The following is a 72,089-nucleotide window of genomic DNA, read 5'->3' on the forward strand; positions in this document are numbered from 1 at the left end:
GCTCTGGACGAGTGTTAGAGCACGAGCATATTGGTAGTGCCTCCATTTACGCGGGCACCCATTATTCCTCCACCTTAGGTTCTGGACCTTCGGCCGGGACTCAAGGTAGCGCGACCCAAGATCCTCATATCACGTCTAGCGATTCTTCCTCTGACTACGAAGTCATGGAGGGGGTATCCTACACAAAACCCTGATAGTTCAAGTCAAGACATGCATGCCATGGGCCCACGGCCCGGGTCCAGCGTGTTTAGCCGCTTAAAAGAGACCCTTAGTAGAGCTACTCGCTCCGAACATGCGGTTAATGAAATAAATGAAGGGAGTGGGGAAGTAAATTCGTCATTCATGCCTAAAATAGAACCTATGCTTCTTGAGAGTGTGCATGTGAATGTTCCATCCACTGCACCTCCTGATCCTTTAGGACTATCTCCCTCTGAGGTTCTACTACCCGATGGTAGGAGTCTTGCCGAAGTACAAGAGATCGAACGCTATATGCAAGCAACAAGGGAGAGGGAAATTGAGAACCTACGAAGGCTAGAACAAAGTCGATCCCTGAAAGCAAAGGCTCCTATGACAACAATCATGCCAGCCGAGCAACCGAGTGCTCCCAAGGTAGCAGTCATGGAGGGGCAAGCGATGGGGAGCAATAATGCTTCCACTTCGAGGGAAACCTCCAGCACGCTAGGCCTAGATGGGATATTCCTAAACGAAAATTGGGAGTATGAACTACAAGCAGAAGCTTTAACTGATCGGTACACAGGACACACCTATCATGTGGGTTGGTTAGATGTTCTACAATCCACATCGGGTGCTACTAGCATAGATGAGCAACAACAAAAAGTTTGTGATGTCCTCCATAGGATTGTCGAGTTAGAAAGACAGAACACAGGGATCAACATGCCTTCAATAGGCCTAATGAGATTCTTGGATATGGGAAAGGCCAACCAACCAACCCTATCACAAATGGAGACTCCCTCAGTGAGCCCCATTGATCCTCCATATGTTGTTTCGTTGGGAGCCTCAGTACAATCTAAGCCCACAAGTGGCAGCTTTACCTTCCCAGATCTAGCTCATCTTTCTCTTAATGAAACTACGGCTACCATGCATATCCCAGTGGTGAGCATGACAAGAAGTACACCATGGAGTTCATTTGTTAATACTGCGCCGATGCCTAGTAGCAAAGTGCCCCCAACTATACCTACATGTATGTATCAATCATGTGCACATGTCGTACCTCAGCCTCATGTAGCTCCTACACCTCCGATTATTCCAAGAGCTTACAATCCACAATGGCATTATCCAAGCTCTTATACAAGTGGAGCCATGCCATTTAATAATAACAGGCCATATCAGGCACCCCCTATGCCTAGGGCCACGCCTGTAAACTTTGGACCACCGTCTGGTACACCACCATACGAAATATGGGACCCAAGAGCCGCGCGTATGCCAAGGCCAAGGCCAACTCCCATCTCACATGTGGTTCCAGGAGCATATACACCCATTATACCTGCTCAAATAGGAGATTTTGCAGCATTTGCTCAAACTATCGGTCGCTCTATTGCGGAAAACATGCGTAGTGCACCTGATAGAGAGCCTAGGAGCAAGGCAGTTCAAGTAGCTAAGCTCACACAAAAATTCAATGGAGACGGAGATGCTAGAAAGCATATGGAAGTCTTTGAACATGTGTGCGATTCCTTGGAAGAGCACAATGAGCTACATAAGTGTAAGACTTTGAGTTTGACCCTAAGCGAAAAGGCTGGAGATTGGTATAGAACCTTAAGAGTAGAAGAGAAAACGATCTACTCTACTCTTAGGAGGTTGTTCTTGAAAGAGCACATATGAGAGGGAGTACTTTGGGGTGTAGCCTCTCAGCTCCAGAAAGCCCAACGAGAAGAAGGTGAATCCGTGAGAGACTTCATTAGTCGCCTAAAGAATTTGAATTCTTGATGCAATCCAAACGAGCGATTCAACAACAACCAATTGCTCGATAGATTCATTAGGGGACTACGACATGAAAGTATCTATAATGGCCTAGTCATTAGAGGTATCACTACTTGGGAAGCAGTCACCATGAATGCAATCCAATTGGAGGATAATTTAATGATTGCAGGAGAAAGAGTGTCTGCCGAGCCGAAGTCTAGTAGCTCGCAAGCGTCAGGGCATGAGCCAATGAAGATAAAGCCAATCGTGAAAGAGCAAACGATATCTGAGATGACTTTGGCAGATCTCACCAAGGCCATCCAAGAAAGCCTTAGGGGTAATCGTGCTCCACAAAACACTCATATGTATCCAAGAAGGGAGCAACAATGGTGCTCAATTTGCTTGGGCCCACATACTACGAGTGAATGCCCTACTTTCAGAATAAAGTTTAACGGGACTTGTAACGCGTGTGGTAGGTATGGCCATCAAGCGAAGGATTGCCTAATGCTTAAACGCATCATGGAAAATAGACCGCCTATAGCTTGGGCAGACTCACCTCGAGTTCCTGCATTGATGCCTACCCCACCCATGGAGCAACAATTGCCATTACAGCACATGGTCCCTAGAACCCAAAATGTGGCCAAACCACACCGTTTCCACCTCCAGTGCTAGGACCGCAACCCCCTCATCCAAGAGTTACACCTATGAACCAAATAGGTTGCAAGTCATCTAGTACTTATGTAGATTGCGAAGAGGACATAGACTCTAGTATCACCTATGGAGTCGACATGCTTGAGGAGTGTCCCATGTACTATATGGAAGACCATTGGGGACAAATCAAACCGGTATATCAAGCTACTGCGCTAGCAGCAAGAGGCCAAAACATTAATAGTTTTGCCAGGAGACCACCTCTTCAGTGCTACGAATGTGGTGGACCACATCGAGTAGCTGAGTGCCCCATTAGAATGCAAAAGAATGCTTCACTAATGCAAACAAGTCAAGGGAGTGCATTGGCAATGCCAATACTCACTTGTAATTGTTGTGGCACAGATCATTTGATCGCACAGTGTCCTAACAATCCAAACACACCGAAAATCACACCATTGAACTTAATAGAGATTGTTGATGGGACACCACCAACTATAAACATAGTACCAGTAAACGCACTCACACGATCGATGCTCCAAAAACAAAATTATATTCTTGAGGAAAGAGACATGGCATCAATTGCCCAATCTCAGAAAAAGAAGAAAACATGAAGAAAGAGATCGCAAAAAGCAGCGAAGTCAGACCCCAGCTCAAAGACCAACATAGGGACTGGTGATGACCCCGTATATATGAACGACACTGAAGAAGATTCTGATTCAGGTGAAACCATGGAGACCAAAACGACCACTAACATATAAACCAACAAGGAAGATCTTCATGAGCCACAATGGCCAGGATCCAAAAAGAAGATAGGAACTTACCCAAACCCTACAGAGGAGATTGAGCGAGTCAAGCATTTAAGGAGTTTGGTAGAAGATACCCAAAGGGATCTAGAACTAGCACCTAGGAAGATCTAGATTACAGACACCGTGTTCCCTACACAAGAACAACCTCACCAAGTCCATAGACCCTTGGACATACCTAGTGTCATCCAAGAAGAAAGTGACTTAAAGTCATGGGAAAGTGGGCGTACTCACTTCTTGATGGAAAGAATGTTTACAGAGGGACTACCTGATCCTATCGAAGAAATGGAGATCCCATCTTCCCCACGTCAAGGGACTCAAGGCCAAAAGGTGCCGTTAAACATTGCCAAATTGATGGATTTCATGTCTTCAGAAGTTAGAACCACCATCATGTCCAAACTATATAAAGACCCCGAGCTAGTCTCAGCTCTTCGAGCGTTTCTCAATGGAGAATTACAGGCCGGATTACCACAGTTTGCACATATGAAAAAACCTGACTCGGTAATGAATGATGAGGAACATTTAGCACCACCATCTGACCTAGCGGGACATGAATCTGTAATTGAAATACCCGTTAACAAGTTGGGGCAATACTTTGAAGGTGATGAATCTAATGCTACTCTACCAATCACTACTAAATGATTAACTGTAAAGGGGGTCCTTGACGGTGGTGCGGGAGTCACCATGGTGACAAAGAGTTGTTGGGAGTCTATGGGGAGACCTCACCTTGAAGCCACAAGCGTAGTGGTAAAAATGGCTAATGGATCTATTGTTACACCTATTGGAATGCTAAAGGATCTTAGGATCAAGGTCTTGGGACACAAGGTAAGGCAGACTTTCATTGTTATGGATTTTTCCAAGCATCCTATGTCATTTGAGATGATCTTAGGGCGTCCATTCATGAGGGAAGCAAAAATGGTGCATGACTGGTCCAAAAACCACGTCTACTTACAGTTCCAAGACTCTGTCTTCGAGTTGATCTTTTAAGTGGTCAACGCATCCTCTAGGAAATAAATTCATCATTGATAATCGATCAGACACAACAAATCACTCAGCTCCATTACAGTATTGTTACACGTGTAACGAAGACACGGATATTGGGGAGAACTCTCCTTATATGGATACCCTACCCGGAATGGCTGAGTCAGACAATGTCGATTGGGTACACCTAGCGGCAACCGTAGATACATGGGGAGCTAGAGGAACAACCTGGGTAACACCAGATGGGGAAGAGATACCACACATTGCACCAGTAAACATGTTAGGTGTAGCGCATGTAACATCCGATGATAAGAAAGAGGCACACCTACCTGAGAGTGAAACTGATGATTCCTCAAAGACTTCAGGCCAATACACATCAGAAATGGAATCTCAGGGAGAAATGGATTCAGAACCTGAGGAAACATCGAGTGAACCAAGTATAGAAACTAAACGCTCAAGGCCTAGTACGACCGTCTATGGTAATTTATATGAGAGTGAAGAAGATACAAGCGAAGACCTATCAGGCAAGTCGAGTTCAAACATTTACCAAAATCAAAACCTTAACAAGAAACAAAGGTCATATAAGAGACGACGATATCGAGCAAATGTGAGAGCTAGGATAAACAAGGACAGATCTACTGCAGAATGGCTTAGCTATCTAGGGGCATGTGATGCTCATCGAAAGCTAGTAGACAATTGGGGTGAACATCTCCAGAGTGTCATGTGGTGCAGCCCGCGACCCATTAACCTCGCTCAATTGCAGGTTATAGAGCCGAAATTGAGTTGAACTATAAGAAGATGTCAAAACCGAGAGTTAGCACAACAATAAAAGGAGGCAGAACTAAAAGAAAGGTTGTCAGGACAAGAGCCTGCTGACTTACATACGGCTCCTAAACATTTTAAATCTTATACCACGGGGGAGCGAAAGGTTGTGTATGCCAAAGCCCAATGAATACCTACCAATGGAAGCAGTGGAGTCTATGATGGTCCAGCGGTAGTTAAAGAGATAGAATTAGAAGAACCAGGTGAGGAGTCTAAACCAGTCTTTATTGCTCAAGACCTTACCGAAACTGAAGAGGCTGTACTTAAGGAGATCCTCAAGGAATACAAGGATATCTTTGCTTGGACATATCATGACATGAAGGGCGTTCCACCTTCTGTGGTGCAACATACAATTCCCATGATCAACATTGCTAAACCCGTCCAACAACGACCCTATCCAATGAATCCTAAGTACGCCAAAATTGTACAAGAGGAGATTGAAAAACTTATCCAATGTGGATTCATATACCCTATTGAACACTCAAAATGGGTTTCTCCAATAGTCATTGTGCCAAAAAAGAATGGGAAACTAAGAGTGTGCGTGGACCTCAAGAAAGTTAATGCAGCCACTAAAAGAGATCATTATCCCTTGCCATATTCAGAACATGTGCTTGAAAGAGTTGCGGGCAAGGAAGCTTATAGCTTTTTAGATGGGTACTCTGGTTACAATCAAATCACAATTGCATTAGAGGACTAAGCTAAAACTGCTTTTATCACAGAGTTTGGAGTGTTTGCATTTCGTGTTATGGCTTTTGGCTTAACAAATGCCCCTGCTACATTCCAACGATTAATAACACTGCGTTTAAAGAATTTCTAAGGGAGTTTGTGAAGCTTTCCTAGACAACCTTTGTGTTTATTCTTCTTGGGAGAAGCATTTGTTATATCTACGAAAAATATTTGAAAGGTGCAGATTTTATCGCATCTCATTGAACCCTTTCAAATGCCAATTTTGGGTTAAGCATGGAGTCATTCTAGGGCATATAGTGTCCAAGAACGGGATATCCACAGATGAGAGTAAGATTAAAGCCATTGCCGATTTTCCACCACCTACGAACTATAAAGGAGTTCAAAGATTTATGGGCCATGTTGGTTATTATCGTAGGTTTATTTTAAACTTTGCCGATATAGCGCGTCCATTGTACAAGCTTCTTATTGAGTTTCACTGGACGGAAGAATGTCATCAATCTTATGAGTTATTAAAGAAGGCCCTAACAAGTGCTCCAATCCTGCGAACACCTGATTGGAATGTACCTTTTCAAAAGATATTATGATCCTCTAAGCCAGGAAGAGTTGCAAGCCATCCATCAAAAGAAGGCTGCCAAGGAACAAGCAGAGCTTAGAAAAATCCAAGCAAGAGTTGAGCCTCAATAACGACAACAATGTCTTAGACGCCAACGAGAGGCTAATCTGGGAATCACGCAAGCATTTTTCGAGGACATAGATGACGACTCATTAGAATCTGAGCCACCCCTACGATACCTAATTGAGATAAGTAGCCCCTATGGGAAAGTACTATACAATGCCTTATTAGATACGGGAGCTAAACACAATTTGTTATCCTATGGAGTTTGGTGTCAATTGGGGAAACCGACCCTATCCCCGAGTACGATGCAAGTCAAGGGCATTAATAAAAACAAAACTGCTATTCTTGGAGTCCTTCAGACCGCTGTTGTCTATGACAATGGAAGCATAGTGCAGAGGTTTCTAGTCATGCCCGCGGGAGCTATGGAAGGCAACGTAAACCTGGGACACACGTGGATGTTGGCAACCAAATGCACTATTGATTGGGATACAGGTAGTGTCACGACGCGACCACCGACTCTTACCCCTATCATTCAAGCAAAGTCACCTACGTTGCAAACTCTAGCAAAGTTGAAGGATAGCCAACATTCACAAGCCAAGGTGGTTAACTCGTCTTTGCCGGCTACCCATGAACCTAGAACTTCAACACTTGTAGTTGCAGCAAGTAGTAATATTGCAAGTACTCAACCTGCACGACCTAAGAGTACATATCAATGGGTCCCCAAGGCCTTACTTCCAACTACCTCAACCCTCCCATCCATTTCAAGAAAAAAATTCCCTGGAAAACCAAGAGCGCGCTTTAGGAGAGTCAAGACCAAATCACGATGGATTCCAAAACAACTATTAGAAGCCCAAGGCTACTATGATGGAAATGAGCAAATTTGGGTACCTAAACGTAAAATGTGTCCTTCCCTATCGACAACAAACCCATATGAGTCAAACAGTGTAATGCTAAAGCCAATGGTAGACCGTGGGAAGGGAAAGATCACAAAATGCTACACACCTACTCCAGAGCTAGTTTGGGCTCCAAGGCAAAACCAATTTATTCCACCTAGCTCAGAAAAGGGGGAGTTCCATGAAGCTTCTAGCTCCTCATGTAATACATCCATAGAGGTAAAAGCTTCTACACAGCCTCCACCTACAATAGTGGACCTCCATGAAGCTACAAAGGAATCCACACCTTCCAGTGTTCAAGAATCACCCGATGAACCACTTCAAGTTCGATCCTGGGAGAGTACCTTATCACCCTTGCAACTCGACGAGGCACCTAAGGTAATAGAAAACTACTGGCAAAAATATTCACCTATAACAACTTGGAACAACTGGTTTCCTCGTTACTTTTCACAAATGTTTCACATGGTCTTTCCAGTGCTTGCATGTGAATGGGATTTGATAGGTACGCTAGCATGTGAGAGGAATTTTGAGGAGTTAGAATGGCTGATACGTCTCTTGACCACGTCTGATCCATAGTTAGTAGAGAGCGTTTCTCCCATTGCACAAGCCTACTCTTTTGACCAAGATGACTATAGGCATCTAGTGACCTTCTTAGTAAACATGGGTACCTATGATGAAGAAGAAAATTTACATGACTACACGGATGCACATATGGTCTCATGGATGATGACTTTGTTTATCTCGACGACGATGATAGGGGTTTAGCCTTAGGGTTTCCCCCCAACCTCTACAATATCCTATTCCCTTGACTCTCTAGGGGGAGTGCAAATAATTAGGTTAGGGTTCCTTATGTTTTTTGTTGTGTTCAATAAGTGTTGGTACCTTTTCCCACTAATGTGCCTCCTGGAGGTATTCCTTTCGTTTCCTAGTGTGTACAGGAGCATGTTGCTATTGATAGGATTTGGACCTTCATGGAACCTTTCTCTCGTTCACACTTTAGATCAAGCGCGACCATCAACACAAACAGGTGTTTTTTGTCCATTACCATTGCCCCTATCTATTTTGCATCCATGTTTGTCTGCTTTAATTGTGATTGGTAGCCTAATATTCACCGCATTTGCTTAGTATCAAACATTTAATTCAATGTAATTTTTTGTCATAATCACTTGCCTAGGTTTAAAAATCAAGCAGTTCGACTAAGCTAGTTTGACCAAGCTAGGTGTTAGAAATCTTCTCTTAATACCATGGGGAACGCCTTCCTAATAAGCAATGGTTACTTAGGTTCTTAATCTGATTTACGCAGCATTGTGTGAAATGTACTAGGGCTTTCTAGTGGGCTTGACCCTATTGACCTTTAGCTTAAGTATTATAAAGGGAGTTTACTAGTGCGATGAGCCTGGGGAGGTGTATCAGAGTTATATGACTCCCCAAAGCTACAAAATTAAAATGATGAAAACAAACAAAATAAAAAAATCAAAGTGCCACAATGTAAAATTTTAAGCGGGAAGAGAAATCCTTGCTTAAATTGGTACTCCACTCACATGTATCGCCTATGGTACTAGAGCCCTAGAGGTTCCTAGTGTGGGTGCTTTTCCTTGAAAAGCAAAAAACCCAAGGCATACAAAATAAGCACACACATCAAAATTGAATCACTGAGAAAAGACTTTGGGGGGTCAAAGCAAAGGTAATCAGTAAGGCAATGATTTCATGAGAAATTCCTTTTATCGTAGCTTAACTACAAGGTCCTCTAGGTATAGCCTCTAGTCAACCCTCGAACATGAAATACTTGGCTCTCGCGATTAAACAACTTAATTAACCAGAGAAAATTAAGAAGATTACCCATGGTATTAATAGTCGATCTCTAGTGCCTTTCGACCGTTAAATTAGCGACCCCAGACTTGTTTAATTTTTTACCTTTACATATGTTTATGCATTTGATTATATTGCAATTTAATGTTTATTTGCTGACAAATTGTTTCAATTTCTGTTACCAATTGATTTGTCTGCCTAAAACTGCATATGCTTTTTAATCGCTTATGAGAATGCAATTACTGTGCCAATGTTGGTTGATTTTGCAGTGACTGAAGAAGGCTAAGGACATTCATCTCAAATGCTCTTCCACCTCGACGAACGAGCTTCAACTCAATAGCTTCCGAGGACGGAATCTACATCAGGAAGGGGGGCATGTTAACCCTCACGGCTCACGGACACCCTATTACCTACGACGGACGTTGTAACCTACGGCGGAAATTGTATTATTTATTTGGTAGAGTCAGGTACCGGGCTTGTCGGTCCAATAGGAAAAGGGTAAGAGTGATCGCCGATGAGAGGCGCACTCTAACTGGGACATTCAAGGGATTAGTTGGCTAAGCATGGGCGCCCAAGTGTGAATGGGGCAAGCCCATATAAAAGTCATTCTAAACCTAAAATGTATCATTCTCTCATTTGTGCAATGCAAGAAAGGTGCTCTTGCTCCATCTCCTTGTGTACTAGTGTGTGTGTGTGTGTACTTGAGAGAGAGAGAGTGTGTGTGTGTGATCGAGCATTGTGGCGGCACGACGGAGGTGAAGCGGTTGAGCGCGACGTAGCGGCGTCTCCTTCTTCTTCGCGGCGAGGAATCCTCCACGGCAGGAGCATAGAGCGGTGAGTGACACACCATTGCCCTCTTTTGAGCTTACTAGTTAAGCTAGTTGTGTGCTTGGAGCCGTCTGTGGCTCGCACACAGTGTTAGGCAAGTCCCTTGCTTCGACAGTGCGGCAAGGAGCGCACAATCCGGTTCAAAGAGTTGGAAAGATCGTGCTTACTTCTGCAAATGGGAGTTCTTCCACACGTGTTAATGCACTTTATGTACTTGGGATCAAGAAGAATCTTTTGTCTGTATCTGCACTTGCTAAACTTGTACTTGTAGTCAAATTTGTGGATGACAAATAAACAGTTCACAATCTCAGTTTTGGTGATGAAATTGTTGCATCTGGCCTTTTGTGTCGTGGGCTATATAAGATCACTTTGTATGACAAGTGTGGACAAAATTTTGCAAATGCAGTTGCAGATTCAAGGGTTGTTTCAGATGCAAAATTGTGGCATGCACGTTTTGAGCATCTGAATTTTGCCAGCATTTGCAAAAATCTGATATGGTTGCTTCTTTGCCGCCTCTTGAAGCACTTGTCAAACATGTTTGTGAAGGCTGAATTTTGGGTAAAATGCAGCATTCTAAGTTTCCAAAGGATGCTTTAGTTAGGGCCACATGCAGGTTGCAGCTTGTGCATAGTGATGTTTGTGGGCCCATGCAAACTCCTTCCTTGGGAAATTACCTTTACTTCGTGACTTTCATTGATGATTACTCCAGGCATGCATGGGTATTTCTGCTTAAAGTGAAGTCCGAAGTTTTTATGTGCTTCAAACAATTTTTGGCTATGGCTGAAGATGTCTCGAAATGTACTATGGGCACCCTCCATTCCGATCGAGGGGGGGAGTATATGTCTCATGAATTTAATGCATTTCTGGCTAGTCATGGGATAAAACACCAATGTATAGTGCCTCATACACATCAATAAAATGGTGTTGCGGAAAGGAAAAATAGGTCACTTACGAAAATGGCATGATGTATGGTCAAAATTCAAGCTTTGCCGCATTATTTTTGGCTTGAGGCCATCATGTGTGCCACTTATGTACTATAAATAGGTGTCCTACAAAAGCTTTGCAGTCTATTACTCCATATGAAGCATGGCATGATAGAAAGCCTTCTATTGAGCACATGCGTGTTTTTGGTTGTTTGGCATATACTTTGGTGCCCAAACACAACGCAAAAAATTGGATGATAAGACTGCCAAATGTACTTTTGTTGGTTATAGTGCTGAAAGCAAAGGTTACATGTTGTATCATCCACAAACAAAGCGTATTCTGGTTTCATGGGATGTTGTGTTTGTGGAAGATTTTGTTCAGTCCTTGCTGTCATGTACTAGAGACAAGTATTGTAAGCTCACAAGACATTTAGGACACTTTGTTGCCTCTTTTCAGTGGTGGAAGTATGAATGTAAATTCCAATGAGGCAAATGTATAGCCTATGGGGGTTTCAGAAAATGTTACAGATCAACCTATTACTAATGTAGATATACATGATGTACTCGATGAGGAAAGGGTTGAAAATGAGCAGGCTAGAGGTATGCCAAAATGGTTGGTGCATACATTGTGTGATAGTAAATTGGATGCACCTTTGTCTAGTCGTACTCGTTCAGGTTCTTGCCATGCCTCTTATGCATCAGATTGTTATGCTTTGGCTGTGTCTATCTTACATGATGTTGAGGAACCTCTGTCTTTTGATGAAGCACCAAATTTAGAAAATTGGATGGCTGCCATGTAATCAGAATATGACGCACTTATAGAAAATGACACATGGACTTTTTGTGATTTGCCTCATGGCAAAAAGGCCATTGGTACAAAGTGGGTTTACAAGTTGAAACGCAAGCCAGATGGTGAGATTGATCACTATAAGGCTTGACTTGTTGCAAAGGGTTATGCACAACAAAAATGCATAGATTATGAAGGGACTTTTTCTCCCACTTGTCATATGACTACTGCGCATTTTCTATGTGCATTGGCAGCTCATTTTGGTTGGGATGTACATCAATCCGATATTGTTACTGCTTTTTTGAATGGTGACATTTTTGAGGAAGTCTATGTAACGTAGCCTCGCGGTTTTGTCAAGAAGGAGGATAAGGTGTGCAAATGTAACAAAGCTTCGTATGGGTTGAAGCAATCTCCTTGTGCTTGGTATGAGAAGGCTGACACTCATTTGGCCAAACGAATCTTTCGTAACAGTCCAACAAAAAGCGCATTATATGTCAAGCGTGAGGGCGATGTACTTCTCATTATTGTTCTTTATGTGGATGATTTGTTGATCACTGGTCCCAATGAGGCACATATTGCTGAATTTAAGGCTGATTTGAATGCTACTTTCAAGATGAAATATTTGGGGTTGTTGCATCATTACTTGGGTATACACTTTAAGCAATGTGATGGTGGTATTGCCTTGTGTCAAAAAAGTTACATAGAGACATTGCTATGTAAGTTTGGACTTGAGGATTGCAAACCTATTGCCACCCCCATGGAAATAGGTTTGAAATTGAGTCTTCATGATGCTGGTGATCCGGCTGATGTCACTCTTTATCAAACTGTTGTTGGCTGCCTCATTTATGTATGCAACACGAGGCCAGATATTCAGTTTGCAGTCTCACAGGTCGTAAGATTTATGCATAGCCCAAGGTTTAAGCATTGACAGGTTATCAAGAGGATTTTCCGCTACTTGTGTGGCACTTTACATCTTGGCTTGTTTTATCCCAAGGGGGGATCATTGCCGCCAGACTTACATGCTTTTTTCGGACTCAGATTGGGCTGGTTGTTTTAACACGCGAGTGTCCACAAGTGGTTTTTGTTTCATGCTTGGCAGTTCATGTATATCATGGCTGAGCAAGAAGCAACCTATTGTGGCCACTTCTACTTGTGAGGCTGAGTATAGGGCAGTCTTCACAACTACGGTTGAGTGTGTATGGCTCAGACACCTTATGGCTGATTTGGGTGTTGGACAGGACACTGCCAACACTATCTACATTGACAGTGAGAGCGCATTGGCAGTTGCCAAGAATCCATTTTTTCATGCTCGCACAAAGGACATTGAGGTGCATCACCACTATGTCAGGGAGAGGCTCTCATCAAGATAGATCAACTTGGCTTATGTGCCAACACAGGACAACCTTGCAGATCCTTTCACAAAGGCATTGTCTTGTGAGAAGTTCGAAGCTTCCCGCAAAGCTTTGGGCTTACTCCCTTTTTTGGACTGATGATGTCCTCAGGGCATGGCACTTTCCTTTACTTGTGCCATCTCTCGTTCGCCGCATCACTCTAGGGGGGATTTGTTACCATATACATGTCATAGTGATGTGTGTGAACACACTAAGACCGTCGGGGCATTTTTTCCCTCTTTAGGAGGTTTTTTCCCCCATGCATTGTATATACTCCCATCACTTTAGGGCTATCCATCATTTCCATTGCACACTAAGTAATATACTCTCTGTTGTGTGCCTTGAGCTTCCTTCCTCTTCTCCAAGCTGTGTGCGTTTCTTTGCAACCCTAATTCCAACACACACACAAACAACCAAATTACTCACTATCTTTCTCTCTTGCCACTAAATTTCCATATACCGTCTCTCTCTCTCTCTCTCTCTCTCTCTCTCTCTCTCTCTCTCTCTCTCTGTGCGCACGCGTGTGCACACACACAAAAATACACGCATGTGCGTAGGCAACGAAAAGCTGTGATATCGTGTTCTCTCTCACATACACACAAAGTACACACACAGAGAGAGCGAACATTGTAGCTAGTTGCTCTCTCTCTCTCTCTCTCTCTCTCTCTCTCACACACACACACACACACACACACACACACACACACACACACACACACACACAGTTGTGGGTGGGCGCACATGCTCACTCGACTAGATTGGACTCTCTCTCACACACACCATCAATGCCTAGTCGCACTATAGGTTGAGATTTGAGTCTCATGTACACATAGCCAGCGGAATCGTGTTTCTCTCTCTCTCTCTCTCTCTCTCACACACACACACATACACACACACACACACACACATCCACACCCACACACACTAACACATGAACACACCACATACACACAGCATGGACACGAACACACGCACAAGTAGCTGTTGTAGGTCGAGATGGGACTGAGATCTCCAATCGTTGAGGTCATCGAGTTGCAATTAGTTCATGGAGTTCCAAACGTGTAAGTTTGTGCAAGCTACAATGGATGACATGTGGAAGGCCTCTCCTTGCTTCGAAAATTTAAGCTCCATGATATATGTATAGATTTACTTTAAAATTATTTTGGCTCTCTCTCTCTCTCTCTCTCTCTCTCTCACACACACACACACACACACACACACACACAGGTGCCCTTTCATTTTGGGACTATTCGAGATCAGTGTTCGATTAAAATTAGGGTTTAATGTATCAATTGAAAATTGCTAGCTAGATTCCAACTTCGTTTTGAAGTAAATGGATAGAATTTTGCTAGTGTACATACGAACAATTTCTTAAATTTTGAAATTTTATGGCCATTGGCTTTCCAAAAGCAAAGTTCATCGGCCCTTCAATTAAGAAAAAGTAAAGTTGGAAAAGTAGAGTCAAACCTTTTTCTTTATACTTTGAAAGGTTAAAAATTGAAGGTTGAAAAGTTTCACATGTGCCAAGATTGCAAGCTTTAAAAAAATGAGACATTTTGAAATGTTTTCTTTGAAGTGAAGCAATGAGTGACACGTGAAGGGTCTCTCTGAACTCACACACGAGCAGTTGTTGCAGGTCGAGATTGGACTAAAACCTTAAAACGTCGAGATCATCGAGCTGCAGTTATTTCATGGAGTTCCAAACGTGAACGTTTGTGCAAGCTACAATGGATGACAAGTGGAAGGCCTCTCCTTGCTTAGAATATTTAAGCTTCGTTATATATGTATAGATTTACTTTAAAATTATTTTGGTCAAGATTTTTTTTTGGCATTCTCTTTGAGACCTCTCTCTCTCTCTCTCTCTCTCACTCACACACACACACACACACACACACACACACACACACACATGCCTTTCCATTTTGGGACTGTTCGAGATCAATGTTTGATTAAAATTGGGGTTTATTGTATTTATTGAAAATTCCTACCTAGATTCCAGCTTTGATTTGAAATAAATCGATAAAATTTTGCTAATGTACATACGAACAATTTCTTAAATTCTAAAATTTTAAGGCCATTGGCTTTCCAAAAACAAAGTTGAGCTGCCCTTCAATTAAGGAAAAGTAGAGTTGAAAAAGTAGAGTTTGAATTTTAAAAGGTTAAAAATTCAAGGTTGAAAAGGTTCATAGGTTGCAAGATTCAAAGCTTTAGAAAAATGAGACATTATGAAAGGTTTTCTTTGAAATAAAGCAGTGAGTGACACACTTGGAAGGACTCTCCTTCCTTTTAAAAATTTAAGCTACATTATATATAGTATAGATTGATGATAACACTTTTTCTTCTTTTGAATGGTTGGTTCAACTTGATTGAATGATGCTTAGTTAAAGTATGGATTAGTCTCTCTTTTCAAACAAACTTTGGTCTCTTCTTGTGCCTCTTTAATCCAACACTCTAGAAAGTGTTCAATGCGCATAGCTAGAAGGTTATGGTTGAAAAGGGCACATGGAAGGTCAAATGTGCATAATTGGGGTCTTTGGTGGTCACATGTAGTTGTTACACATAGACTTCATTTCTATCACTCATGATCATCCATATCAAATTGGCATTGAACAAAACTAACGATTTGAACTTGAGCGTGAAGATTTTCCTATGTGGTTTGAAGTCCTTTTTGAGCATTGGATGATCTTCCCATTATATCAAATACAACTTTAAGATTAATCACATAAATTTTGAAATTGTATCTGATTGTATTCAAGACAAATTATTTATATACATCACAAAATTATATTTAAGATGTTTTATTTCCTGTAGAACGTGCCATTATAGCCAACAATTTTGTCTAGAATTTCAATATATATTTATATAATTCCTGTAAGTTTATGTAAGATGTTCTCTTCCTTCTGGTATTTGTCATTATAACAAGTTCATGTTTGGTATATGAAATCACATGTCTGAGAAGGCCACTGAGAATGCTCACCTTGTTGAAACAAGATGAACTATTGTGAACTAGCAACTATCAAAAATCTAAGCTTGGTTGCTTATAAAACATCAAGGAAATTGGCTTAATTCTTATAAAAGATCTTGCTCTTGAACACTCAAGTGAATCTCCCTTTATCTCAATATTTATCAAGCTTGTGCATTGGGTATGCAATGGTTTTGTGGGCCTTCACCATATGATTTGTCAACATAGGGATATGTATATAGAGGCTCTTTACCATATGGTTTGTCGGCCTTGTGCATAAGCTATAGTGGGGGGATTGGAATGGAGCGAGCTTTTTAAAATATTGCTCAACTGACCAAATATTTAAATAAAAGCTCTCTCCCAAAGAGTTTTTGAAGCGAGATTTTTTTTCTCTCCCTCTCCCCTCCCTCTATCTCCTTTCTTTCACTCCCCTTCTCTCTCTCTCTCTCTATCTATCTATGTATGTATGTATATATGTATATATATATATTTTCACTCTCTCTACCTCTATCCCCTTCTCTCTCTCTCTCTCTCTCTCTCTCTCTCTCTCTCTCTATCCCCCCCCTCTCTCTCTCCCTCCTATTTTATCTCTTTCTCTATGAGACAAAGGAGACTGGCACATGCAAATCACAACCCAACCATGCTCTATTTAGGCCCTTGGCCATGCTAATATGAGACAAATGGGATTGGCACATGCAAATCACCAACCAATCGTGCCCTATACATATCCTTGGTCATACTATTTATAGGACCCCTTTATCACATGTCCATCCGGCCCTTGGCCTATTCGGTCTTACCTTAGGCCTGACATTACTCCCCCCATTGGGAAGAACTTTTGTCCTCAAAAACAAAAGTGGTGTTATCTTCACAAGAACACTAATGTTTTCCACAGTGGCATCCTTCATAGATCCAAGTGTCCCTTTCATGAGAACATGGTTCAACAGGAGGTTCAATGAAATCAAGAAGAACATCTTGATTTTCCACATTGTTGTCCCTTTGCAACCATTTTGTGTAACCGGCCTATAATCAACATAGTGTATAAACTCTATTTATAACTCACTAGAGTATGCTAAACAAATTACTATAACTAAGAGGTGTCTAAAAGAATACCTCTTCTCACCTTTCATGAAAGTAATATAATAGCATAACTATCAGCAAAGATGAAGGTCCTTGACTTGCTATCGTTCTTCATCAGTAAACAACCCCACCATAACTAGTGGTTGAGGTTGAGAACCTGATCGAAAGATGAAGAGACTAAACTTAGTGTCAACATGCTTTGTCTCATGGTAAGCAAACTCCAATTAGAGGGATAACCTTTCCAATTAGATTGCTTGGTGCTAACGTATGTGCGTAGCATATCCTTTAGCACAAGATTAACACTTTTAATCAGCCTATCCTCTCTGGATGACTGGAAGTACTGAGGTGAGTTTCCCCACCATTTATAGACAGTCCTCCAAAATGATTGGTAAAAAGGGATCAAAATTCCTTGCAACATTGTTGAGTAATCAAAAATGTTATAAACAACCAACTTGGTTAACTTTAGAGATTGAAAAGTGGATTGAATAAATTGTACAGAGTTTTGTCAACTTATCTATCACCCAAATCAAGCCATGACCTCTATTGGTGATTGATAGACCCACAATTGATCTCATAGAGGTGCTGCACATATAGTGCGATATACTTTACAACCTATCAATTTCATGAATTTGCATGCCGTCCCAAATTAGTATTTGCTAAATACTAGGGCCCATAACACCTGGTGTGCATGCATTTAACAAAAAATGGATCTAAACCTGCATTTTCATGACCATACTTGCCAATGCTTATGAAAAATGTTATGCTCACAGCTCATAGGGAATGAACCAAATACTTTCCCCTGTAATTATGTGAGTCGTGCTAACATATTTGGACCATAATAGAATGTGAAAATTAATCACATCTAAGTACCAAATAAAAACATGTTCATTAACAGAACTCAGCTTGCTACATGTGTAAACAACTATCCATTAAAGCTGCCTAACACCTTGGGACAACGTGCCAAACGAAACCCTACCATGTAGGTTCATCACTGCAGGGTGAAGAAGTGTATTTGATACACTTCTATCCTAAAATTCTTTACTCCTCCATGACCTTGTGTTGGCGGATACGCCGCGACGGACGTCAGCACAGTGAGAACTCACCTAACAAGATTTGTCAGCTAAGGTCGAAGCTCGACCCGCAGGCACGTGGACGCAAGCATAGGGTGTCAACCTACACTCGACCGACTCTCGACTACTTCCGACAGAGGTATCTACCCAATGTCTAAGGTACGGTCTTCAGGAGTACATAAGAGGAGATTTCCTATGATGCTTTCAAGAGCCAAATACCCATCAAACGTTCTCGAAACGCCACAGAACTTGAAGGAAACCCTATTAACACCAATAGGTCGCTCTCCCTAAGGTCCATGAACCAAAACCCCAACCCTAAACACCTGGTGCAAAATCACGTAGGATGTCTGGTCAAAATTTGCAGGTCATCGTTTTTGAAAACTAAAGTGTCTAATGTGTAGCTCTACTCAATGCGAACGCGTGGATATGTTGAAATGCAAAAACAGACAATGTATGCTCAACGAATCACCAGATATAGCTCGTGGATAGATCTCGCGAAGCCGGACCGTACACCAGCAATGTCGGTGTTGGCGCGTAGCTCTCTTTGAGGGCAACACCCTGCACTTCTCCGCACTCGATTCCGACCGCCGATGCGCGCGTAGCGTCAAGATAAAACTCTCACTCTCTCTCGTACACAGAGTACGCTCAACTCACACAGACAAAAAACTTATAAAATGACAAAGGGGTTTTTTTGCATTAAGGTCAAAAGTGGTATAAATACCTTACAATCTCAAACCCTAATGTTCCAATTTAACCATTCACTCAATCTAAATGTCAAAAATGGGATACAATCCGGAAGCTTCTGCAAGCCCCACTATTTACAAAGGTGAAATGACGGTTTTTCTCAATTAAGAAATAGTTACAAAAAATAATATCGTGCCAGGCAATCATCCTCCGTTGGGTGTGTCCAGCTGCTAACATTCCCCCCCTCCTAGTTCATGTCGTCCCCGACATGGCAGTAGAGCTGCTTCTTCAGTGGAGGCTTTCACATATCTTCAGAAGAGACTCATACCGTGCATGTTGGGCCAGTAATGTAGGGCTGAATATTTCTGTATCGATGGTGAAGAAACCGGTGTAGAAGGCTTCTTCAAAGGCCTGGAGATGATACGAGGGCAAAAACATGATTCGTTGATAAAGGGCATGTATCACCTCATGGGAAGGCTGAGCAGACAGATCATATGCACATCTATATGTGTCTTGGAAGAAGAAGATACTGTCTATTGCCTGTCCTGGTTTAAAGATTTCAAAAACTGCCAGAAGGGTTTTACAGATTTTTCTGAGCATGATGCAAGAGAGGTCAGGCGAGCTAGTGAATAATTTAATGGCGCCCGTTAGGGTTTTCACCATGTATTGCTCACTCATTCTCTCACCTGCCTTCAAGCCTAGCAGCTTTGGGTAGTTGAGCCATGTGGGGTGGCTTTTCTGCAGCAGCTCTTGTGCTTTCCAGGTCCGCATCCTTGGTAGAGGGCAAAAGCTAAGGTTGTCTCTGATTCTTTTAGGCTCCTCTACCAGATGAACTAAATACTGCGGGTATTTGGTTAGCCATGCCTTTCTCTATTTTGGCTGAGAGTCCACAATCAGCTTAACTCCTTTTGGTTTCGAGATATCTTCTTTGTATAGTGGCACTATTGGCTCCTCTTTAATCCACTTCTTTATTGTAGCAGCTTCATACTTGAGAAGAGGATATGGGAGAGAAGGTTGTAGCCATTCATGCCGAATGACATTGGCATCTAAATTCAGAATGATCATAGACTTAAATAATCTCTCCTCCCACTCCATTGCTTCTTTGGCCGTGTCTTTTATTGCTGTTTCTATTGCCTTTTGTAGATTTTCTTCTTCTTCTTGTGTCAGATCCTGGGGCTCTTGGGATGGTACCACAAGGATGTCCTCTTGCATAGTGGTGTCCACTGGATCTGACACATTGTCTATGTCAATGACTTCCATTGGTGCTGGCCCTGTGCTCAAGTGTTGCTCTTCAGTCTGTTGTTGGCCTTTCAGCTCATCTATCTGCTTCTGATATTCTTTCTTTTCCTGTTCAGCTTGATCTTCCATGTTCACTAAGAGGTCGTTCAATTCTGCATTGGCTTTTTTAGCCTCTTCTAGCTTCCTCTTGGTGTCTTCATTTTTTTTTTGCATCATCTTTAAGTCCTCGTCCATCTTCTTTTTCAAGGCTTCTAGCTCATCTTTCATGGCCTTGTTCTCATCTTTCAGACGGTTTTGCATTACTAGGGAGCCCTCGGCCAGCATCAGTCTTTGTCTCTTCTCTAGTGTCAACTCCTTTTGGAGTTCCTTCATCTGTTCTTCATATAGATCATTCTCTGAAGCAGTGCTAGTCGAGGTAGCAGCTCTGACTCTGGCCGGAGATGCCCTTAGCCTCTGGATGGTCTGATCTTTCACTTTCATTTGATCTTTTAGCTCTATCACTTCATCCTGGCTTGCCTCATGCTCTAGCTCAGCTTTTTCCTTAGCATTCGTCAAAGTTTCAACTTCTTTGGACTCATCAGCAAGCTGGTGTGTCAAATTGTCCCTCTCTTTCTCCGCATTTGTCAGTGATTTGCTGATTTTCTTGTACTCCTTCTCTGCTCTTTGAAGCTTTTGTTCTGTTGCCTGACTCTGTCTTTCCATCTCTTGGCATCTCTGTAGTGCCGCGTCCAGATTGGCTTGCAGCTTGGTTTGTTTCTCTGTGTTCTCTTGGTCCTGCTTTTGCAGCGAGTCCACTTCGACTTTGATATGAACTTCATTTGTTTTGAGATTATCAATTTCAATCTTAGTGTCCATAGACCTTGCTCTGAGCCCGGTGAGTTTTTGCATCACTTCATCCCAATCATTGGTTTGTGGCTGTAAATCCACTATATCTGTGGCCATTTCCTTCAACTCCACTAACCGAGGGCTTTGCATATGTTCCTTGGGTCTAGTGCTTGACAACTGGTAGAGGCCAGTTTCCCTTGGCATGCAATGCTCCATAGACGACTTTGGTTATATCAACTCACCAGGCACAATATAGGTGGGATTTGTGGTGCCCATCTTCACAAGATTGTTGTGGATGTAAGCGGCATAGTTTATCTCCTTTGGTTTTCTCTTCTGCATCGCCCAGGTGAAAGTGGTGGCAATAGCTCCAGGTGCCATCCTGTATTTCTGTGGCCGCTTGGTATACATGTGGAAGTACTGATTGTATAGTTGGCTCATGATAGCCACCTTCGGGTTTGCAATATCTTCAAATGTATAGTTATTCTTCTTTTCTGAGTAGACCTTAATGTCATCTCGCCTCTTTGTCACATTGTCTCCTTTGTTAGAGATGTCAAGTGTTGCTGCCACCACCTTCTCTGTGATGACAATCATTGTATTAGGCTTGCCTTACAAATCTGTAACTCTGGCATGCCGTCCTCTTTGATTGTTGTGACAAATTCCCACACTCTTTGAACATCAATCCCTGCTGGCAAGGCTTCAAAGTAATTGTGGAGATCCAGTTTCTCCAAGTAGTCCCCCATCTTGCTCCTAACAAATTCATCGAGCTCTTGAGGTATCATGGGTAGCTCCACTACATTTCCCTCCGGATCTTTAAATAGTCCTTGGTAGATTCTCAGATCATTGGTTTCTAGCAGGTCATCTTGAATCCAGGTGCTTGTGGGCTTCAGGGTTCCCTCTGGGATAACAAAAGGCTCCACTTCTTCTAAGTAGTCCTTGATAGTCATCCTCTTCTTCTTTGCAGGTGATTTTGTGGCTGCCATGGATCCTGTTGCACTCTGTAGTCCAAAGTTAGCGTTTTTTACATATTAGCTGATAAACTGAGTTCTGACTACCCAAATGACTTGAAAATTGAAATAAGAACTCAAAAGGGACTAGGGAAACCCTGCATGTGCCCACAATAGATTTTTGGCTGAAAAATAAGCATGTAGACATCCTACACGTAGGATCTCTACATTCTCTGATTTTGATGAAACTTGACAGGCTTGTGGCCCTTGACCTGTGCAACATGGCTATGTACTTGGAATTTGGTTTGGACATCAAAAAGTGCAATTTTGAGCAGATTTAGGCTTTTGGCTCACAAATTGGTAGGATGTCCTAAACAAGTGGCAAATGATATTCAATTGGGTTGAAATTTGATATATAGGCTTCTTATACCATGTAAAAAATTCCCATGAAGTCAATTCCTGCACAAAAGGTCAATATGACATTGGAGACATCCTACGCGTAGGATGTCTATTTTCTCAGAATGACTTGAATTTGGTTCTGTGGGTAGCCCTTAGCATGTAGAACATGAGCCTGCTCTTAGATTTTGATTTGGATAAGCATTGGTGTTGTTAGGAGCATGTGTAGTGTTTTTAGGCTCAGAAAGTGCATCTTGGAGGTTTTGGGGGCCAAATGTAATTTGTCTGGCTTGAAATTTGATATATGAGCTTGTGAAGATGTAATAAAGATATCTGGAACTCAAAAACACTAGCTGGAGGTCAAATAGGTCATTTAGACATTCTACGCGTAGGATGTCTATTTCATTAATTTTCATATCTGACCCCACAGTTAGCTTGGCAATGTGCTAATGAGTATATCGTGCAAGTTTCATGTGATTTGGACTAGTTTTGGTAGGTCTATGACCCATCATTGCCTCTATGCTCTGACTTTCCGTTTTTTGATGCATATGAGGTCAACTCTTGTCCAATGTTGGCAGATACGCCGCGACGGACATCAGCACATCGAGAACTCACCTAACAAGATTTGTCAGCTAAGGACGAAGCTCGACCCGCAAGCGCATGGAAGCAAGCATAGGGTGTCAACCTACACTCGAACGACTTTCGACTACTTCCTACAGAGGTCTCTACCCAATGTCTAAGCTACAGTCTTCAGGAGTATATAAGAGGAGATTTCCTATGACGCTTTCAAGAGCCAAATACCCATCAAACATTCCCGAAACGCCACAGAACTTGAAGGAAACCCTATTAACACCAATAGGTCGCTCTCCCTAAGGTCCATGAACCAAAACCCCAACCCTAAACACCTGGTGCAAAATCACGTAGGATGTCTGGTCGAAATTTGCAGGTTGTCGTTTCCGAAAACTAAAGTGCCTAATGTGTATATTGTGCAAGTTTCATGTGATTTAGACTAGTTTTGGTAGGTCTATGACCCATCATTGCCTCTATGCTCTGACTTTCCGTTTTTTGATGCATATGAGGTCAAATCTTGTCCAAATGTGATGAAACTTGATGTCTAGCATGTATAAGTTAAGCAGAAGCTATGTATGAGATGAGATGTTGAGTTTGGTTCCCAAACATGGCCTTGAGACATCCTACACGTGGGATGTCTCTTGATGAATTTTTTATGAGAAATACTACTGGTACATGCTCTGAGGCCCCCTGAGTCCCCTTTAAGCCCTATTTCAATGAAAAAGTCAAAAAGATAGATAGAAACTCCCTGTTTGGCTTTCAGAGTCTTTGAATCATTTTCCGACTCTTGGAGTGCTTTTTGGTGATGAAATTTCTTGATGTTAATCTTCTTAGCTTCATGGTTCCTTGGGGATCCTTGCCATATGGTTTTTGTTGGCTTTGGCTTCACCAGAGCTTCGTTTGGCAATTTGTCGCTCTTGAAGTGCCCGTGGTTGCATTTTCATGCCGTTGATGATTTGTGGTGTTCTACCACCATAGGACTTGGTTGTTGATGGTCTAGGCAAGCCGCTCGTGAAGTTTGGTGGTAAACGGACATCCGGTTTGGCCGTGAGAGCTAGTTGACGCTTTGTGTGTCTGATGCCATTTCTGAATCTCAGTCCCGGGTTGCCTTATGGCCATGTGGGCTATATAGCCTTGTAGAGCATGTCGAGATGCTCCTACCCATGAGTTTTGGTAGCATTTGGGCGACTTTCCACCAATTTACCACTTGGTGGCCTCTTGCAGGGCTCTAGAAGTTAGGGTTTTTCCCAATGGTTTTTTGCCGCCTTTGTGCATTCAAGAGTGATATCCTATGCTAGGGTAACCCGCCGATGAAGCCTTATTGCTTTTGGGTTATATGTTAGGTGGCCACCTCTACCTGTAGGTCTCTACTACCCGTTTTCCGTGTGAACCCTACACTAGTTTTCGCGACAAAACATTAAACATACGCGAAAAGCTCAAGGTGGTGAGCCTACCTCTCATATCTGGAGCCTGTTGGGTGGTCGTGCGCGTCGTAGAAGCAGCTGGAAGTACGGTTCGCTCTAGGTGGCAAGAGCTCTCTCTCAAGAAGGAAATAGTAGAAATGAGCTCTAAGTGAAGTGAAAAAATCTTATAATGGGCGTCCCCGAACCACTTTCTATGAAATTTGACATGTGCTCCCAAATTCTTGTGAGATGCGGTTTAGGCTCAAAAAGTTCTTGATTTGGACTCCGTTTGCCCAGTTTCCGAGAAATTTGACATTTCGATCAAAATTTGGCCAAAACATGTCTTCCGCTCCATTTACATAATTGCACCCCCATTGTACCATATGTTGTCCTATAATCACCGATTATCCCCATATTTGTTGTTTTTCATTACGACCGTATTTCACCTGCTTTTTGTATTTTTGAAGTTTTTTTTGCCGATAATTAGTAAAATTAGAAAGAAAATACCAAATTAAACTCAAAAAATTCCCAAAAATCATAATAACTCAAAACAATCACCACAAAACACTATATACACTCACATGCAATTTTTATGGCCGGATTTCTTCGTTTTACCAATATTTTGCTCGAAAAATGGCTATTTTTACATATACACAAACACACACACACACACACACACACCTAAGGGCCTGATTTGGTGTTTGGCCCCATATACTTGTAGATTCGTGTTGTATAAGGGCATATGTACTTAGGTTAGTCTAATTTTTTTTGCAATCAAACGAAAACCCTTCAAAATAGTCGAAACACATGCCCTTTTTTGCTCTTTTTACCTTCATTGGGTCCGCATTGAGAATGCCTCCCCCCTCCTAGTCGGTGTCCTCCCGGACGACAAGGTATCGCCTCGGGGTATTTACAGTGCATGGGTTAAAATTGTGCTAATGCGTGGCCTTCTAATGTGGCCCTATTTGATGCATACTCAGTCAATGCATGGAAAAATCAATGGTGTGCGAGAGGAGGGAATAAGCAAGATGCTTATTGCCATTCAACGTCGAGGTTTCCTGTTTGTTGTTGATTTGATTGGCAGATTTTCTTTGAAAGTAAAAGTTGTAACTCTACAGCTCTCTGTTTGATCGTCTTTCTTGCAAAAGTCGCTTGGTTTACCGCTACTGTCGATATGGCTGTGGTTGTCTCCGTGGAGAGAATTGTCATGGATGAATTGGCCGTAGTCTTTTTCTCTTTTTCTTGCCATTTGTAGCTTTGTTTTGGAGGTTTTTGTAGGTTTATTGCCACGTCCGTGGTCGTCATTATTGTTCTGCTGATCGGCAACCACATAGATCGGTTTGCCGGTTTCATATGTAGTGTGTGTCTGCATGCTGGTGTTGCTTGTACTAAAGGGAGTTCTTGTTGCCTTGGTTTTGGGATCCAAATGCGATTCGCATTTTAGTTGTTACTAAGCATTTTCTTTGGGATCCATATCTTTTTTCCCGTTGTTGTTGGTTGAACTGTGTTCTTCTGTTGACTTTTGCTTTTGTATTGTGGTTTGTATGCCATGTCACCTCTATCCTTCCGCACCCATACTTGTTTTTCGCGTGTTGCTAACCTTGATCTATTCACTGTGGTCTGTGTTAACTTATTTTTGTAGTGAACATGGTTGGCAGTTCCCTAGTTGTTCTCCATGGGTATTGTGTTGTTCTTTGGTGGCACCCATCCTTTTGGTTCTTTATCCAGTGATTGTGGTGCTATCATCTGGTTCTTCTCGGTTTGTTGAGCAAAGGATACCACCTGTTGTTCTTGTGCATGTTGAATTTTGACTGTATCCGAATTCCAATCTATCTACACATTATACTCTTTCGGCCAAGGTTGTCCCAACAACATGGGGTGTAGTGTGCTCGCATCCTCAACCACGTAAAACTTGTGGGGGTAAATATATTGATGTATTTGTACATGCAATATAGTCCAGCCCAATGTTCCTAGCGAATGTGATGTACTACTTTCCAGCACTTGTGGAGTAGGATGTAGGTGATCTTTTGGCTTGAGCTGTTTATATAATTTGTAAGAGATCAGATTTGCTTGAGCTCCAGAATCAAGCAATGCCGTTGATTCAACTTGATTGCTACCCAATTTGACTGCAATTATTGGTTCCACTGTGTCTTCACCAAAATTCGTTAGTCGAATAGCATTTATTCGCAACGGTGATCCACTTTGTTGTTGTTGTCGTAGAAGCCTTCTTTTTGCAATACGTTCTTTTGCTTCTGCTTGGGCTTCTTCTCGTATTCTCTGTTTCTCCTTCATCCGTTGTTTTTCTTAATGGATTTGTTGAAGCATATCATGTGTTAGTGGTAAATGATACTTTTTTAACCGACACCCACTAATCCAAGTTGGCATTTCTTCTCCTGCCAATGTAGCAAGTTTGATAGCTCCACTTTGTGAGTCACTTATCACAAAGGGTCCCATCCCTCGCCTTTTAAGTTTCTTGTCATGTTTCTTCAAAGTATAAACAAGTACATAATCACTTGTTTTGAACTCTTTCGTATGCACATGCTTGTCAAAAAACTCTTTTTGTCTTCTCTTTTTAGCATAGATCGAAGCTACAGCTTTCAGTCGAAGTTCATCTAGCTTTTCAAGATCATCTATTCTTGAAGAGAGCTCATGCCCTGTCTATTCTAAGCGTTTCACTACTCGTAAAGTTGGAACTAAAAACTCTATGGGTAATATAGCGTTTAGACCAAACACCATGTTGTACGGTGTTGTGCCGATTGATGTTTTGTAAGCTACTCTGTATGCCCATAGTGTTGAGTGTAACTGCTGATCCCAGTCTGTCCTTGACTCTGATACAATTTTAGTCAAAACAGTACATAGTGTTTTATTTGTGGCCTCAGCTTGTCCGTTTGCCTGTGGGGATGATATGGAGCAGATTTTCTATGTATGACCAGGAATTCCTCTAGCAAATATTCAATGACTTCATTAACAAAATGGGTTCCTCGATCACTGACAATTTTTAGTGGTAATCCGTATCGTACAAAGACATTCTCATACAAAAATTGTGCAGTGGTTCTTGCGTCTGCTTTTTGTGTTGCTTTGGCTTCCGTCCATTTTGTGAGATAGTCCGTAGCCACAATGATATATTGGGTATGGGTGCGATATGCAGGGGGTGAAATAGGTCCCACAAAATCAATGCCCCATTTTGCAAATGCCCGTGCTTCCATCATTGGCCGTAGTGGCATCTCATCTCTCTTTATCGGTATCTTAGTGCGCTAACATGCGTCACAACGCTTTACAAACTCCTCAGCATCCATGTGCAATGTAGGCCACCATATTCCTACGGTTAAGACAATTTTTTCCGTCTTATCGCCTGAAAAATGGCCTCCACTTATTTCTCCATGTGCGTGTTCTAGAATCAACATGTATTCGCTTTCACTTGCACAGATTCTAAGTTGATTGTCCTTTCCTCGCTTGTAGAGTTGATTTCCAATTAAATTAAAGTCGTGAGCCTCCAGCTCTATAGCCCTTTTTCGCGCTTTTGTTATGTTTTTAGGAAATGTCCTTGTTGTTAAGAAATCAATGATATATTGACTCCATGCAGGTGCAACGTTTACCTAAAACAATGTCGCCTGATCCACCAATTGTTTGGCACTACATATAGGACAATTGTTAATATAAGCATGTGTGTCAGCATACATAGTTGGCTAATAAACTCCTAATTATTTCAGTCTTTGGTGTGTTTTCATTGTTGAACAATGAAATGCACAATCCTAGATGTGTGCTTCTTCAAGATAACACTCGAATTCCTCTGGATTTATACATAATTGTAGAATTTGGTCCGAGCTTAGATGGTAGAGTCGTCCTGCAATCAACTGAAAGTTTTTTGTTTATCGAAATGTCTGTTGTTTGGATCTGTCTTCCTTGTTATCAAATCTACCTCCAAAGGAAAGAATGCTAATAATTTCCTGAGACCATTTGGGTATCATTTCAATATTGAAAAGATAATCATCAGGTATGTCATCGTCTACTCCTTCAGGAGCTTTCCGTTTTGCAGCCTTGAAAGATGATCCATCTGTAAATGAGTTTTACCCTTTTTTACTACCACTGTGAAGTCAAACTCTAGCAATATAATAAACTAGCGTACAATTCTTCCAGTATTGCACGGTTTATTTACTAGATACAAAAGAGCTTGATGATCTGTGAAGAACACAAATTTGTTTGCAAGCAAGTAATGCCAAAATTTCTTTACAGCATAAATCATTCCTAATCCCTCTCTTTCAGTGGTGGTGTAGTTCTTTTCTGCACTATTTAGCTGTCGGCTCGCATAACAAATTGGGAAATCCATTGTTCCGTCTCCAGGTTTCCAGAATACTCCCAATTACATATGCAGATGCATCAATGTGAACATGGAATATCTTTTCCCAATCTAGTGCTTTAAGTACAGGTGCTGATACAAGGTTTTCCTTAAGCGTTTGGAATGAAGTTTCACACTCCTCAGTCCAGTCGAAACTGACTAATAAACGATACAGACGTTGTGCAATGACTGCATACATATATATGAATCTTCGATAATATCTACAGTGTCCCATAAAGGATTGTACTTGTTTGGCATTAGTAGGCCTGAGCAAGTCTACTATGACTCTTATTTTGTCTAGGTCAATGGTTATGCCATTTCTTGAGACAATATGTCCTAAGATGCGGCCTTGCCTAACCATAAAAATTCACTTTTCCGGGTTGAGATAGATTCGATATGTTCTGCACTTCTCAAATACCTTTTTTAAATGGTCAATATGTTCTTCTCGTAGAAGAGAGTGGACACAGAGATTATCCATATATATTTCTAAGAATATTCTCAGGTATTCTTTGAATGCATGAGTCATTAACCTTTGGAAGGTAGCTGGGGCATTGGTTAGGCCAAAAGGCATAACTCTATACGCATATATTTCCCATTCTGTGGCAAATGCTGTTTTGTGTTGATCCTCTATTGCAATTGCCAATTGGTTATACCCTGAAAACCCATCTAGAAAGGAATAAGCCCATTTCCCAGCCACCCTCTCAAGCACATGTTCTGTGATCGAAAAGGGATAATTATCCCTTATTGTGGCCGCGTTCACTTTTTTGAGGTTCACACACACACACACACAGCTTTCCGTTCTTTTTGGGGACAACCACAATGGGTGACACCCAATCTGTATGCTCGATTTCATAGATGAATTCAACATCCATTAGCTTGTCAATCTCCTCTTTGATTCGTTTAGCAAATGTGTCATTATATGTGTAAGGATGCTGTTTTCTAGGTTTGGCATCTGATTTCAACGGAATTGTATGTTGGCATATCGATGGATCAACTCCTTTGAGGTTTTTGTAGGACCATGCAAACACATCTTTATACTTCTTGAGAAGTTGTGTTAGCAGTTCTTCGTCTTCAGGCTCCAAATTAGTTGCTATATAGACACGCTAAGGCTCTTCGCCTGGTGCAACGAGGTCTATCCGTTTTGCATTTTCTGGCCCATCGTAAGATTCTTGGTTTATTCTTTCCCTTATTGGTGGTGTCATTATGATTTTTCTTTCCTAGATGGTGAATTTTTGATAGTGGGATGGTACATTCATATTTCCTTTTTCTGACTCCTTCTTACCATCACTTTCTCCCTCAGTAGTCCATACCTCTCGTAACGACCGTGTCAGTTCTTGGTATTTCTTTTTACGCTCCATTTTGGTCCATTCTGGATCTTTTATCTTTTATTGTTTTGATTGTTGAGATTTTCTTGATTTTGTTTTTGTTTTAGCCTTTCGTGGTTGTTCTATTTCCTCATGCGTCCTTTCCCTTCGAACTCTTGAGAATCTTCCTGATATTTGGTCTTTTACACAATCCTCTGCCTTGACAAGCATGAGATAGTGAGTTTTATCTTTTATCCTAGGCATCAGGTTCTCTCTAATTTTGTAATCTGCTCTTTTTTTTCTATAGCATTCTTGACGTCTAGGGTGTTGATTTGCAAAATCATAAAACTTGATATTCGCTGTTGTCTCCCCTTGCTCGCTTGAGCTGTCTGAACACTCATTATCTGCATTGTTATTTAACTCCAAATGCTCAGAGGTGTCATAAAACTCTTCTTGTTTTGGTGAGTCTACATTCGCATCCCTTTCTAGTATAAGGCTTACCATGTAATAGGGTAGCACATCATAGCCATCCTTATCGCAAAATTTTGTCGTTGGGCTATGTGTAATGGTACAGACATTCAATGTTGCTAGTATGTGTTCCCATTCCATAGGTTCTAAGGAATTTTCGGAAAAAGGTTCGGGAATGTAATCCTTGTCCTCAATAGCTCTTTCTAAGACGCATTCCTCTCTTTTTAAGCTCCCAGAATGTGAAGCTCCGCATATCCATAGCTCCTTTATCTGCACTAACCATGCTGGGAGTTCGGACCCTGCCAATGTAGCTGAATCAAACTGTTCCACTGGTGTCTGATTCACATCCTTGTAACTATGGTCTTTTAGGTATATTTTGGTTGTAGTCTTACCATGTCTGAGGTATATGTGGTCGTAACCCCAATCCTGGACCATCTTTAATTGTCTCATGAATGGTCTTCCCAATATGATCTCGTAATTGTCTTTTTGTCGAAATCAACTATTGCAAATGTATGCTCATACTCGATTCCGCAAGAGGTGACAATTACTTTTTCTAAAAGTCCTAGAGGCTTTTCCATGAACCCATCTGCCAGTTGCAATTCATTCTATTAGCTCTCAAAGCCGGCTTTTCCCATTTTTTTCCAGATTTCCTTGGTGGTGATAGCGACTCCTGCTCCACTGTCAAGAATAGCTTTGGAAACTGCTCCTTGGAATTCTACTGGTAGTGTGGTATTTCCATCTTCTCCCTCGTAATATTCTTCAACCTTGTTTAAAGGTACTGGCCTAGTGTTTAATTGAGGCTTGTCCAATTCTCTGATCCCTTCTTGAAGCTTCGAGGTGGGGTCTTTTACTCCAAATTTTTCTAAGCATTTGCCTACGGTGGTCCACATGGTTGGTCGTAACCTCAGAAGTTCGGCTAATGTGATTGTGCATGCGACAGAGGTGGACAATAACTCAATCAACCCTTGTGAATCCATCACTCTGTTGGAAGAAAGTCTTTGAGATGGGATTGCTCTCACCTCAGACTTAGCTTCATACTCCCCTAGGTAAGAGGGTAGATTTTTTAGCGAGTCTGGTTGGCTATGCCCCGAACTAATTGAACCCTGGTCTCCCCCTTGTAAATGCATATCAAAGTTCATTTGTGATCTTGTCTCAAATTCTTCAATGGGAGGTAAGATCTCATTTTCCTCCTTTCTCGTGCTATTTATTTGGTGGTTCACCCTGTTAGCTTCATTGGCTTCCCGGATTTGCTTCCACAGGTCATCTAGACTGTTACAATCCTTACCCATTTCTACCAATATTTTAGGCTGGAAACCATCAATTGTCTCATCTGTTGTATTTGGCACTATGATATGTTCTCTCCTAGACTCAGAGGCAGTCGTGAGTCTCTCCTTCGTGTCTACTTTTTTCTCTAGAGTTGGTTTGATAGGAGTTGGAGCTAGTACCTCGTGCCAACTTGTAGGTTTATCAAGCGGGTTTTCTATCAAGGATTGGGCTGTTTCAATCATCTTTCGACACATTTCCAACCTCTGTTTTTCTATTTCTGCATATGGATAAGTCATCCATCTTTGCTCTTGGGTTTGGTTGTTTTTGAGTCTGGCTTCGTATGCTTTTAAAAGTGAGTCTAACTGCTCATTTACTTTTTCTGCCAGCACTGATCCTCCTGATCCTGCACTTTTGGGTTCTACTATATCCTTGGGCCCTATGGTTGCCGCAGTGTGTGAGCTTAGACTAGTTAGATCCTCTAACAGCTCTAATCTATCCTTTGTGTGTTTTAACTCCTTGGATAGAGCCGTTTGCTCTCGTTCTCTCCTGGCTCTCATACGCGCCTTTCTAGCTTTCCAAGTGCTTCTCTGATTTTTCATTTATGCACTTGGGGCATCGGTCTCTGGCTCTTCAATTATGGGTTCATTTGTCATTCTTTGAGCTTGGGCTTGTGTCACTGCCTGAATAGGTATTACTGTCTCGTTTTCCTCCACTGGAAGGCACTGCTTCCAGCATGTTCAAAGTAGTTTTTGCTCCTTTTCTCGGGTTCGTAGGGCAATCAGGAATCAAATGAGTAATTCCACACTCGGTGCAATATGCGTTGACTCTAATGATTTCATCAGAGGACAGTCTCTTAGCCAATGGTCTCCACCACACTTGTAGCAGGGTCCCTTAAGCTGTTGAGGTGCTCCTTGAGCTCCTCTTTGTTGGTGTGCATGACTCTGCCCGCCCATGCCTCCATTGGCTATGAACAACAATGTTCGTTCATCCAAGCTATATCTTCCTTCTCATGCTGCCTGTGCAACTGTTGGTGGTCCTGTACTTCCCATCATGCTCCAAGGTTCTGGAGTTGTGGGTTCTTCTGGTGGATAATAGACAAGATTTGCAGCATATCCATTGGATCTTCGTAATATGCATGCATAGGTACCAAAGCCTTCTATTCTGGTTCGTTTACTGTTGGTGTGTATCTTATGCCGACTGGTCGTAATCCTGGTAGGGGTGGTTGATGCCCCAATACTGGTTATGGTCTTTCTACACCTACAGGTCCTGGTAGGTTGCCTGCTTGATACCTAGGCATCGGTGGAAGTTGAGGAGATGCTACCTGAACTTGGGGAGCATATGGTCGCTCTCTCACATATCACTTGTTATAATAACATTCCTCCGTCACATGGTTTGTCCATTTTTGTTCAATAGCACACCACTTTGGCTATTTAGCCTGAGGCTTGGTATACATATTAATTTTTTTTAGCACTTCCTCCACAAGCTGCTCCTGGATTATAGCCACTTTTCCTTTTGGTGTTGTCTTAGCGGACTTGCTTCCACTTTGTTGTGAGGATGAATCGTCATCAAGATCCTTGAATTCACCCTCCTTGTAGACCGCACAATTGTCTACAAGGTAAAGAGTCTCCTTAGTTAACTCATTTAACGTTGTGCTCCTCTTCATATGTAAGTCCTTCTGGAGATCTGCGTTCCTTAGACCTTGAATAAATATAAGCATAAGTCTGGGCTGAGTTGGCAGTTCTTCCACAGGGTAGAACTTCACATATCTTTTTAGTCGTAGGGCTGCCTTTCGCACATATTTTCCTTCTTTCTGTTTGAATTTATGGATTTGTGAGACTGTATTATGAGCTATCCCCCTTTGTGAGAATTCCTCAATAAACTCGTCAAACACCTTCTCCATAGACTCAAAGTCTCTACGCTCCACAGAGTCAAACCAAGTAGTGGCATCCTCCTGTAGGGTAAGTGCAAACCCTGCAAATTGGGTAGGGAAGTCTAACACCTCTTCAGCTCTAATTACACGCACAAAGGCTGCTACATGATCCGTAGGATCTTTGTTTCCCATGTATTTCTTGTTTACCGATTTTTGCACCTGAGAAGGTCTAATTCTATGATGGTCTACAAATCTCATCATTGGTTCTCCTCGTCCTACTCGATATACCTCCTCTGGCCTTCGGTAGTGAAGAGTGCCTCTCGCAGAGGTGCCCCTAAGCCATAATTTGTGATGGTTTTTGCAAGAGGTGGTTCATCCCTCCGAACTCGTTCTATGGGTTGTCTTCCAGGCTCTATCGACTCTTGAGTTTTTGGCTTACTCTCGCCTTGATACTGTGAATAGAGTGGTGGTTCTTGTAAATCTCTTAGCCCTCGTGCGGCTGGATAACCATCTCAATTTTGGTCTTGTTCTAATGTCGCACTTTGTCGAAGCCATGCCTACAATGATGGTTGGGTTGCTTGTTGGTTCTGGTAGTTGAACGTCTGTTGTCGGTTAGAATGTGATGTTGCGTCGTACTCTTCTAAAAATGGATTTGTCGACTTGCTAGGGGTATAGGTGAACCTTGGCACTTCTTCAAGGGCATATGTTGATGTTACTGGAACTGTTGCCTTTTCTACCTCCTCTGGGAGAATACGTTTGTATTCTCGTCCGTACCTATTAACAAAAATGATATCCTTCCCCATCGCAATATCGTAAGAGAATAAGTAAAGAACCTTGTCTTTTCTTAATTCATTTGGGTAGGGTTCTTTGCATCGAAAATAAGAGACTACTCCCTCGCTCTCATGCTTGTAAATTCCCACATTCTCATTATAGGTAGAGACCCTGGTTGTTTTTTTATCATACATAAAAAGAGCTCCAGGTCGATCAATTTTTGGAGGCGGTTCTTGAGTTTCTGAGACCATTTTTCCTTTTGCCACATTATCTCCATATCTGTTGTAATCCTCAGGGTTACTAACTATCAGATAGTGGTTTCCCTTTTCGTCTCGAAATCTATCTCCATCATCATAGCCTCGAATTATCTCCACTCTCTGAGCAGGTCTTTCTTCTATACAAATACAATTGTGTCCCCGATATAGTCAGAATAAACTAGGGCTCCCCTAGAGTTTGTTCCTTCTAAGAAGATTATAGTGAACTTGGCATCGTTCAAAGGGTTTTGGGAGGTGCTTCCTCCTAGCATTGGTCCTTTATCGGAGAAACCTCCTGGCTGTTGACTACCCATCATGAAGAAGGACTTATCTGATGAAGTGTCAGTATCACTACACTCCTCAATGATCGATGCTAATGGATCTAGCCTTGCGTGAGTTACACTCTCCTCAGTGGACACTAAGCTACCCTAATCAGTTGCCACTTTTTGGTCTATAGGAATGTGTCTTCCTGATCTTAAATTCATCAAACTTAGCAATGCAATTTATCACAAATCCAACCACTCACCTGGCAAAGGTTCAGTTTCTGCACGACTTCTTGCCTTTGCCACTGAATATACCTGTATACAAGCGTTTAATTTCGGCAATCGAATCAAAGCATTTAACCGCTAGAGGTGGTCTTAGTAATGATTGGTATAATTGGATGATTAACCTCAACCACTATTGTACTTTATACACTTCGGTTGTTCTTGATTTGGTCTGCTAATCTGGAACTGTACTTCACTCGAATGTTTGTCAGTTTAGAGGGAAAGTCTTAATTCAGTCTTTGCTTCATCAAAAGGTCAAACAAGGTCCAATTTCACTTCTGAAAGAAGTTATGGAACTCTTAAGTCAATTGGAACATCACTCTATGTCCACAGTCAAATTTTCACTTCAATGAGTCCCTGTAGACATCCTACGCGTAGGATGTCTACCTGCTCTGTTTTGGCTGAATTTTGCACGATAGATTCCCCTTGATGTGCTGAGTCCACAACTGTTTTTACTTTTTGAATTGGACACCTATAAGCTGGTCAATTGATCAGAAATCTGTTCCAGCAACTTGATGTTGGTATGACTAGTCAAATCAACTCCAATTTGGACCAAAATTGACTAGGAGGCTTGCCTCAGGCTATACAACACCCTGCTATGCCTACAGTCAAATTTTGAGTTCAATATCATGTAGTATAAATCCTACGCGTAGCATGTCTAACTGCTCAAAATTGCTTCAAATGCAAACCATAGACTCCTCCTAAGGTGCTGATCACTCTGGTATGCTCAAAGTTGGATTTGGAGTGCTAAATCACTATGAACACATCCTATGCGTAGGATGTCTAAGTGATCTGTTTGACCCCAAACTTGAGCCACAGCTTCCCCTTGATGTCAACAACCCATTAATGCTATGCTTAGATTTTAGTGTGGATTTCAAAAGACCCCAATTTTAGCTATCCTAGCCTTTTTTCAGTCAAAAATGCTAAAGTCTGCTTAAAACCCAATTTTCTCACCCAATTGAGATGAAACTTTTCTCATGCACTCAATAAATCATGTCGATCATGCTCATGAAGCCATCCTATGGTTTTGGCCTTAAAATAATGCCTTGGCACAATTTGGGTAGGATGTATGGAAATTTCCTTTCTTTTGGCCTTATCCTATCAAGATATAGTCAAACTTCCATTTTCCAGGTGAAAATAGGGTAAAACCTACCTTCTAAACACACTGGTCAACTCAGATTTTCAAAATTCTCACCAGAGCACCCTGTAGACATCCTATTCGTAGCATGTCTACTGGCTTAAAATTTAATTTTTTCCTGACAGAAGTACTCCCTATGCTTTGTAGCTCTCTCAGAAATCCTCACAGAAACTTTTGAACTTCACTTCAGCTTCTAAACACTCTTTTCTGTCTTTTACAACTCTTTGATGAGCCTAACAACAAATATAACATGCATGAAGTGCTCCAGATCATAAATCATGATGTCCCCTACTCCTAATCATCATGTGAGATGGTGATTTTGGTGTCTCGGTTGCTTCCTGGCCTCTCCGGACTCTCAAGCTATCCTTTCACCGCCTCTACCACTCCAACTCCTACTCTCTACACCACAACTCAACTAATACCTAAAACTACCTAAGTCTACCTGAGTCGAAGGATCTAGGCCAGACACTTGCTCCCTAGACTCCTCCTAAGACCTAGAGAGTCCTCCACCCTCTGATCCTATCTAAATGTAAAACAAGACTCTGGCATCCCTATCCTCAAGCACTAGTCTTGGTCACCTACCTAGGATTTTCGTCCCCGGCAGCGGCACCAATGTTGGCAGATACGCCGCCACGAACATCAGCACAACGAGAACTCACCTAACAAGATTTTTCAGCTAAGGATGAAGTTCGACCCGCAGGCGCATGGAAGCAAGCATAGGGTGTCAACCTACACTCGACCGACTCTCGACTACTTCCTACAGAGGTCTCTACCCAATGTCTAAGCTACAGTCTTCAGGAGTACATAAGAGGAGATTTCCTACAACGCTTTCAAGAGCCAAATACCCATCAAACGTTCTCGAAATGCCACAGAACTTGAAGGAAATCCTATTAACACTAATAGGTCGCTCTCCCTAAGGCCCATGAACCGAAACCCTAACCCTAAACACTTGGTGCAAAATCACGTAGGATGTCTGGTCGAAATTTACAGGTCATCGTTTTCGAAAACTAAAGTGCTTAATGTGTAGCTCTACTCAATGCGAACGCGTGGATATGATGAATGCGAAAAGAGACAACGTATGCTCACCGAATCACCAGATATAGCTCCTGGGTAGATCTCGCGAAGCCGGACCGTACACCCGCAATGTAGGTTTTGGCGCGTAGCTCTCTTCGGGGGCAACACGCTGCACTTCTCCACACTCGATTCCGACCATCGGTGCGCGCGTAGCGTCAAGATAAAACTCTCACTCTCTCTCGTACACAGAGTACACTCAACGCACAAGACAAAAAACGTATAAAATGACAAAGGGGTTTTTTTTGCATTAAGGTCAAAAGTGGTATAAATACCTTACAATCTCAAACCCTAATGTTCCAATTTAACCGTTCACTCAGTCTAAATGTCAAAAATGGGATACAATCTAGAAGCTTCTGCAAGCCCCACTATTTACAAAGGTGACGTGATGATTTTTGTCAATTAAGGAATATTTACAAAAAATAATATCTTGCCGTGCAATCATCCTCCGTTGGGTGTGTCCAGCTGCTAACACCTTGTCATGTGTCCAAAGAGCGAAACCGATGAAAGCATTCTAGCTTATATATTCTACTTGGAAAATTCAGTCAAAGCATGTGTAAAAGTAAAATAAAACCAAACCATAGGCTTAAGCACTTGGAGGTGGAAAATAGTGTACACTTACCAAGAGTCAAGTGCACTATCCAAACCTGAAAGGTACATTATAAAAAATGCAGCCTACAAGATTTAGTATATCTTTGACCTATGAAACACTAAATGAAAGATTAGTAAAAATCAAGCAATATTGACTCTGGTAACCCTTGTTGGTGTTGTCTTGGAAATTGGTAAAGTTTGCAATTCTAAACCCCTTGGTTAGATGTTGCATGTGAACTGCCTAAACTAGCAGTTGCACTTATCCACTACCCTTTGGCAGATTGAGGACTTCTTTCCTTGAAAGTACAATTGTGAGGAGGCTAATCAATGATCCTCAACACTCGTGCAACATTTGGATTTAGCTAGGTCTTACCCCTAGAGATACCAATTCTATATCCAGAATCAGTGTTAGAAATCCAACAATAGATCCTCTGAAGTTGGAATCTTACTCAAAACTACATCTTGAAATAATCAGATCTCTCTATGAATAGAAGAGAAGGATTTCCAAGACCCCAAAGAATGTAGTCATACTAAATTTTCTTTTGTGTTCAAACAAGAAATTACCTGCTTTGAGGCTCTCTTAGTCTATTCATGTCGTCCATGGATCAATAGCTTGATAGCGGGGCCTTGCCTACTTGCTACCCATCAAAAACATCATCTGTATTGGTTGCACCTTGTGCGTAGCACCAATGATGTAGAGTGCTCACTGTTATAGACATATACAATTATCACGAGCAAATATACCAGCCTCAACTCTTTCTAAATATAGTTGTTGATGTTATAGTTGTGCGCTTCTATCGCTCGTGTCAGAGGCTGGGGACTTGCCGAACACTGTGTGTGAGCCACGAATGGCTGCAAGTACACAACTAAACTATCCTAGTAAGCTCAAAGGGGTAATGGTGTGTCACTCACCGCTCAATGCTTGCCGTCGTGAAGGATTCTATGCCGCAAAGAAGAGGGAGCCGCTGTCGCTGCACTCAACCAACTTGCTGCCGCCGATGCCGCCACAATGCTCTCTCTCTCTCTCTCTCTGTCTCTCTCTCTCTCTCTCAAGCACGCACACACACACACACACACACACACACACACACACACACACACTTGTGAGCACACGATGGAGAAGAAGGTAGAGGTAGAGCAAGAGCACTTCTTTAGCATGCACCTCAAGAATGAGGATTTTAGGTCAAAAGAACCTTTTATATGAATCTGACCCATTCACACATGGACACCCACAGTGGCCGATCATAGCAAAAATAAAGTAAAAATGGGATAAGTGGTGCACCTCTCATTGGTGATCACCTACGCATCTATAGGACCAGCCCGGTCCTTGACTCAAATAAAGTGATAAAACATCCGTTAAAGGTGATAGGGTGTCTATAAGTGGTTAACATGCACAGACTTCCTGATGTAGATTCCATCCTCGGAAGTTAGTGACGTGAAGCCCATTCGTTGAGGTGGAAGAGCATCTGACATTAAATGTAGTTAGCTTTGTTCAAACACTACAAAATCAACCAAAAATGGTACAATAATTGCATTCTCATAGAACATATACAACTAAAAAGCATATGTAGTGAATAGGCACACATATTGATTGGTAACATAATATTAAACAAATTTTCAATAGTAAACATTAAACTACAATATAATTAAACGCATAAGCACTTGTAAAGGTTAAAAAAGAAACAAGTATATGGTCGCTAATTTAATGGTCGAGAGGCACTAGAGGCCAAGTATTATAACACCATGGACAAGCTTCTCAATTATGTCTGGTCCATTAAGCTATTTAATCGCAAGAGCAAAGTATTTTATGTCCGAGGGCTGACTAAAGGATATACCTTGAAGATCTTCTAGTTAAGCTATAATAAAAGGAATTGCTTATGAAATCATCGCCTGATTATTCTCTTTGTTTGACCCCCCAAAGTGTTTTCCTCAATGATTCAATTTTTGATGTGTGTGCTTATTTTGTATGCCTTGGGTTTTTTGCTTTTTAAAGAAAAGCGCTCACACTTGGAACCTCTATGGCTTTAGTACCATAAACAATACATGTGAGTGAAGTACCAAATCAAGCTGGGATTTCTCTTCTAGCTTAAGATTTTACATTTTTGGCACTTTTGTTTTTTTGTTTGGTTGTTTTTCATTGCATTTCAATTTTGTAACTTTGGGGGGTTATATTGACATTACTATCTCCCAAGGCGCATCATAATAGTAAACTTCATTTATAATACTTAAGCTAAAGGTCAAGATGGATTAAACCCACAAAAAAGCACTAGTACATTGCACAAAATGCTTCATAATATCAAATTTAGAACCTAAAGTAACCATTGACAATCATGAAGACATTTCTCATGGTATTAAGAGAAGAGCTCTAATGTCTATCTTGGTCAAACTAGCTTAGTCAAACTTCTCGATTCATAAACCTAGACAAGAGACTATGACATAAAATTATATTGAGTCTAATGTTTAATACTAAGCAAATGTGTTGGATATTGTGCTACCAATCACAGTTAAAGCATACAAACATGGATGCTAAAAAAGATGAGAGGCAATGATAATGGATAAGAAACACATGTTCGTGTTGATGATCGTGCTCGATTCAAAGAGTGACCCAGACAAAGATTGCTTAAAGTTCAAAATTTCAACTACTACAAAATACAAGGATTATCTCTAGGAGGCCACATCAGTGGGAAGATGCACCAACCTTTATTGAACACAATCAAAATAACATAAATAACCCTAACCTAAGTATTTGCACCCCCCTAGAGGGTCAAGGGAACAATATATTATATAGATGGATAGGTAGCCTCAAGTCTAAACCCCTATCCTTGTCATCGTCAATAAAACTAAAGTCATCATCAGTGAGACCATACATGCCATCCGTGTAATCATGTAAATCTTCCTCATCATTAGATGCACATATGTTCACTAATAATATCACTAGGTGTGTATAGTCATCTTGCTCAAAAGGGTAAGCTTGTGCAGTTGGGGAGAAGTTCTCTACTAAATACGGATTAGTCATGGTCAAGAGACATATCATCCATTGTAATTTCTCTAAATTTTTCTCACACGCTAGTGTATCTAGCAAATCCTATCCATAGGAAAGCACCGGGTAGACTATGTGAAACACTTGTGAAAGTAAAGAGAGTACCTCTTACCCAAGGTAGGAGTGGATGGCTAGCGTACTAGCCATATCTCTATACACAGATAGATTTTGGTTAGTGTGTAAATATTATAAGGGTCATGTCAAAAGGCAGTGTCCTTGTGTATAATGTGTTATTATGATTTTTTGGTCATTTGTTTCAAGCTTTTTGTTTGGTAGCACTTGCTCTTTTAATTTTTTTTCTCTTGAGTATAGGGCTATATATATACATTCCCTAAGATTGGGAGATTGAGAGATCAAGGAGGAAGGTTAAGAGGAGAGCAAGTGAATGATGGATGTCAGCAAACACTCCCCCTTTCCTTGGGTAGATCATACCTTTTGGAACGATGTCATCACCTTTTGAAACCAATTGTGCCAAGTTGTAATGGGTGAAGACTTTGACCACTAGTTTTTCACCACCTTCGGTGTTTCATCTAGTTGCAAGGGTGGTAAGGTACTCTCCCATGATTTTACTTGAAACATTCTTTTAGGTGATGAATCTACAATGGGAGGTGTTATTCTTTCCTTGTTTTTCTGTACAATTTTGGTGGTAGGTTGAAGTTGTGAAGACTTTTGTGTTTCTGTAGAAGAACTACATGAAGTGTCATAAAATCTAATATCGAACCAACCCAAATGATTTTCTCATATTAAATTGATCATTTAATGTGGGAGAATAAACGGGAACAAAGGTTAAAATATAGATATGTGCTTATGGATCTGTCTCAACACGGGACCAAGTTTAAAGGGGTCTAAATGAGAGATGGTATGTTAAAGAGGAATGCTACCTAATGGAGCTTAAAGACCTTAGGGTTAGCTTCATTAAAGGGGTCCAAATGAGAGATTGTATGTTAAAGAGGAATGCTACCTAATGGAGCTTAAAGACCTTAGGGTTAGCTTCATTAAAGACCTCCAAAAGTTAGTGTTAAAAAGTCCTTTGATCTTATGCAAGCTAGAGCTGACCTTGAGGTGGGAACCTTACCTAGGCATTATGTGCTTGTCGGCTTTCTAACTAAAGTTCTTAAAATGTTTGTGGTGCGAACCTTGCCCAAAGCTTGAGGTGATTTTTTATGCTTAAAATAACTAAGGTTCTTGAAGTGTTCAATTCAAAGATAAACTCCCAAGAGGCATCAACGGTTTTCATACTTGATTGACTAAGTGCTTGAAGTATTCAATTCAAATCAAATGACTTGAGAAGCATAAAAGACATATGTTCAAATGATCCTCCACATGTGGCCCTCATGAGGTGCTTAAATCCAATTGGATAGGTTTTAAAGGGTTCTAATGAGAATTTAGATGCATAAAAATAAATAATTAAGTTCTTTCTCTCAAGGAAGAAAAAGAGGACACATGTCCAAATTAAAATAATTAAATAATACGAGAGAGAGAGAGAGAGAGAGAGAGAGAGAGAGAGGTGGACCAAGCATGAGAGGGGGTTATACTCTCCCACACACACACACACACACACACACACACACACACACACACACACACACACATTCTCTCATTGTGTGGAGTGCAAAGTGCAAGAGCTTCATCTCCTTCTCCAAGCTTTTTGAGAAGTGGAGAGCCTACACCAACACTCTTGGCTATGGAATGTAAATCCAACCAAGAGCCATGCTTCAATGCTTAAGCTTGTCATCTTCTTCATCTTCATTACTATGCTATTATGCCATGCTAAGCAAGAAGAGTGATAATAAGTGAGGAACTATTTCTTTCTCCTATGGATGATTCTTCTTTATCTTCCCTATCCGCATTCCCCGCTAGCTCTCTCCACCTTCAAAGGTGTTTGAGGCCTTGGGACTGAGGCTTGGGATAGTTAATGATTTTTGCAAAGTTTATGGTATGCTTGTGATGCATGAAGCTTTTCATCTTCATTGCATCAGCTAGATCACAAAGAACATAAAGATTGTATTGTATCAAGTCTCTCTTGATGGGAGAATCTATAATACAAACGGCTTTTGGAGGGGGGACCGGATCCAAGTAAATTCGGTCTTCAACTATTGTCATGTTCTCTAATACTCTCTCTCTTGAAAAAGTATTGTTCATGCCAAATTAATTAAGTATTATGTTCATGTTGCTACCATCAATTAAGTTCACTCTCTATGTTCTCAAAGTAATCTCACAAAAATGCTCATTGGAATTCTCTTAATTCTGCTATTCTCAAAGTTCATAGGCCATTTCCATTACATTGGTATCAGAGCATTTGGTTTCTCTTTTCTTGCTTAAGAAGAGAGGTCATTAAGTAGACTATTAATGGTTGATTTTTTTAATTACATTAAGGTAAGTGGGACTGGGATCTATTATCGGTTTTGTTGAGCTCACTATGTGGGATATGGTGCACACCTCAGGAGCTTTGGCCGTAATAACGGGGTATTTTTAGACTTGCCCATGGATTTTACCATTATTGAGCCATAAGAAGTCCGAAAGGAGCTATCCCTCGGCAATTTTGCTATGTTAGAACCACCCCTACTCTCTATAATTAACCAATTCAAGCCATGGGTGTGGATACTTGAGTGCTTATTTTCAAAGGCTAAGAAGAGTAGCAACTAAGGTTTTGAATTGCCAAAGAATACACTAAGTAAACACATAAGTATAATTAGCATGGCTGACAATAACCAAGAGAGTAGAATGAACATTGATAACTTTGATTTTGCACATGAAGGTGCTAATGATGATTCCCCCATGTTTATCAATTATCTTGTTACTAGGTTGCATCAAGCTATGGACAACCCTACTTTGCAAGCCAAAGTTACTCAACAACTTAGTGCTTATGGGATTTCTCTTTCTCTCCAAGAGGAGACAGAGCTTCGGAGGCCTCTTGATGAGACCCCAAAAGAAGACTCTCTCCCATATGAGAGGAGGAATCCAAAGAGCAAGAAAGCAATGACTCCCTAAGTTCCTCTGAAGATGTGGCTCCACGAAGACAATGGTCTAGACGATTGCCAACTCCGCCCATGAGGAAACGGTCAACACACAGTCCTTTTCCTCGTCACTCCAAAAGGGAAGAGACAAAACAAAGGAAGAGAAGGTCAAGAAAGAGGTCACCCTCTTCTCCTTCTTCTTCACCTTCCTCCTCTCCCGACGAAAGCTATGGCTATTCTACTAGAGAATACAAGAGGGGAGGGCATTGAAAATCATACCATGCATGGCGAAGATCACAAAAGCTTAAGGAGTTCAAAGAGGGAGGAAAGACTATCTCTTTTCTCACCTATGATGGTAGCTTTGGTGCCACTGACAAAGTATTGGCTTTCATCCAACAATTTGATGTGGCCTTTGGAGACGAGGGCTTCACGAAGTCCCCCAAGCTACACCATGTAGCTATGCACTTCTAGAAATCGGTTCATCAATGGAGGGCTAGCCTTTGTGGCAACAGAGAAGCCCCAAAGACATGGAAAAATCTGCGAGTTTCCATCATAAAGCAATTCCTTTTGCAAGCGATGCAAAGGACAAAGTACTTACCAAATGGCGCAATTTGAAGCTTCTCTCACATGAGTCTATTCACAAATATGTGGACAAGTGTTGGGATTTACATCTCAAGGCTACCGTCTTCCAAAAGATAGCTTTGCCGAGCAAAAGCAACAATTTTGTGCGGAAGAAATGGCCAAATATGTCAACTCCCAGCGGCCTGGTTCTATCACCAAAGTAATCCACCACACCATGGTTTCTTCTCGCATCAATTTCCAACAAGGGGCTAGATGGAATGTCAAATATATGAAAACAAAGACAAAAGTGATGCAAAGGGGAAAACCAAAGCCCAAAATTATTCCCAAGGCAATTCCTACAACAAGAACAATAGGTCTAAGAAGAAGGGAGTTTACAAAGGTAAAAAAAAACTCTCTCATGAAGAGCTTGAAGCTTTTTGCAAGGACCATAAGTGTTTTAAGGGTGGGGAGTAAGGACATGGCTATCATTCTTGCCCCAAGAAAAATGCTCGTAGTGAGACTCCTAGGGCTTCCACCATCGAAGCTCCAATAGAGGATGCTCATTGCAAAGGATCACCTCTCTCCTATGCTTGGAAAAAGGTAAGGGAGCATGATGCCTTTATCTTGTTTGACCCTGTCTCTACTCACAACTTCATATCAGCGGAGTTGGCCACAAATTTGGGCATTCAAGCTTTCAAGATAGGAGATATTGTAATGACTGACACAACTTTCAAGGGACAACAAGCCTCTGCTACTCCCTTGATTGGGAAGTTGAGACTTCATGTCCAAAGCTATGTCGACAAAGAAGACTTTTTCATCTCTCCTCTCCAACATGAGGATGCTATCCTAGGGGCGCCATGGTTTGATCGGATGGCTACCAACATGAAGTTCCCTGAAAGGAGAATCTATCTCACCTACAGGTGAAAGAACATGTATATAGATGCTAATGAGTTTGGTCGTACTATACCACTTGTAAATTCACCAGATTTTGATAAGTCAAAGAAAAGCTCGATTTCTACGTGCATGATTTTTGTCAAACAATCCACTAATGACGCTAATGATTTATCAAATGAAAATGGTATGAATCAAGAAGAGTTAGACTTATATGATTTTCTAAATGGATTCCAAGATGTTTTCATCGATGATATTTCTATGGACTTACCTCCAAAATGAGGGGATGGTGACCATCGAATTGAGCTCCTACGAGGAAGCTCACTGCCTAACAAGCCTCCTTATTGAGTTTCCCAAGCTCAACAAGAGGAGATCATGAGGCAAGTACAAGAATTGGTAGACAAAGGAATGGTGAGGCCCAGCTCCTCTCCCTTTTGTTCTCCAGTCCTTGTAGTGCAAAAGAAAGATGGTACGTAATGTATGTGTGCGGATTATCGAGCACTAAACCATATCACTATAAAAAATAGATTTCCCGTGCCTCGGGTAGAAGATCTGTTTGATAAGCTACAAGGATTTACTTACTTCAATAGGACTGACCTTAAAAGTGGCTATCATCAAATAAGGATAGTGGATGAAGATATCCTAAGGACCGTGTTTCGTACAACGTTTGGTCTTTATGAATATCTACTCTTGCCTTTTGGCTTGACCAATGCACCTGCCACATTCAATCGTTTGATGGAGAAAATATTTAGACGCTACCGCAAGTTCACTGGAGTGTTATTTGATGATATCATCATCTACTCCAAGTCCTTGGAGGAACACAAGCAACATCTCCAAGTGATTTTTTAAGCATTGAGGGAGAACAAGATTTTTCTCAACCAAAAGAAAAGCGAATTTTTTCTTCAAGAGATTCAATATTTAGGCCATATTATTTGTCAAGATGGTATCTGTATGGATTTGTCAAAGTTAGAGGTAATAAAAGCATGGCCCAATCCAAGGAATCTACATAAACTAAGAAGCTTTATCCGTATGTGTGCATACTATAGATGCTTCATAGCAAACTTTTCTCAAAAAGCAGGACCATGAATTGACAAAGAAGAACGTTAAGTATTCATGGACTGCTAAGGAGCAAAATTCTTTTGACAAGCTCAAAGAGAAGCTTACCTCACAACCAGTCCTCATCCTTCTGGATCTCTCAAAGCCATTTGAGGTCCAATGTGATGCTTGTGGTGATTGCCTTGGAGCTGTCTTGCTTTAAGAAGGGCATGCCATAGCATATGAGAGGCGAAGGCTCAATATGGATGAACGGGTCTTGGGTATTTATGAGAAAGAGATTTTAGCTGTTCTACATGCCCTAGACACATGGAAGCACTATTTATTAGGGACTCCATTCATTTTACAAACAATACTTCATGACGCAAACCAAGCTTTCCGACAAACAAATAAGGTGGGCCAATTTTCTTTTGCAATTTTATTTTCAATATTGCTCACATTGGTGGTGAGCACAATCAAGTGGCCAATGCACTTTAACAAAGACCAAAAGTCAATGCGGTGTCTATAGTAACTCACAATTATCTATCTTCTATGATAGATGAGTATGCTACTGGCCCTGACTTTAAAGATGTAATGTCAGCCTTTGCTTTGGGGAAGAAAGAAGAACCATTCACCTTGCAGGATGGTTATCTTCTCTATGGCAATAAGCTATGTGTTACCCACTCCGTTCATGAAAAGTCATGTATGAATCCCATGCTCCTCCCTATGCGGGGCATAGAGGCACTCAACCTACTCTTCGAGGAGTAGAGACATACTTCTATTGGCCTACCATGAAAGTGGACATACAAGAGTATGTTTCAAAATGTGTGGTATACCAAAAGACTAAGTATGATAGAGGGAAAAAACCTGGATTACTCTAGCCATTGCCAATCCCTAATTCACCATGGGAGAGTATATCCATGAATTTTATCTTTGGACTACCCAAGTCTATCCATGGGAATACGAGAATATAAACAATAGTCGATAGGTTTAGCAAGCAAGCACACTTTATTCCTATCAAAACACACCAAATGGAAACCATCTTCATATTGCAGATTTTCAAACACCATGGATTACCAACATCCATTGTGTTAGATAGATATCCTAGAATGACTACTAATTTTTGGAAAGGTCTCTTTGAAAATCTAGGTACAAGATTGAATTTCTCTTTGGTCTATCACCCACAAATGGATGGCAAAAGTGAGATAGTCAATCTTACAATACTTGAAATGATCAAAAACATACTAGGTTCTTTTCAAATCTTGAAGCCAATCAATGACATGGCTTATCAAGTCAAGTTGTCCAACCTTTGTCTCATACACAATGCTTTTCATGTGAGCCTACTTAAGCTCTACAAAGGAGAGCCACCAATAGAACCAATTATTGAAGACCCTCTAGAAATCAAAGACCAAGAACAAGTGCTACAACCTGAAGCTATCCTTTGGCATGAAGACAAGGTACTACGACATGGTAAGATTATCCAATGGTATCTTATTAAGTTCAAAAACTATCCTTTTGAAGATGCTAGATGGATCCAAGGAATACAGCTCAAGGATAGTATGAACCTTGTCAATGCTTACAATGTTGCACTAAAGTAAGCAAATGTAAATTCTTTCTAAATGAACAATGTTTTTGTCTTATAAGACTAATCCTTTTTTGTGCACAAATTTAAATAGTATGCATGCTTAGAATCGTGTTTGTGATGACGACGTCACTCAAACACCAAGTAGAATTTGTCACTCTACTTCAAGGGAGTATGATTTGGACTAAAGAGCAAACATGCTTGCGGCAGTTACGTCTCCCAAGCACCAAATGGACTAGTCATCCATTCTAGAATGATGTCACAGGGTGAAAAAGGATCCGCTACCCGCTTAAAAAATGTAGACTAATGACTAAGACTTTACTCCTCTACCTCATAGTCGAGGACGACTATGATTTCAAGAGAGATGTAATGTCATAAAATCTAATATCTAACCAACCCAAATGATTTTCTCATATTAAACTGATCATTTAATGTGGAAGAATAAATGGGAATAAGGGTTATAATATTGACATGTGCTTATGGATCTGTCTCAACACGGGGCCAAGGTTAAAGGGGTCCAAATGAGAGATGGTATGTTGAAGAGCAATGCTACCTAATGGAGCTTAAAGACCTTAGAGTTAGCTTCATTAAAGACCTCCAAAGGTTAGTGTTAAAAATTTCTTTGACCTTAGACAAGTTAGGGGTGACCTTGAGGTGGGAACCCTACCCAAGCATGAGGTGCTTGTCGGCTTGCTAACTAAAGCGCTTAAAATGTTTGTGGAAACCTTGCCCAAATCTTGAGATGATTTTTATGCCTAAAATAACTAAGGTTCTTGAAGTGTTCAATTCAAAGATAAACTCTCAAGAGACATCAACGGTTTCCATGCTTGATTTATTAAGTGCTTGAAGTATTCAATTCAAACCAAATGACTTGAGAAGCATAAAAGACACATGTTCAAATGATCCTCCACATGTGGCCCTCATAAAATGTTTGAATCCTATTGGATAAATTTTAAAGGGGTCCAATGAGAATGTAGATGGATAAAAATAAATAATTATGTTTTTTCTCTCAAAGAGGAAAAAGAGGACACATGTCCAAATGAAATAATTAAATAATACGAGAGAGAGAGAGAGAGAGAGAGAGAGAGAGAGAGAGAGAGAGAGAGAGAGAGAGAGAGGTGGACCAAGCATGAGAGGGGGGTATACTCTGCCACACACACACACAAATTCTTTGATTGTGTGGAGTGCAAAGTGCAAGAGCTCCATCTCCTTCTCCAAGCTTGTTGAGAAGTGGAGAGCCTACACCAAAATTAAGTTCACACTCTATGTTCTCAAAGTAATCTCACAAAATTGCTCACTCGAATTCTGTTAATTTCGCTCTTCTCAAAGTTCATAGCCCATTTCCATTACATGAAGAGCAAGAAGCTTTGTTTGTTTTTTCTATGTTTCAGCTGAGCGATACAAGTCGTTCTTGCTTGGGTGCAACTAGATCCAAATTAGGTGTATCTTTTCCTTCCCACGGTCTTCAATCGACTTTATCATTATAGGATTTGACTCATATGGGTCTATAGGTGACAAGTAAGAACACAGTTTATGTTTAGGTACCCAGATTTGATTGTTCCATTCATAGTAGCCTTGGGATCCCAAAAGTCATTTAGGAATCCAATGCAACGTTTTCTTACATCTTTTAGAGTGAGTGGGATGTCTCTTATAAGGCTTCTATTTTCTAGCATAAAAAATGGTCGCAGAAGCTTTAGGGACTCATTTGTATGTTTTCTTTGTTATATTACAATGAGTTTTGTGTGTCTATGCTTTGTTTCAGGTACAGAAGTTGAAGCTATAGGGGGTTGGGCTATAGGTACAGATGGTTCAATTCCTTGGACATGCAATGTTTTGGGTTGTATTTTCTCAAGAGGTGATGTCTCAGGGACTATCGCTTGAGTGGTAGGGCTAAGAGTTTGTTTCTGTGTTGTGACACTCCCAATCCCTCAATCAATAGTGCAATTGGTTGCTAACATCCACTTGAATCCTAGTTTTATATTGCCTTCCATAGTTCCTGCGGGCATGACCAAAAAGTCTTGAGTTACGACCCCATTGTCATAACTGACAAAAGTGTACCAAGTTTTAAAAACAATAGTTTTCGTCTTGTTGATGATACCCTTGACTTGGATGGTACTCTCACATAGAGATGGCTTTCCTAATTGACACCACACTCCATGTGATAGCAGATTATATTTAGCACTTGTGTCCAAGAAGGCGTTATATAGCACTTTCCTAAAGGCTCTATAGGGTATCATAGAGGTGTGTCAGAGTCAAACCAATCATCCTCTGTTTCAACTTGTAATGCATGTGTAACTCCAAGGTTGGCCTCTCGTTGGCGTCTAATACGTTGTTGTTGCTCCTTAACCTCAGCTTGAGCTTGTATTTGTTTCAATTTTACTTGTGCCTTGACTACATTTTTTTGATGGATGACACATAGCTCCTTTTGGCTTAAAGGATCATAGTATCTTTTGAATTTACTCCATTGACGAATCCAATGGTTTCAACCCCATCAAGAGTTTCCACACGAACGGTACCTTGTGGGGTAATTTTGCATACTCTATATGGTCCTTTTCTCGCATAGTTCAACTTTTTCTTCTCGTTATGCACTCCATACATAAGGACTTTATCCCCAACCTTGATATCCTTGTTCAATAAATGACGGTCAAACCATTTCTTTCTCCTATCTTTCTCCACAAGTGAATTTTGCACAACTAATTGTCTTTCTTCATCTAACCTCTCAAGGACATATAAATGCTCAACTAAAAGGGTTACCATCCCAACCTTCTTGTGAAGCTACCCGCAGACTAGGAATTACAAACTCCCATGGCATAAATGCTTCTTGGCCATATACCATTTTGAATGGTTTACAATTAATAGCCACTTTGTAAGAAGTATGATAAGTCCATAGAGCTGATGGGCTTATCGTATTGATGTCAGCTTCAAATGCCAATCTGTGCGATGAACTTCCACTGTCTTGGTCAAGATAGAAATCAAAGTCTTGTTAGTGCTCTCATCTTGGCCATTTGCTTGTGGATAATAAGGTATAGAATTATGGTGGGCTATCATGAAGTTTGTCGTGAGTTCCTTTATCACTCCATTTATAAAATGAGTACCATTATCACTCACAATCTCAAAGGGATAACCACATTGTGTAATAACATTCTCAAAGAGAAACTTAGCAGTTGACCTTGCATCAACCTTACGTGTCGCCTTGGCTTCCACCCACTTTGTCACATAGTCAGTGGCAACAATAATATATCGAGATTGACTGTTACGAGCTGCCGGACTAATTGGGCCTACAAAGTCTAAACCCCAATTGTCAACTGGTTGAGTGACTTTAATAGGATGTAAGAGCATCTTCTCCTTTCGTTGTGTGATCTTGTAACATTGGCATTCATCACACCTTTTTGCAAAAAGCGATGCATCCTTGAATAAGGTAGGCCACCAATAGCTGATTGCAAAACCTTTCTAGCAGTTAGTTCCCCTGAAAAATGTCCTCCGGCTATATCCATGTGGGCTTCTTGCAGTATGTATAAATACTCATCCTCACAAGCACAATGTCTAAGAATATCGTCCTTCTCTAGTTTGTAGAGTGTTTCTACAATTAGAAAATAAGGTTCACATTCCTTTAATAGTTTTTTATCTATATCCTTACGAAGCTCTTTGGGTGGAAAACCATTAACTAAAAAGTTAACAATCTTTTCACTCCATTCAGACATGGTCTTGACTAGAAATAGGAAAGTATCAGGAAATTCATCATTGATTCCAGTAGGGGCTTCACCATTTGGTATGCAAGACAAATAATCCTTCATGGCATGTCTTTTATCGGGTCTCATCGCAACAGTAAAATTAAATTCAAGAAGAATCAATAACCATCATGTAATTCTTCCCGTGGAACAAGGTTTATTTACTAGATACAACAATGCTTGATGATCCACATAAAAACAAACTTATTGGCAAGAAGGTAGTAACAAAATTTCTTTTTAGCATAAATTATAGCTAAGCCTTCCTGCTCTGTAGTGGTGTAGTTTCTCTTAGCATCATTTAATTGACAACTTGCAAAGATAATGGGATAGTCCAATCTACGTTCTCCTGGTTGAGCTAGAACACACATAATAGCAAAGTCTGATGCATCAATATGCACATGGAAAATTAAATTCCAATCGGGCACTCGTATGATGGGAGCACTTGTCAAGGCCTTTTTTAATAACTCATATGCATGGTCACACTCCGTGGTCCATGGTCACACTCCGTGGTCCAGTGGAACTCAATAAAAAGCTTACACAATGGGCGAGCTATCTCGACAAAGTTTAAAATAACCGTGGGTAATAACCAACATGGCTCATGAACCTTTGAATTCCTTTATAGTTTGTAGGTGGTGGAAAATTGGAAATGGATTTAAGTTTGCTCTCATTTGTAGAAATCCCAGTTTTGAACACTATATACCCTAAAATGACTCCATGTTTAACGCAAAAAAATTGACATTTGAAAAGGTTTAATGAGATGCGATACGATCTACACTTTTCAAACACTTTTCACAAACATGATAGATGTTCTTTCCAAGAAGATTAAACAAAAGGTCATCTAAGAAATCTTCACAAAACTCCCTCAAATATTCTCTAAAAGCAGTGTTTATTAATCTTTGGAACGTAGCAAGGGCATTGGTTAAGCCAAAAGCCATAACACGAAATGCGAACACTCCAAATTTGGTTATAAATGTAGTTTTAGCTTGGTCTTCTAATGCAATTGTGATTTGATTGTAGCTAGAGTATCCATCCAAAAAGCTATAAGCTTCCTTCCCTGTATCTCTTTCAGGCACATGTTCCGAATATGGAAAGGGTAATGGTCTCTCCTAATGGCGGCATTGACCTTCTTGAGATCCATGCACACTCTGAGTTTCCCATTCTTTTTTGGCACAATAACTATTGGAGACACCCATTATGAGTGCTCAATAGGGTATATGAATCCACATTTGACAAGTTTTTCAATCTCTTCTTGAATAATCTTTTCATATTAAAAATTCATTGGGTAGGGTCATTTTGCTGTACTGGTTTATACATGCTATTCATGGAAATTGTGTGTTGCACGATGGAAGGTGGAACACCTTTTATATCATGATATGTCCAAGCAAATATATCCTTGAATTCCTCAGTCTCGGTCAGATCTTGGGCAATGAAAATAGGTTTGGACTCCTTACCTGGGTGTGCTAACTCTATTTCCTTAACTATCTTTGGACCATCATAGATTCCATTACTTCCATTGATAAATATTCTCTAGGCCTTTGTATACACAACCTTAGGCTCCTCCATGGTGTGGGATTTGAAATGCTTAGGTGTAGGATGTAAATCTGTGGGGTCTTGTTGTTTTGTGGACTGTGATTTCTTTTCCACTTCCTTTTTTTGTTGAGCTAGCTCTCGATTTTGTCATCTCCTTACAATATGGCTCAACTTTGGCTTCTCTGTAGCCTCTAGCTGTGCAATGTCAATGGGTTGTGGACTGCATCACATGATGCTTTGAAGGTATTCACCCCAATTATCTACCAAATTCAATGACATGCCGCCATATAATTAATCCATTCTACAGTAGATTTATTTTCAGTGATTCTAGCACGCACATTTTCTTGATATTGTCGCCTCTTGTATCTCTTACTTCTCTTGTTTAATTTTTGAGTACGACCTTCCTCCAGTAAAAAGTCACTAGATCAATCAATACTTGTGTCTTGTCCTCTCCTGGATAGATTGTCAATTAGGGCACTGTTGGGTTCCGTATGGTCTCCGCGAGCTATATGCATTGCTCCTATCATATTTAAAGGTACAAGTTGAGGAATTTCATCCCCCTCAGGAGTTACCCAGGTCATCCCCCTATTTTTCCAAGTGTCTATGGTTGCTGCTAGGTGGACCAAATCCACATTGTCAGACTCAGTCATCCCAGGTAGAACATCCATATAAGTGTAATCTTCCCCAACATCAGTGTCCTTTTTACATGTGTAACAATACTACAATAAGGCCGAGTGAATTGTGGTGTTAGACCTATGATGATCAATTATAAATCTGTTTCATAGAGGACGTGCTCGACCAGTTACAAAATCAACTCAAATTCCAGAGTCTTGGAACTGCAAGTAGACATGGTTTTTAGATCAGTCATGCACCGTTTTTGCTTCCCTCATGAAAGAACGTCCTAAGATTATCTCAGATAACATAGTGTGCTTGGAAAAATCCATAACAATGAAGGTATGCCTTATTTTGTGATTAAAGACCTTGATCTTGAGATCTTGTAGCATCCCAATAGGTTTAGCAATAGTCCCATTGGCCATCTTTACCACTATGTTTGTAGTCCCAAGGTGAGGTCTTCCCATAGATTTCCATCAATTTTTAGTTAAAATGCTAACCTTGACACCACCATCAAGGATTCCATTCACAATTAATAGTGATTGGTATCATTGCATTGGATTCATCGCCTTCAAAGTATTGCCACAACTTGTTAACAGGTATTTCAACAACAAAGTTCTCATCTAGGTTGGGTTGTGGATCTAAGTGTTCCCCCTCTATTGATACCACCCTAGCTCCATCCATCTGTGCAAATTGTGGTAGCCCAACTTTCAGTTCTCCATTGAGGAAAGCTCAAAGAGCTAAGAATAGCTCGGGGTCTCCATATAGTTTAGACATGATGGTGGTTCTAACTTCTGAAGCCATGAAATCCATCAATTTGGCAATATTTAACGGTACTTTTTGGGCTTCACTCCCTTGAGATGGGAAAGATGGGATCTCCATTTCTTCAATAGGGTCAGGTAATCCTCTGTAAACATTCTCTCCAACAAGAACAGAGTAATTGGTTATTATTGAAGCGCTCATTTGGATTACAACAAGAATTCAAATGCTTCAAGCGACTAATAAAGTCTCTCACAGACTCCCCTTTCTCTCGTTGGGTTTTTTGAAGCTGAGAGGCTACACCCCAAATCACTACCTCTTGTATGTACTCTTTCAAGAACAGTCTCATTAGGCAAAATTTGGACTCACAAAGGGGCCCTTTAAGGAGTTTGACTTTACCTCTCTCTACCAAAACGGGCATATGGATAAATTTTTGCAAACAAACTCCAAAGTTGGTGGAGGTTTGACAGTTAGAATGTCCTCTTCAAGCTCTATCTTAACTGATATATAGCACGCCGCGAGATTCCTCATATTTGAGAAGATTCTTTTTTTGATTCAGCTATGATGTGACAAATATGTCGGAATCTAAGTGAATCAAAAAAAGAATCTTCTAAAACATGAGAAATCTCATGGCGTGCTATATATCAGTAGATAGAGCTTGAAGAGGACATTCTAACTGTCAAACCTCCGCCAAGTTTGGAGTTTGTTTGCAAAAATTTATCCATGTGCCCATTTTGGTAGAGAGAAGTAAAGTCAAACTCCTTAAAGGGCCCCTTTATGAGTCAAAATTTTGCCTAATGCCTAAGAGTAGGGTAAATCATTTTCTCTTCCATCCTTAGAGGTCCTATACCAATCCCCAACCTTCCCACTCAAGGTCAGGTTTAAAGAATTAATCTTATGTAGGTCATTGTGTTCTCCTAGGGAATCGTATATTTGTTCAAATACTTCGATATGCTTTCATTTGTGTGAGCTTGGCTATTTGTACCGCCTTACTTCTAGGCGCTCTATTAGGCATGTTACAAATATTTTCATCAATAGATCGACCGATAGCTTGATCAAATGTTGCCAAGTCACCCAAGTGAGAAGGTATAGTGGGGATAGGCGCTCTCGAGACTGCATGTGGAATGGGGGCTAGCATCGGGCTAGGCAGATGGGTGATCCTCGGGTCCTAAGCTGTATACAATGTTGTGCCATGTGGTGGCCCAGAGTTCAATTGTGTAGCCCTAGGCATAGCAGATGTGGGATGTGACATGTTAATGCTAGCTGGTATGGTCTCTTTGAAATAAGGGCTTGGATGTTGTGGTCGTGGAGCATAAGTTGTTGAAACAATAAGAGGGGTAGGAGCTACATGAGCACGAGGGCCATAGGTGCATATGATTGATACAAACTTGTAGGTACTGTTGTAGGCATTGGGCCACCATGTGGCAGCGCTTTAATAATAAATGAGGTCCATGGCGTGTTTTTTTGTCATGCCCATCACTGGGGTAGGCATGGTAGTCATGGTGTCATCAAGAGAAAGATGAGCTAAACTTGGAAAGGTAAAGCTATCATTTGTGGGCGCAAATTGTACTGAGACCCCTGGCAAAACAACATATGGAGGATCCACCAAACTTACCGAGGGAGTCTTCAATTGTGATCAAGTAGGCCAATAGAAATACGTCTCTACTCCTCGGAGAGTAGGTTGAATACCTCTATGCCCTGCATATGGAGGATTATGGGATTCATACATAACCTTCTCACGAAGAGAATGGGTAACACATAGCCTATTTCCGTGGAGAAGATAACCATCCTGCAAGGTGAATGGTTCCTCTTTCTTCCCCAAAGCAAGGGCTGACATTATGTCTCTAAAGTCAGGGTCAGTAGCATACTCATCTATCATAGAGGATAGATCATTGTGAGTAGCTATAGACACCGCATTAACTTTTGGTCGTCGTGAAAGTGCATCGGCAACTTGATTGTGCTTACCAGCTATGTGAGCAATATGGAAATTAAATTGCGAAAGAAAATTTGCCCACCTCATTTGTTTGTCGGAAAGCTTGGTTTGCGTCATGAAATACTTGAGACTTTGGTGGTCGGTTCGTAGGATAAATGGAGTCCCCAATAGGTAGTGCTTCCATGTGTCTAGGGCATGTAGAACAGCTAAAAGCTCTTTCTCATAAATGCCCAAGACTCGTTCATCACTATTGAGCCTTCGGCTCTCATATGCTATGGCATGCCCTTCTTGAAGAAAAACCGCTCCAAGGCAATCACCACAAGCATCACATTGGACCTCAAATGGCTTTGAGAGATCCGGAAGCACGAGGACTGGTTGGGAAGTAAGCTTCTCTTTGAGTTTTTCAAAAGCATTTTGCTCCTTAGCAGCCCATACAAACTTAACGTTCTTCTTTGTTAAGTCGTGTAGTGGTCCTGCTACTTGAGAGAATTTTGCTATGAAGCGTCTATAGTATGCACACATACCAATAAAGCTTCTTAGCTCATGTAGATTCCTTGGGTTAGGCCATGATTTTATTACCTCTAACTTTGATGGATCCATACGAATACCATCGTGAGAGATAATATGAACTAGATATTGAATCTCTTGAAGGAAGAATTCACTTTTCTTTTGGTTGAGAAAAAGTTTGTTTTCCCTCAAGGCTTGAAAAATCACTTGGAGATGTTGCTTATGTTCCTCCAAAGACTTGGAGTAGTTGATGATATCATCAAAGAACACTCCAGTGAATTTACGATATGGTCTAAAAATTTTCTCCATGAGACGATTGAAAGTAGCTGGTGTATTAGTCAAGCCAAAAGGCATGACTAGATATTCATAAAGACCAAATGTTGTGCGAAACGCGGTCTTTAGGATATCTTCATCCACTATCCTTATTTGATGATAGCCACTCTTAAGGTCAATCCTACTGAAGTAGGTAGAGCCTTGTAGCTTATCAAACAGATCTTCTACCCGAGGCACGGGAAATCTGTTTTTGATAGTGATATGGTTTAGTGCTCGATAGTCCACACACATACGGTATGTGCCATCTTTCTTTTGCACTAAAAGGACTGGAGAACAAAAGGGAGAGGAACTAGGCCTCACCATCCCTTTGTCTACCAATTCCTGTACTTGCCTCATAATCTCCTCTTGTTGAGCTTGTGAGACTCGATAAGGAGGTTTGTTAGGCGGTGAGCTTCCTGGAAGGATCTCAATACGATGGTCATCATCCCCTCGTTTTGGAGGTAGGTCCATAGGGATATCATCGATGAACACATCTTGGAATCCTTTTAAAAAAGTAGACAAGTCTAACTCTTCTTGATTCCTATCATTTTCATTTGATGAAACATTATTAGCTTTTAGAGACTCTTTGACATAAATCATGTACGCAGAAACTGAGCTCTTCATTGATTTATCAAAAGAAAGAGGATTTACAAGTGGAATAGTGCGACCACGCTCACTAGCATCTATATACATGTTCTTTCCCCTGTAGGTGAAGTAAATTCTCCTTTCAGGGAACTTCATGTTGGCAGCCATGCGATCAAACCATGGTGCCCCTAGGATAACATCCTGATGTTGGAGAGGAGAGATGAAGAAGTCTTCTTTGTTGACATAGCTTTGGACATGAAGCCTCAACTTCCCAATCAAGGGAGTAACGGAGGCTTGTTGTCCCTTGAAAGCTGCATCAGCTGTTACTATATCTCCCATCTCAAAATCTTGAATGCCCAACTCTATTGATATGAAGTTGAGAGTAGAGCCTGGGTCAAACAAGATGAAGGCATCATGCTCTCTTACCTTTCCCCACGCATAGGAAAGTGATGATCCTTTGCAATGAGCATCCTCTTTTGGAGCTTCGATGGTGGAAGCCCTAGGAGTCTCATTGCGAGTATTCTTCTTGGGGCAAGAACGATAGCCATGTCCTTGCTCCCCACACTTGAAACACTTATGGTCCTTGCGAAAAGCTTCAAGCTCTTCAGGAGAGAGTTTGTTTTTACCTTTGTAAACTCCCTTCTCCTTGGACCGATTGTTGTTGTTGGAAGTGCCTTGGGAATTATTTTGAGCATTGGATTTCCCCTTTGCATCATTTTTATCTTTGTTTTCCATGGGCCTGACATTACGTCTAGCCCCTTGATGGAAATTGATGCGTGAAGCAACCATGGTGTGGTGGATTACTTCGGTAATAGTACCGGGCCGTTGAGAGTTGATGTATTCGGCCATCTCTTCAGGTAATCCCGCACAAAATTGCTGTCTTTGCTCGGCAAAGTCTATCTTTTGAAAGACAGTAGCTTTGAGATGTAAATCCCAAAACTTGTCTACATACTTGTTGATAGACTCATGAGAGAGGAGCTTCAAGCCGCGCCATTTGGTACGAACTTTATCTTTAGTATCACTTGGAAGAAATTGCTTCATGATGGAAACTCATGGAGTTTTCCATGTCTTTGGGGCTTCTCCATTGCCACGAAGGGTAGCCCACCATTGACGAGCTGATTTTTGGAAGTGCATAGCTACATGGCGTAGCTTGGAGGACTCTGTGAAGCCCTCGTCCCCAAAGGCCGCATCAAATTGCTGGATGAAGGCCAACACTTTGTCGGTAGCACCAAAGGTGCCATCATAGGTGAGAAAAGAGATACTCTTTCCTCCCTCCTTTAACTTCTTTAGCTTTTGTGACCTTCGCCATGCAGGAAATGATTTGCGATGTCCTCCCCTCTTGTATTCTCTAGGAGAATAGCCATAACTTTCATCGGAAGAGGAGGAAGGTGAAGAAGAAGGAGAAGAGGGTGACCTCTTCCTAGCCCTTTTCTTCCTTTGTTTCCTCTCTTGCCTTTCACAGTGATGAGGAGAAGGACTATGGGTTGCTCTTTTCCTCTTGGGAGTAGTAGGCGATCGTCTAGACCACCGTCTTCGTGGAGCCACATCTTCAGAAGAACTTAGACTGTCATTGCTTTCTTTCTCTTTGGATTCCTCCTCTCGAATGGGAGAGAGTCTTCTTTTGGGGGTATCTTCAAGAGGCCTCCTAAGCTCTCTCTCCTCTGGGAGAGAAAGGGAAATTCCATAAGCACGAAGTTGTTGAGTAACTTATGCTTGCAAAGCAGAGTTGCCCATAGCTTGTTGCAACCTAGTGATGAGATAATTCACAAACATGGGAGCATCATCATTAGCACCTTCATGTGCAAAATCAAAGCTATCAATGTTCATTCTACTCTCTTGATTATTGTCAGCCATGTTAACAAAATTTATGTTTATACTTAGTGTATGCTTTGGCAATACAAAATCTTAGTTGCCACTCCTCTTAGCCTTTGAAAATCGGCTCTTAAGTATCTACACCCACGGTTCAAAGTGGTTAATTATAGAGAGTAGAGGAGTAGGTCTAACATAGCAGAGTTGCCAAGGGCTAGCTCCTTTCGGACTTCTTATGGCTCAATAATGGTAAAGCCGTAGGCAAGTCTAAAAAGACTCCATTATTAAGTCCAAAGCTCCCGAGGTGTGCACCATCCCCCACATAGTGGGCTTAACAAAACCGATATTAGATCCCAGTTCCACTTACTCTATTATAATTAACAACATCAACCATTTATAGGCTACTTAAGGACCTCTCTTCTTAAGCAAGAAAAGAGAAACCAAATGCTCTGATACCAATGTAATGGAATTTGCCTATTCAATTTGAGAGTAGCGGAATTTAATGAGAGTACTTTCAAGAAATGATTTTGTGAGCATAGCGGGTAGACATAATTGAAGATAGCAACATAATCATAGCAATTAGTTAACTTGGCATAGAATACTTTTGAAAGAGAGAGAATTTAGAGAACATGACAACAGTTGAGGACCGGATTTATGTGGAGCCGGTCCCCCCTCCAATAGGCATTTGTATTATGATTTCTCCCATAAAGAGAGACTTGTTACAATACATTCTTTGTGTTCCTTGTGACCTAGGTGAAGCAATGAAGATGGAAAGCTTCATGCATCACCATCATAGCATAAACTAAACTTGAAGAAAGATTTAACTATACCAAGCCTTAGTCCCAAGACCTCAAACACCTTCGAAGGTGGAGAGAGCTAGCAGGGAATGAGGGTAGGGAAGAGGAAGAAGAAACATTTCATACAAGAAAGAGCTAGCTCCTCACTTATCATAACTCTTGTGCTAGCATACATAATAGCATAGTAATGAAGAAGAAATAGATGGCAAGCTCAAGCATTGAAGCATGGCTCTTGGATGGATTTGCACTCCATAGCCAAGAGTGTTGGTGTAGGCTCTCAACCTCTACTTGCTTGGGGAAAGAGAGGGTGCTCTTGCACTTTGCATAGTACACAATGAGAGTGTTTGTGAGTGTGTGTGGGTGAGTATACCCCCTAAGCACCCCCCTAGCTTGCTTGGGTCGACCCCCCCCTTGTAGCTCATGCTTGAAGCTCATTGGACCCCTCCAGGCCTAGCCAATCACAAGCAGGAGCCATTACAAGCAACAGGGATAGCCTTGGGACAAGTGTCCCCCTTTCCCCTTTGAGAGAGAGGACTTGATAAATGTAAAATCAATTAATTAAATATCCTTTATTATCATTGGACCCCTTGGGTGGCCAACCAATAGGTTTCAGGCACACCATGAGGGCAACATGAGGAGGAACTTGACAAGTGTCCTTGCTGCCTCTTCAAGCTGGGGCTTCCCTTGTGTGTGTGTGAGTGTGTTCTCTCTCATCCCCCCCCCTTGTAGGCTCGCCCCCCTCCTTGTAGGGATCTTTTTGACTTTGGATGAGCAAGCCCCTTAGTCATCAAGCATGACTAAGCACTTGAAGTAGGGGGTGTTCCCACAAGCATCTCAGGCAAGCTTCTCAAGGCACCTCTAGCACCTTAATCATGCACCAAGTCAAGCACCTCAAGCATGGAGCCAGTCAAGCACCTCAAGAATCTTAATCAAGCACCTCAAGCATGACAAGCACCTCAAGCACGACAAGCACCTCGAGTTTGGGCCGGGTTCCCACCTCAAGCTCAGCCCTAGCTTACCTAAGGTCAAAGGACTTTTACACACATTATTGGAGGTCTTCAATGAAGCTAACCCTAAGGTCTTATGCTCCATTGGTTAGCCTTGCTCTTGATAGACCATCTCCCATTTGGGCCCCTTTACTATTGGCCCCATGTTGAGATAGATCTATAAGCACATATCTATATCTTAACACTTCTTCCCGCTTATTCTCCCACATTAAGTGATCAATTTAATATGAGAAAATCATTTGGGTTGGTTAGATATTAGATTTTATGACACCAAGAGCATGGGGTCTATATTGGTCATGAACGGTGAATTTACTTCCCCACCCCCTTCATTTACATCACTAGCTCCATGTTCGGAGCGAGTGGCTCTACTAAAATTCTCTTTCAAGTGGCTAAGCACACTCGGCCCGCACTAGATGCAATATGGGGGTTCTAAGTGGTACAACCTTGGTTTCCCCATTGAGGACCTAGAGCCTAATGTGGAGAAATAATGGGTGTCCGTGTAAACGGAGACACTCTCTATATGATTGTCCTCTAGCACATGACCAGAGCGTAGGTGTATGTGACCTCAACACCCTAGAAGTTCTGACGAGTGCCCGTGAAGGCTACTCACCTAGTTTTTTGGGTGTTTTGCAACCCAAAATCTCTCAATTTTTTATTTTTTTGGTCTTTTTTTCTAACCAAGCTATGAAATATGGCGTGTGATAGCTCACTACAAGCATCTAGGTTAGAGGGGACATGCCGTGCTTTATAGCGTCCGATTTGGGTTTTAAGGCCCTCAAAATCCTAAAAACACTCTCTTTTATTCCGAAAGAAGAAGACTAGAATTAGTAAGTCCAAGGGTATAAGTGTGAAGGGAAGCGTGGAGGACTTGCAGGACTTATCCCACATGCCCTCCCTTCACCTTGAGGGGGTAGTCTATATATCTATAGTACTGTTTAAACTATATCATAAGATTGAGGACTGAGGTTTGGGCTTGGGCTTGGGGAATGATCCCGATCCCTTCTTTTAATATATATATATATTTTTAAATCTCAAAATTTTTACCATTATTTATTTTATTTTATTTAAAAAGAAATTTCAAAAAAACTTTATGTGGATAAGATTGTGCTGCGTGGGTGTCGAGCTTACATGCACAGAGCCTATCTAACGCGCGCAATTGCACCTTACAGCTATAGCACACATCGCACTACACACTAACTACCACTGCACAACACTGTCCACTGCTAAAACCTGCACATTATAGAGCTTAACAAATCTAATAAAACTAGCTAAAACCTGCACATTACTAAAATGTGCACATTATAGAGCTTGACAGCTCTAACAAAACCTACTAAAACCTCCACATTACAACACTGACATATCTAATCCAAACTCAAAAAAAACAAAAACAGATGAAAAGAATGGCTTCAAGAGGCAGCACACAGTGCTCCTCAAGCATAGTGCAAGGCATTCCCTGGCAACGGCGCCAAAAATGTGTGCTTCTACTGCACATGTCGGAGGTTGGGGGTTTGCCGAACACTGTGTGCAAGCCACAAATGGCTGCAAGCACACAACTAGATTATCCTAGTAAGCTCAAAGGGGCAATGGTGTGTCACTCACCGCTCAATGCTTGCCATCATGAAGAATTACGTGCCGCGAAGAAGAGGGAGTTGCCACTGCCGCGCTCAACTGCCTCGCCGTCATCGATGCTGCCGCAATTCTCGATCACTCTCTCTCTCTCTCTCTCTCTCTCTCAAGCGCATGCACACACACACACACACACACACACACACACACACACACACACACTCGTGAGAACACAATGGAGAAGAAGGTAGAGGTAGATCAAGAGCACTTCTTTAGCATGCACCTCAAGAATGAAGATTTTAAGTCAAAATGGACCTTTATATGAATCTGACCCATTGACACATGGGTGCCCACAGTGACTGGTCATAGCAAAAATAATGTAAAAATGGGATAAGTGTGCGCCTCTTATCGGCGATCACCTACGTACCTATAGGACCGACGATTCTCGTCCATGACTCAAATAAAGTGATAAGGCATCCGTCAAAGGTGATAGGGTGTCCGTAAGTGGTTAACAATAGCGAAAGCATAAACAATGATTCAATGGAACAAATCCCACCATATTGACATGCTATGCATGCATAATAAAAATAGAGTGATAAGTCCTTAGCTTTAATGACGGTCTCAACAGTTTACGCCGATGCCATATGTGTTTTGCACGATTTGTACTGGCATGGATACATCGCAGTTCATCATTTCCAAACGTAATTGTGGAACAAATCCCACCATATTGACATGCCATGCATGCATATTAAAAATAGAGTGATAAGTCCTTAGCTTTAATGACGGTCTCAACAGTTTACGCCGATGCCATATGTGTTTTGCACGATTTGTACTCGCATGGATACATCGCAGTTCATCATTTCCAAACGTAATTGTGAGCTTATATCCTTTTATTGCCAATTCGCCAAACTTGTGTGACATTATCCTTGATTCTAAGTCAATGGATAGTACTTTGGTACAAATAGAAGATGGCTTTGCGTTAAGTCTATCAAAGCAGTTTGCTTTTCACAACAAAGATTTTTTTTTGAAATGAAAAGATAAATATAGAAAAACATTAGTACCTGAAATTCTCTAACCTTGTTGCCCTTTTGAGAGCAGGTGCCTTTGTTTAAATTTGGTGTCTAACCACGTATGCTGATAGCATATTCAAAACTTTGAAAACTTCCATGCAATACGCCCTAAAGTGAACCTTGCTTCGCATAAGTTCATCGGAAAAATGAGACATAACATATCTTGAGTGCTCATAGATACAGGAACTCTTGTTGACACACAGATTTTAAAACAAAGAAAAATTGACCGTGTCGAGTTTTCATAGATAATCGGCCTTGCCGAATCCTACATCTTAGTAAGAATCCGTAGACTACTAAACTTTGTTGGATTCAAGCAATTGTTGCTTGTCAAGTTGGCATTGTAAAAAAATTTGCAATATTGGATAAGTTCAAAATTTGAATCTTAAAGTTAATGTACTTACCAATTTTTTGTAACCTCCACCCTTGGCATCGAAAGTCATAGCACGTTATGATGCTCATACTTGTGGATGCCAATGTGGATGCCAATGTGCTGCCAATATACTTCTAGTTGTTTTGCAAGCACTCTTGCAAGTGGTATATGCTTTGGAGTGACCTTGCACTCAATGCATATATAGATACGGAGCCATGCTCCAAGCAGCCTTGCTTTTATCGTGCTACATCTTATGACAATGTGATACTAGACAAAATTAAAGGAAAACTACCCCTACTAATTGCCGACCTTGTCTAGTAGGATACCGTATTGGAGACATAAAAAGAACTATAGTAATGACATAAACAAAGCGTATGTGTTGTCCAATGTTGTTTGCATACACACGTTGCAAATTACCCTTCAAAACCCGTCGGATCTGGCTTGCCGACAATGGGTTGATCATATGCAATTTTGACTACCACAAGTTCAGAAAACTTTCCTAGGAGCCTTGTCCTAGTAAAAATTTATATCCAAAACTTTGAAATACAGAGAAAGATTTATGTCAGCTTCTTGAAGTATAACAAATGGATGATCATGTGGAGCACCTTTGCTACCTTCATCAAGCAAAGGCATGCTAAAAAGAGATTTGGCTGACAAGCCACATGCCTTGCCTTAAGTATCCTTATTGCAATGGTATGGCTTACCAATTGAATATCATGAATCTTGGCTAACCGTCCTCGCCTTTGTATTACATAACTCAAAATGAGCTTCAAACTTGTAGCCTAACTTGGATGCTATCAGTGTTGTTAAATAGTTGTGCATGTTCTACATGGACAATTGGATAAGTTCAAAAATTGAAACTCTATTTTGAATGCACTTACCACCTTAGAAAAGCCCCCCATACCACTCCCTTGAAGAGAAGGTCCCTGATTGCTTTGGCCATCCCAAGTCCAACTTAAAGAAAATTGCCATATTTCCATATTTGTTGGCGGTTGCTACAGGTTATGAAAGAGACCAACCAAGATTCAATTTTCTTGTATGGAATTTCCATGCCAAGATGCCTTTGAAAATATCCGCATCAAACCGTGAGAAACACATCGAGCATCAAGCCATGCTTTGTTCTCGATGATAAATTCTGAGGCTTGCTAAAAATGGGACGCTTTCATATTCTTATGAACTTTGCATTCCTTGCAAGCTTTTGCCTCAGCCCTTTCTTGCTACAAACTGGACGCTTTCATTTTTTTCTGCACTTGCAACCCTTGCATGCTTTTGTCTCAGTCCTTGCTTGAAGTTGTGCGGACCCTCCTCCCTCTTGCTTGGTCGGCTGTTGCTGCTGTGGGAGAGGCCTTTTAAGGTGGCCTTAGGGCAATGTTAAGGCACCCATAACCTCAAATAAAAAAAGACACAACATGAATGATGACTTTGTTAAATAAATTCATGTTAATTGTTGAAGAGAAGAAAATTTGAAGTATTTCTAAAATAAAATAAATAACTTGATATCGAGCTATATGGCCCTAAAAAATCCTCCCCACTAGCTTGATTGTAATAGGTTTGTCAAATATTGGTTTTGGGTTTAATAAGAGGAATTTACAAGAGATGCTACCATGACTTTGAGGAGTAAAGAGGAGGAGATGGTAGGTGGAGAGAGAGAGAGAGAGAGAGAGAGAGAGGAGGTATTATTTTCCATGTGTGCCCTGATGTGTCATGATGCCATTTCCAGGTGCTCCAAGGGAAAGGGGGGATGATCCTGTAGAGGCAGCGAATGTGTGAGGGCACATGTGTCAGTGCGTGCGAGGAAGGGGAGTGTGGGTGGAGCAACCTCTGTTAGTGTATAAGTAAGAATCTCCTTATTCATATGTATTTAATGAATAAGGTGTTGGGGTATAGGCGTCTGTGCCTTGCCCGGCCGCCCAGGGTCTGGGCGCCCACTGACTTGTATACCTTATACATAGCATAAGTGTATAGGGGGCTGCTCACTCTTTGAGTCTCCCCACCCACATCGTGTGTGTGTCTCCTTCTCTCTCTCTCACTCTCCGTCTGTGGTGCTCCCCGATCCCCTTCAATTGGTATCAGAGCGACAGGTGTGAGAGCGTAGATGGACGGCTTCGCGATGAACTCGTCAGCTATGGCGGAGAGGTCACAGATCTGAGCAAAGAAATAGAGGAGGTTTGTGGACAGCCATACAGAGGCTTGTAGGACAGCTCTTAGGAGCTTCCTAGTGCTCACAGATCAGCCCACAGTGTACATCATTTTCCCTCTTCGGGCAAGCTTTGCAACGGCTACATCGGCGACAGGTTGGAGCTTGGAGCTTCCATAGACATGGAAGCATTGTGAGATTGATGCATTCAGCTCACGCATCGAGGTGAGAAGTGAGTTTGAGCCTTTCTATGAGCTCAAAGAAGCACAGAAGAAAGTCGTTCAGTTTTTGGCAGTTTGACAGCAGTCTACTGTTTTGCTCATAACTTGAGCTACAGAGCTCCGATTCCAAAACTTTTTGGTTCAAAACGGAGCTGGCTTTGAGCTCTACGACTTTGTAGAAGGAATCATTTTCTGATTCGGAGTGCAGGTAGCAGGCACATATGAGGTGTTACAAGATCGGGTTTGACTCCCAGGTACAGGTTGAGTCTAGTACTCCCACAGGTGTTGCCAGTTGTAGTTGAGTGGTTCTTCTGCAGTGTTGTGGCTTGCATACATAGTGTTTGAGCGGGTAATGCTCTATGTATGCTTATGTGGTGAGCAGTAGATCTTGTGAGCAAGTGCAGAGGTTGGTTATGGATGACATGTATGATCACTTGTGGTACTCTTTGTGAGCATTGTTTGCCATAGTTTTGCAGAGCTTATGCATGTATGTTGAGTGTAGTTTGATGCGCATTGATTGCTCATTGTATTGAGCTTGCAGGACAATGGTTATTTTGTGTTGATAGCCATTGTGCGTCGAAACTCTGGTGAAATTTTCCCAGGAGTTTTATGCGTATCATTTATGTGATCTAGGTAGAGATTGCAGGTTGCACTCAGCATTTGCGTGTGGTGTTCTCTGCAGGTGGGAGATTTGTTCGTGTGTATGCATCGATACCGCACAGTGTGGGCTTGGTGATTAGCTCACAGATTGCAGTGTGATACTAGAGCAGGTGAGGCTTGTATTGACATTGCGGGAGCTCTATTTTGGAGTGTGTCTCACAGGTTTTACATTGTGTTTCTGGCCATATTTGTAGACAGTTTCCAGGTGTTGTTGGTGAGGTGGTTTTGCTTTCTAGTTTGCTACATTGTGCTCATGGTAGAGACAAGTGATCGATCAGATTGTGACCTCTCACAGATGCTCATGTTTGATGGGTCAGACTTTGCGGCATGGAGAGAGTGTATGCTTGATGCATTGACACAGCGAGGGTTGCATCGACCATTGAGTGGTGATGTAGGTAGACCTTCAAACATGTCTGACGATCAGTGGCAGGAGCTAGAGGAGATGGCACTATCTACGCTCTCTTTGCACCTTGTGGAATCTCTATATGCTCTTGTTATGTATGAGGCTACTTCGAGAGCACTTTGGCGCAGATTACATGATATGTATGATAGATCTGAGTCATCAAGGACTCGTGTGAGACATGTACATTCACGAGTATGCCGACAGGTGATATGTTGGTATTGTGGTCATTCTGGACACGTTAGACGGCGTTGTTTTCGTCGTATGCGACATCGTAGGAGACATGGCAGTCTCAGAGATGTATGTAGTGATGCCATGGACTCAGTTGCTTTGACAGTTGAGGCACATGTAGTGTCAAAGTATACTAGTGACGGGGATGTCACTTTTACCTTGGGCTATGCACGAGATGTTATACATGTGGATAGTGCACTCCCTTCGCAGTGGTTGCTAGACGCAGATGCTATGTTTCATGTCACGCCGCATCGTGCATGGTTTTGTAGCTATTCTAGCGGGATGCTTGACAGTGTACGTTTGACCGATGGATCGGTGCATGCGATAGCAGGTGCAGGAGATGTGAGACTGTCATTACCGAGTGGTGCATCTTACTTGTTACGACATGTGCGCTATGTACCAGATTTGACAGTGAGTTTGATCTCGATTGGTCAGCTTAGAGATTGTGGATGTCAGATTTCGCTACGAGAGCGAGATTTTGTGATGCATTTGGGTTCGCTAGTGATTGCGAGAGGTGCCAGGAGTGGTACAGGTTACCCATTGCATGTGGATCACGGGAGAGACGGTGTTGTCTCTGTGATCACGCAGCCAGGTAGAGAGCGAGAGAGCACGCGAGTCTCTTTTGCTCATGGGTTGCAGGGTACTTTGCATGGAGTGCAGAGTAGTGAGCTCGTTGTGCACACAGTTGGGGCACGACTTGAGCAATCACACAGAGAGGTGACAGAGTCAGACATGCATGCTTTGCTAGTGATTGAGCAAAGCAGAGAGTCAGTTGTGCGAGATACTTCTATGCAGGATAGACAGGTAGAGCGGTCTTGCTCTAGTGAGTCACGACAGGAGGACGTTGTGCAAGAGTCTATGCATACGGAGTTAGAGCATGAGAGCTCTAGTGAGTCACAACAGATTGAGTGGTCATGCTTGCAGTGGATGATTGCAGAGGAGGCTGAGATGTCAGTGATTCTGTAGTTATTCCTTTCTATGCTTGACAGTGAGCATGGGGATATAGTTGTGCAGGATATGTCTTCCAGCAGACACCTAGAGCAGCTGGTTTGCTCTGAGGTTGCACGACAGGTTGATGCGTCTTTTGTGGACAGTCAGGAGATGCATGTGGCTGACACGCCTTGTCAGTCAGAGATGCCTATTGCCAGGGATATATATGTTGATGCATGCTCCGTAGTGCTAGCAGGGCCCGCTAGCATTGCATCGGCATTCGGTGGTCTCATGTATGAGATGTTGATCTTGAGACCAGATATCGCAGCTGCAGTGGGAGCATTTGCAGTTGGGGTTGTCAGTCGTTTGTTGATTGATGATGGCATAGTGCACGAGGGAGATATGTAGGGATTGCGTACATACTTGCAGTACGTGTGCGGTACGTCTAGTGGTGTATGGACTTACACGGGAGCAGAACAGCCGGATGCACACAATCACAGCTAGCCAGTGGGCATCGGTTGAGAGCGGTTTTCTCTCACCTTTTGTAGTCTTTAGACTAGGTTCCCTTGCTTAAAGGCACAGTCGCCTTTAAGTGGGAGGTTGTTGGGGTATACGCGTCTGTGCCTTGCCCGGCCGCCCAGAGTCTGGGTGCCCACTGACTTGTATACCTTATACATAGCATAAGTGTATACGGGGCTGCTCACTCTTTGAGTCTCCCCACCCACATCGTGTGTGTGTCTCCTTCTCTCTCTCTCACTCTCCGTCTGTGGTGCTCCCCGATCCCCTTGTTGTTGGGGTATAGGCGTCTGTGCCTTGCCCGGCCGCCCAGAGTCTGGGCACCCACTGACTTGTATACCTTATACATAACATAAGTGTATAGGGGGCTGCTCACTCTTTGAGTCTCCCCACCCACATCGTGTGTGTGTCTCCTTCTCTCTCTCTCACTCTCCGTCTGTGGTGCTCCCCGATCCCCTTCATAAGGATACATACACACGGTGGGGGGGCGATCGGACATCGAACGTTCGGCCCTGGGCAAAGATGCAGTGCCTTTACCGCAACAAACTCTCACTTTAAGGTGATGTGTCGATAAGTGAGACCTACTAGCTAAACTACTAGTATGTACAAGAAACAAGATGACATACTCTCTTACTTTATTACTTGCCTCCGCTCATGGGTTCACACAAGACGACAACAACGTTTCTAATTTCAATAGTAGAAATGCATGGCAAGCACCGATGCTAAGCCAATGGGTATGTGTGTGGTTGTGATGCGCTAGCCTATGTTCAACCATGGTGGCCCGCTTTCTGCGCTGAAAAGCGCGCGATAGCTCTTCTCAACTTGGGGGGGGGGGGGGGGGGTCACCCAACTAATGGTGGGTCTGAAGAGAGGCGATTTATCTTTTCTCCAATCACAACACGCCAAGAAAGACGCATGCTCCTTTGCCTCACTCTGTCGCCATCCTGTCTAATCCCAGCCTATACTATAATATAATGGCGGAGTGAGCTTGGAGACACCTGCGGCAAACTGCATATTCTTATGGAAAAGTCTAATCACCTTTATTGTTAGTGCTCCTTTAGCTTATCTCCCATACTCTTTAATTGAAGCCAATTTCCGCTCAAGAATAGGTTGGCAAGGCGCGTGCGCGCGCACACACACACACACACACACATAACTGCAAGGCTTTGCAGGTAAGTGGTATTGCCATTGCACGACCTCATAGGTTGCATTTGAGAGAGAGAGAGAGAGAGAGAGAGAGAGAGAGAGAGAGAGAGAGAGAGAGAGAGAGAGAGAGAGAAGACAAGACAACAATCCACTACGGTGAGTGGAGGCAACAATTCAATGGGGTGAAGGAGTGTAGTTTCATGCAGTAGGTAGCATAGCAAGAAGTGGGAATGCAGGTAGGGGAATGCCATGACAATGTAGCTGTGTGTGTGTGTGTGTGTGTGTGTGAGAGAGAGAGAGAGAGAGAGAGAGAGAGAGAGAGAGAGAGAGAGAGAGAGAGAGAGAGAGAGAGAGAGAGAGAGGTAGGTAGAAACCAAGGCAGGAATTTAGTGGGGTGGTGGGGTGCAAGGCCATGTTGTAGGTGGTAGGAATAGCAAGCAGGGAATGGTAGAGCAGACACCAAAGGTATTGTTGAATAGGTTGCCCTCGATTGGAAGCAATAGCGCATAAACATGTCAATAGAAGGAGACGTCGACTGTAGTGGGAGTTTGAGGATCAGGGGGGTAGTTGACGTTGAGGAAAGCCATGTGAGCAAGCAGCAGCCAAGGGTTTGTAGGATAAATATGGTCAGTAGGCATTGTGTGTGTGTGTGTGAGAGAGAGAGAGAGAGAGAGAGAGAGAGAGAGAGAGAGAGAGAGAGAGAGAGAGAGAGAGAAAGAGAGCGCGAGAGATTAAAAAAATGTAAACTAGTTGGTAGATAGATTGGAAGAGAGCAGCCACATCTAAACTACAATACATGAGCTGGGTCGTACATTGGAATAGTAGTAGTGGAGGGAGGTATATATGCAGGTTCGTATTTCGCTACAAAATTATCAAAGCCCTTTTATGCTACTAGTAATACCTATGTTTTTGAATGTGTTATGTGAACTATCGTAGTTGTGAGCTCTCTTGGTTTTGACTCTAGGGAATCAAGAGTGGGCACATTTCTGCATATTGCTTATGGAAGTCTTTATAAAGATAGATGGTATACACACACACATACATGTACCGTTGATAAGAGCGAGTGAGACTCGCCGCTGAAGACAGATCACACGAGTTAGTCTATATTTAATGTTTGCTCTCAAAAGTTATGCTGAAAATACCTCCAAAAGTAAGATGATTTGTGGAAGAATTAAGGTGAGCAAGAAAAAGTCAACATACGTTGTTTTGCTTGGCATTGTGGCCATGTGTTTCAACAATTTTTGCCATATGACAATACCATTTGGGCTTTTGACCAAGGTGACGGCTGTAGATTACTAAAAGTATAATAAG

At 41.6% G+C, this 72,089-nt stretch overlaps 1 pseudogene; it reads left to right on the top strand.

Moving 5' to 3' along the window:
• Window positions 1-4,749: 4,749 nt before the first annotated feature.
• On the top strand, window positions 4,750-49,735 carry LOC147421928 (uncharacterized; annotated as a pseudogene).
• The last annotated feature ends 22,354 nt before the right edge of the window (window positions 49,736-72,089 follow it).

Source organism: Adiantum capillus-veneris, chromosome 27, assembly GCF_014529385.1.
Source record: "Adiantum capillus-veneris isolate H3 chromosome 27, ASM1452938v2, whole genome shotgun sequence".
In the NCBI taxonomy this organism is placed as follows: Eukaryota; Viridiplantae; Streptophyta; class Polypodiopsida; order Polypodiales; family Pteridaceae; genus Adiantum; species Adiantum capillus-veneris.